This window comes from Pituophis catenifer, unplaced genomic scaffold (genome assembly GCF_029215685.1).
Source record: "Pituophis catenifer annectens isolate HBS135680 unplaced genomic scaffold, rPitCat1.0.hap2 SCAF_15, whole genome shotgun sequence".
NCBI classification, from domain to species: Eukaryota; Metazoa; Chordata; class Lepidosauria; order Squamata; family Colubridae; genus Pituophis; species Pituophis catenifer.
The window spans coordinates 16,944,105-17,016,193 of NW_027256895.1; the positions used below are offsets into that span (position 1 = coordinate 16,944,105).

The following is a 72,089-nucleotide window of genomic DNA, read 5'->3' on the forward strand; positions in this document are numbered from 1 at the left end:
TGTTTCATTTTTAAACACATTGTTTCAATCTTTCAGCGGTGTATTCCTTATTTCTTCATTTTCTCGCCTGCTAGCATGTATTTCCTTCCATTTTCAAAGTCTTCGAATTTTATCCTCCATATGTCATATTAAATCTTTTTCTTACTTTTATTCCAGATATAATGCATCAAGTTCCCTTCTCTTGAGCCTGCGCTAGATCCTTTTTTTATTTCTGCACCAGTTTTTTAAATTATTATTGTTCCAATTATAGGAGTTCCATTATAGTTTCCTTTTCTTTTCAACAAAATCAAACTACCTGCAGACAAGAAGAAAAATCTCCTCCACAAAATCCCGAGGCTGTTATCTGTACAGTTTAAAATTTTCCATAACAAAGACGAATTGCAATGTTCCTTTTTAAGCCAGAAGGTGTCCTTCTACAATCCACATTTTCCATTAGTCATGCACATATCCATTTTGTTTCAGTTATATAACAGTCCAATTTAATTACTCTTCTCCCTTTAATTTTAAGAATATCAAATCATCTTTTTTTTTAAAGATCCAATTCAAATTTTAAAATATTCAGTCTTTTCACCATGTCTCAATATTTAATCCCATTAGTTCTGTTCAAGAGTTAATTGTTTATTGGGTCTTTGTCTCTTTCAAGTTACATTTTAAACTTTCTATAGCCCCTTTGCTGTTCAGCCTCTGTTTTAAGGCTAGGGGTCTTATAGTTAAAAATAATGCTCTAAGCGTTGTTACAAGCCTGGTTTGGTTGTCGCTCACCTGGCTTCAAAAAGCTCCATTTCACTTCACTTTCCTCCTGTACAACTCTTAGTCCGGTTGTCCCAGTTTCATGGCAGCCACCATGGCTGCCGCCCCCCACCGTCGACTCACAGAGGGTTCCCTCTGACCTCCAAGGAGCTTGCCTGTTCCTCTTGCTCATCCAAGGTGCCCTTTTTCTTCCCTATCCCTGCAGGATGGTTCCAATCCAACGACCCATTGGCGGCAGTTCGGTAGCCGGGATTTTCGCAGTGCTCATCAACGCCTGCTATTTTCCCAAACCGGAAGTCATGGAAATTTTAATGTCATTTATCTTGCTTAAATTTGCTTCTCGGCTGTTAGTATTATAATAAAGACATGTCTTTATTTACACAGGTGTTATTCTACATTAATAAAAGTTTGAATCCAATGGAAAATATCAGTTCTGTAAGATTTAGTCTTAACTCATGTTTAGTAAATATCATGGAATAAGCCCATGAGAGTTCAATAGTGCTTACATGAATTCAGATTTTGATTTATCACATTTATATGGCCACATAGACCACATCATATACCCCGCGAAATGGGGTTAGCTCCCGTTACTTGTCCAGCTTTTGCCAACCCACAGTTCGAAAACACGTAAAAAATGCAAATAGAAAAATAGGGACCACATTTGGTGGGAAGGTAACAATGTTCCATGCAACTTTGGCATCTAGTCATGCCAGCCACATGACCATGGAGACATCTTCAGAGAGCACTCGCTCTTTGGCTTTGAAACGGAGATGAGCACTGCCCCGTAGAGTTGGGAACAACTAGCACATATGTGCGAGGGGAACCTTTACCTTATACCATATCATGTGGGTGTCATAAAAGCAACTTTAAAAACATCAAGAAGTAAAAAAAAAAATAATATTATGAAAGGCTATGAGGGACCATCAAATGAATAATGGAGCCACCTGATCCAATTGCCTCTCTATTGTGACCTCCCACGTCTGTTGATAAATGATTCCACAAAATTGGCAAAGAACAGAACAGAACAGATTTTTTTATTGGCCAAGTGTGATTGGAATTTGTCTCTGGTGCATAAGCTCTCAATGTACATACAAACTACAAACTTACAGTAAACTTACAGTGTACATACAAACATAAGCTCTCAGTCTACAGTACATAAGCATTTAGTGTATATACAAACAAAAAAGTGATAAATCATAATCATAAATCATAAGATACAAAGAACAAAGTGATAAATCAAAAGATACTAATAGGAGAAGGTAATAGAAGGGAAGATGGGGTAAGATAAGAAAAATGGGAACAATGTCAACTGAGGGTGGGGAGGTTCTACATGATAGATGCTATGGCAGAAAAGACTCGTAATTCCTTAGCAAAACACCCACATATCTCTTCTACCAGATTTGATACTGTAGGATGGGCAGATGTTATACTTCAAGAGGCAATGATTCAAATATTCCAGCCCCATGTCGAGAAATTAATGGGTATAGGATTGTAAACCAATGATCAAATAAACAATAAACAAAGGATCATGAAATTATGATGGATTATGTCCCTACTTTTTGAAAAAGCTTTCCACTTCCATAGCCAAATCTCTAAGCACAATCTATCAGGTATCTTTCAGAACCATTTTCCTTTCCTTGACCTATGGTCATTGGCCACGATCATTCCTATCTTCAAACAGGGAGACCCCAACCTAGTTGAAAATTACAGACCAATCTCAATGTGTTGTGACACCTGCAAAGTCATGGAATCAATCGTATACCAATCCATTACCCTCCACTGAGAGGCAATCAACCTACTCTCTAACAAGCTTGGTTTCAGGAAAAATTTGTCTTGTAATCTTCAACTCCTACACTGCAGAAACAGTGCCCTGTAATCTTCAACTCCTACACTGCAGAAACTTGAGCAGGGTAAAGTAATAGACACAATTTACATTGATTTCTGCAATGCCTTCGATTGAGTGGTACACCACAAACTAAGCTCATTTCAGACCCCTATACAAGTGGATAGCCTGTACAGGACATTCCTTTCAAACAGACAAAAAGAAGTCAAAATACGAGTGCCCTATCAAACCCTGCACCAGTTAACAGCGGTGGCCCCCAAGCAGTGTTTTAGGACTCACACTCATTCTGTTTTACATTAAATGACCTTTGCAATCATATTATAAGCAGCTGCGTCCTCTTCGCTGTTGACATAAAACTATTCAACACCACTGACAATACTGCTGCCCTACAAAGTGACCCTGACTATGTGTCTGAATGGTCAAACAATTTACAACTCCAAATCTCAACCAAAAAATTCTCTGTCTTACACATTGGCAAGAAAAATCAGAAAATCAAATACAAGCTGGGCAGATACGACCTTGTAGACGACCCTCATTCTGTCAAGGACCGAGGAGTACTCATCTCAAATCATCTAATCCTCAGAGCTCACTGTAGCAGCATTGCCAAAAAGGCATTAAGAGATCTTAACCTAATTTTGCGAAGCTGTTTCTCCAGTAACATCGAATTGTTAACTAGGGCATGCAAAACCTTTGCCAAACCAAATCTCAGATACAGCCCATCTGGCTGGAATCCACACTGTGTATTGGAGATTAATACAACTGAGCGAGTCCAGAGGTATTTCACAAGAAGAGTTCTCTACTCCTCTGCTCACAATAGAATACGTTATGCCACCAGGCTCAAAATTTTGGACTTGGACAACCTAGAACTACGCCGACTACGGTCTGACCTAAGTGTAGTACAAAACATTGTCTGCTACAATGTCCTACATGTCAATGAAAACTTCAGCTTCAACCACAATAATACATGGGCAAACAATAGATACAAACTCATGGTAAACAAACTTGATTGCAGAAAATATGACTTCAGCAACAGTGTGGTCAATTCCTGGAATGCACTACCTGACTCTGTCATTACATCCTCAAACCCCCAAAACTTTACCTTTAACTGTCTACCGTGGACCTCACACCATTCCTAAGAGATCTGTAATGGGGTGAGCATTAGCGCACCAGTGTGCCTACCATCCCACTCCTAATGTTCCCATTTATTCATATCCATTCCATGTATTCATAATCAAGTTTATAATCGTATCTTTTAGCTAATACATGCTTGATGAAAATATTTTTTAAAAAAATCTTGTTCTTAGTGTTTCACATACAATTCTGAGAAATGGCATTCTTCTAGACAATCAATACCATCTGTCACAGGGGTGAACAACATGAGGTTGTATGAATATGCATGGCTTCTGGGCTTCTGCATTAAACAGAACAACAAAAATCATGGGATTGCAACCAAGAACAGAGTGCTTTGTAAAATTGTTTCAGAGTAACCACAGCTAAAATTAAAATTAAACCACCCATGACTGAAGGCCTGGTTATTTCCAAGCCTGCATTTCCTCATCGTGTAGGGTTTGAGGGAGAAGTTCTTTTGAAGTTCCCATTTCCAAAGGAGTTCCATCTATTAGGGCTCTGGAGGACAGCCTTCTCTATCATGATGCACTCTTGTGGAACATCTCACCCCCACGTATGAGCACCATTTCCCCTCTACTGGGTGAAAACTGGAGTTTAGAACAGAGCATTTTATTATTAGAGTTTTACAGTGTGTTTTTTTAAAGATTTACCCAAGTGGTTAATGCTACACTAAATATCTATATCTATGTATTATATATATCTATATAAATCCATAAATCTCTCTATGTCTATCCCCATGTTCATCTCTCTCTCCCTCCCTCCCTCCCTCCCTCCCTCCTCCCTCCCTCCCTCCCTCTTTCTCTCTCATCTATCCATATATATACATGCCCTCTGTCTCCTTGTTTCTATCCTAGTATCTTATAAATTTAGTTGTTCTGGATTTAAATGATAAATATATCATTTAAAGGGTTCAGTAGAGGGAATTTTTTTTAAAAAAGATGTTTCTTTCTCCTGCCATTATTCTTTTTTATAAATAATTCAAGGCAACAAGAATATCTAGTTCTTCTCCCTCCTTCTATTTTTCCCCATACACATGTATGAGACAGTCTCCTACTTTCCTAGGACTCCTAGAAAACTATCTCCTAGTTTCTACCCTGGTACTAGACAAAACTGGTTTTATACTTCCTGATACGTGATGCAAAATAGGAAATAGCAATTAAATTTATGGAACTCTGTTCTTTTCTCTTTTAAGCTGATCTTTTTTGTTCAAATCGGGCCTCAGCAGAATGATGTACAATTTGGGAGAAAAGATGCAAAGCAGTAATCCAGCACTGGAAGCTATAATGGAGAAGATTTCCACAGCAACCATATATTTTCCCTTTGAACTCAGGTATGCTGGAACAAAGGACAACCAAACACTGCAGAAGACCAACATGCTGAAGGTGATAAACTTGGCTTCATTGAAAGCATCAGGCAATTTCCTTGCTAGGAAGGCCAGTGTGAAGCTGACAATGGCAAGGAAGCCCATATAACCCAAGACACAGTAGAACATGAAGGCAGATCCTTCGTTACACTCCAGAATGATTTCTTCCGCTATTGACTTCATGTCAGCATCTGGGAATGGGGGAGAGATGATCAGCCATATAATACAAATTTTAATTTGAATAAAGGAGCAGCAGGATACTAGAAATGTGCCAAGTCTTTTCCCCAACCATTTGGTCATCTTGGACCCTGGCTTGGTAGCCATGAAAGCTAGAACTACGATGATGGTTTTGGCCAAAACACAAGAAATGGCCACTGAGAAGATGATGCCGAAGGCAGTTTGACGAAGGAGACATGTCACCTTGTGATGTTTCCCAATGAATAGCAAAGTACAAAGAAATGATAACAGGAGAGCAACAAGGAGTACATATGTGAGGTTTCGGTTGTTAGCTCTGACAATAGGAGTGTCCTGATACTTAATAAAGATCCAAAGGACTCCAACTGTGATTAAAGAGAAGAAAAGAGAAGAAGTAGCCATAACTGTTCCCAAGGTTTCTTTGTAGTTCAAGAATGTTGTGACTTTGGGGAGACACAAAACCTGCTTCTCATTGGGATGCTGATCTTCTGGACATTGAAAACATTCATCCATGTCTATGAAAGAAAATATCAATGTTGAAGTTGTGTTGAAAGAAAAAAAACTGACTACAAGTCAAGTTCAAAGTGAGGTCTGCCAATTAATTTCTAAAAAAAAATATATGTCGTGCATTAACTTAGTTGCCATCAACTTGTATTTGCATCAATCCACTTCTTGGTACCAATAATGAGCATGCTTGCAATTCAAATACTTATCCCTATTTTATAGTCTAATCTGTCAAGTGAAAGAGTTGGCAGAAAACAGAAAATTTCCCATGGTACATTTGACAACCAGATTCATTCGGTGAGGTAGATATATACAATATCTCTTACCCTCCCTGTTAGAAATCTTCCCTTCTGGACATCGAAGACAGTCATAGCAGCAAAATAGTTTTCTTTCTATCTTAATCTTACTGTAGCCTGAATCACACATCCCATTACACAGAGAAAGTGGCTGGGTCTGTCCATAAATAAATAATTTAAAAAAGTTTATCTTTGGAAATGTGAGATCTCAGTTTCTTTCAGTATTTTTAGAAATATCTTTCCATCATATTTTTTTTTCTTTTGATATAATAATGTGAGACAGAAAAGTCTGGTTTTGGGTGGAAAAGATTTGAACAACTTTTTTCCTCAGTGCAAACATATAGGCCACAATATTTGGCCTATACAAATACTAAATATTCATTGCCAATAAAAAGATTATTTTAAAGAGCATTGATTTACAGATGTTTCTTTTCTTTTTTGCTTTTGAACATCTGTAAGACTTTTAGTGAATGGGAATGTTTTTGCATAGACTTTACATGCAAGTTGTGAACTTTCTTCATGGCCTACTCTATTTCTCTTCATTTACCCACCTTCTACCCTAGAAGGTATCCTAGGGATCACCAATGAATGACTTTCTAAGTCTATCATCTAGGCTGACACTACACAGAGTGTCACAGGTGGAAATGAGCACTTCACTATGCTTTGGATGCTTCTGGATTGAAAGGATTAGCCAGCTGTTGTTGAAGGGACATCCAAATGCCTTAACAGCAGCATATATAGAGAAAGACTCAAATAATATCTAGACAAGACCCTCTCTGTGGCCCATAAGGAGTTCAGCAGAGACTAAAATCCAGGAAAAGCTTGTTTAGGTGGATGGAAGACTTTGAAGAATTTCAAAGAGTGGATTTATGGAATGCTACAAAGAAGTAATACTGGATGGGACCAATGGAGGAACTGGCACCTGGGTCTGACAAAAACTGAGAAGTATGGAAACCATTGAATAGACTGTTCATGGGTACAAAAAGATCCAGAAACACACTGAACAAATGGGGATATCCAGTTGCTTCTACTCTTTGTGGTTGTGGTAACATTCAGAGAACAAAACATATGTATGCCTGCCCTTTGTGCCCAGATAAGAGTACATCTCAGGACCTTATAGCAGCGTGACAGAACACAATCAATGTTGCTAGTTTCTTGGGTCTGTTTAATTTGTATATATTTTAATCGTGCATTTTATATTTTTAAATATTTTGCCCTATGCTTGTCACACGAATAAACCAACAGCTAGGCTGGAGAGGCTTCAGGGAGAGAATATAATTCTGTTTCCGAGGTTCATTGCTATGGAATAGGTTGGCTCTAAGTGAGCTTTAGAAGTAGTGAAATCTGGACTGAACACAATGTGACTGTGTCATACCTGGTTAAACCTGCTTGGCCACACAATATCATCTTCATAAATGGTGACCATTTTTTCAATGGAGTCCTTGAGATCTATGCCTCCAATGTGGACTTTCTTAAAAGACAAATTTTCAAATGTGATCCAATTGATAATATCAAATCCAGTCTCTAATTCTCCGTTTTCATTGAACCCAATTTTTTGCCCGGCACTATTATTAAATGAAATTCTTCTGATCATGTAGTTGAGCTAAATCAGAAAATAAGCCAAATAGACATATAAATCAGGATGTACAACAGCACTCTTTCTCCTCTTTAAAGTATATAGACAAGAAATCCTTTCAAGGTTTGTAAACTATGAAAGATAATAATAACAGCAATAATAAATTACATTACTGATTGTAACTATGATTACAGAATCTTCATAGCAATAGAATGAAACAGAAGAAATAAAATAAAATAAAATCTGGCTATTCAGCAATTTAAATCAGAGTAATTATTTCTAGCAGATTTTTGAAAAAAATAATTGAGAAACAAGTTTATATTGAGGAGAATATAAAAGAATATAAAGGGAATAATGTTGCAGAAGGCTTTAAACTTTATTTAAAAATGTTAAAATCATAACGATGAGGAAATTCATACATTTTTAAAAAGTTTCTAGTACAGAAATGTCAATTATCTCCATGGATTTCTTTTAAAAGAAATTGAATTTTAAGTTTGCTTTTGGATTTCAGAAACTTCTCTGAATGAGCAGGTTCAGTAAACATATAAGAAAAAAAATGTATAAGGAAAAATGTAATAGCAAATGAGCAACATAACATATTGGTCTTGGACCCAATAAATACATAGAACACAATGTTTTAAAATAAATTATATGCTTGTCATCTAGAAATAAATCAGTTTTAGTCTTACTAAACTATCAATACGAAGATGTTTAAAAGGATGAAGCAACATATTTTATACCTAACTTTAGCTTATAGAAACTGTTTTGTGACTGATGAATTCCTAATTTTATAGGGTTTCTTCTTTTTTTATATTTACATGTTAGATATGGATATATTAATGGTATCCTGTATTTTACATTTTTTACTTGCTCTTAGACTGCAAAAAAATAAATTGCTAGATTGAACAAATGAATTCTTGGAAGATTTTTTTTTTTTTTTTTGTAATCTAGTAGGAAAACAGAGTGAGATATCTGTAATTTGTCTTTTGGGGGATTTTACCTTCCATAAATGTTGATTCAGAAGTTTCCCCTTGATTTTACTCCCTTCTCTGTATTTCATTACAGATGAATAGAAGGGTGAGTCCGGGGGAGGAGACGAGGTTAGGTCTTGAGAATATTACCTGGGAGGAGTTTGATCCTGTGGCTCCCGAGGATGTGGACAGGTTCTGGGTAGGATTAGTGCTGCCCCATGTTTATTGGACCCATGTCCCTCCTGGTTGGTACTGGCCTCCCGGGAGGTTACACGAGGCTGGCTCCAGGGGATTATAACTGCTTCTCTGAGTGAGGGTGCCTTTCCCGCCGCCTTGAAAGAGGCAGTGGTGAGGCCCCTCCTCAAGAAGCCTTCCCTGGACCCGGCTGAATTAGCTAACTACCGTCCGGTCTCCAACCTTCGTTTTGTTGCGAAGGTTGTTGAGAGTGTGGTGGCACGACAACTGCCCGGGTACCTGGATGAAGCTATCTATCTAGACCCGTACCAGTCAGGCTTCAGGCAGGGGCACAGCACAGAAACGGCATTGGTCGCGTTGGTGGATGATCTCTGGAGGGCTCGGGACAGGGGTTGCTCCTCTGTCCTAGTCCTATTAGATCTCTCAGCGGCTTTTGATACCATCGACTATGGTATCATGCTGCAGCGGTTGAGAGGGTTAGGAATAGGGGGCACCGTTCTGCGGTGGTTCTCCTCCTTCCTCTCCGACCGCTCGCAGTTCGTGTTGGCAGGGGGGCAGAGGTCAACCTCGAGGCGTCTCACATGGGGAGTGCCACAAGGGTCGGTCCTCTCGTCTTTTCTGTTCAACATTTATGTGAAGCCGCTGGGTGAGATCATCCGTGGTTTTGGGGTGAAGTGTCATCTGTACGCTGATGATACTCAGCTGTACATCTCCACCCCAGACCACCCCAACAATCCTTGATGTGATGTCTCGCTGCCTGGAGGCCGTGCGGGTCTGGATGGGGAGGAACAGGCTCAGACTCAACCCGTCCAAGACCGAGTGGCTGTGGCTGTCGGCATCCCGATATAGTCAGCAGGTGCCATCGCTGACTATTGGGGGTGAATCTTTGCCCCCCACAGAGAGGGCTCGCAATCTGGGTGTCCTTCTGGACGCACGGCTGTCTTTAGAAGAGCATATGACGGCCGTGGCCAGGAGGGCCTTTTATCAGGTTCGCCTGATCCGCCAGTTGCAGCCCTTTCTGGACCGGGACGCCTTGCGCACAGTCACTCATGTCCTTGTCACCTCCTGGCTGGACTATTGTAATGCTCTCTACATGGGGCTCCCCTTGAAGAGCACCCGGAGGCTCCAACTGGTCCAGAATGCGGCCACACGGGTGGTTATGGGTGCAACCCGTTGTGCCCGCGTGACACCCCTCCTGCGCGAGCTGCACTGGCTCCCAGTGGTCTTCCGGGTGCAATTCAAGGTGTTGGTTACCACATTTAAAGCGCTCCATGGCATAGGACCCGGGTACCTTCGAGACCGTCTTCTGCCACCAATAGCCTCCCACCGACCAGTCCGTTCCCACAGAAAGGGTCTCCTCATGGTGCCATCAGCCAAGTTATGTCGGCTGGCGACACCCAGGGGGAGGGCCTTCTCTGTGGGAGCCCCAGCCCTGTGGAATGAACTGCCCTCGGAAATACGTAAGATCTCCGACCTCCGGGTGTTTCGCTGCGCACTGAAGACCCTGTTGTTCCGCCAGGCAGGGCTATCAATATAATAATTTTAAATTGGGGAATTTTAATTTTTGGGGTTTTAAATCAGCCAAATTTATTTAATTATTTTAATTTTTAATCATTGTTGTGTCCTGTGTTTTTAAATTGGCTGTACACCGCCCTGAGTCCTTCGGGAGAAGGGCGGTATAGAAATAAAATTATTATTATTATTATTATTATTATTATTATTATTATTATTATTATTATTATTATTATTATTATTATTATTATTATTTTACATTTTTTACTTGCTCTTAGACTGCAAAAAAAATAAATAGCTAGATTGAACAAATGAATTCTTGGAAGATTTTTTTTTTTTTTGTAATCTAGTAGGAAAACAGAGTGAGACATCTGTAATTTGTCTTTTGGGGGATTTTACCTTCCATAAATGTTGATTCAGAAGTTTCCCCTTGATTTGCCTCCCTTCTCTGTATTTCATTACAGATGAATAGAAGTCATGCAAAGCATGTGCCACCGCATATATAGCATTGTAGACACCATAGCTGTGGCCACTCATTTCCATTTCAAAGACAGATGTAGGAAGAAACTCCAGTTTCTCCTTTCCAGTACAAGTGGCCCCATTTGCCTTTTGTGTTACAGAGGTATGGAAGGAACATTGAAAGGCATTTTCCCAGAAGATCTTGATAAAAGTATCTTCCCTTTCCAAGTTAGGGCTTCTCATGTGAACATATTGATGGAATCCCAGTACCTTCTCTGAGTTAATTGCAAAAGATAAAGCACCATGAAGGAAAACCATATCCATATTTCGGTGAGAGGGAATTGATATGAAATCCATCTGGATTGTCATAATCCAGACTTTCCCTTTTGTCCATAGTGGTAAATTATTATTTTTCAAAATACTGGAAAGAAACCTAAGAGCCATCATGTTGGCACTTTCACCATGAACTACCACCACAGTGACGTTACTTTTCATAACAAATCTGTACATGTTAAATCCTATTTCGATCATCTTTTTCAGATTATTTGAATGAACAGTTTTGGGAAATCTTGCAACAAAGTCAAAGCAGATGCCACTCTGGGTAGCCATGGGAAGCACCCTGCGCAGAAACATTTCACCCCTCTCATTGTCTACTAGCAACATCCCAACCCATGTCCATGTGAAATATAGCAATAATTGAGGAATTCCCTTGTACTGACTGTCCATATTCGGCAACATCTGTTGGTAAAAAGCAGTTTGTTCTTTTGTGCTAATTTCAGGAGCAGAACCATACAATATCTAGAAACAGAGAGATAAACAATAAAAAGGGGAATAAATGAATGTAAAGTGAAAAGTTGATGTGCAATCGGATTCTTTCCCTATTTTGTCTGCTAAATTAGAAACTGAAGCCGGAATGGGTGTAAGTTTTATGTTCATATTCAAGATGAGCTAATGGAGCAGGAATGTTCAGCATTTCTCATGACTTAATTAAGTAAGTTCAATCAGAAGACCTCCATCTGTGCATGGAGATTGCTATGCCATCACTTCCAAGGCTGAGCTGCATCACGAAAATAGGTCAGTGGTTCAGAGTTGCATCAGAACACCAGTTCACAATTCAGAGATGAATCATATTATGTTAGGTTACCAAAAACAATTTACAGAATAAACTCCATGTCTGGGATTTCCAATATCATATCTCAAGACACAAAGTTTAGTACAGAGAGCACAAACTGTATCACTTAAATATTTAAGTAATGCGATTTGTACTCCAAATTAAATATCATTAAAATAAATATTAATTTACAATATATTATTTAATTAGTAAAAAAGATTATCCAGTTGTTTTCAATACGATTGATGCAATATTTCAAGATTATTTCATCTTAGTTCCAAGGAGAACTTTAGCGGGCAAGAGAGAAACTAAAACAAAATCAATACTGAGTCAAAAAAAAAAAATCCTAAATACTAGGATGGGTGAACCTTGACTATACTCACTTTGGAGAATATTGATTTTTCTGAAAAATAAAGCAAAATACAGTTTTATTATAGTTGCAATGATATTTTAAGTAAAGTTTGAACAGTATAATTTTCAAGGCACAAGTGTTCCCAGACCCAGTTTGCAATTCTGACCACTTTTCACCATTTGTTTAGCAACTCTTTCTCTGAAATAACTAATAAAATGTTACTTCTGGGCAATGTATACTATCCCCATTAATTGCCTAGCTTCTTGAAAAATCAAAAAGCTGAAGAATTAAGGTGCTGTGGCATAACCAAAACATGCCAAAATTCACTTGTAGTCTCTAGCAGCATAAATTTCCTAAAATGCATCCTTTTTATTACAATCACAATATTTTTTCCTTGAAGATTTCTACAGAAAAATCTTATATGGATTTTTATCTATTGCCTCTTAATTCCAAGGAAACAACATACCTGTGGCATCTTGTACAGGGAAAGGATATTAGCCATGTATAGATAGATGTCAGAGGAAGGTCCTCCAATGACTGCTATTGGTCTGTTTTGAGCATCACAGTTGTAGTTAGGTATGAATTGGCCCTTTGTAAAGAAGAGCTCCAATGAGGCACGGTATGTCCAACTTGGATCAAAGTAGGCATTATAGATATGGAACCCCAAGGTATGGTTCGGTAAAATAGAGGTATCTCTATTGATTTCCATGATGGCAAACTCTAAAGTGAGGATGTGTTGATACATTGGAGTTATGACCCTAAAATAAGCATTATATATTGTCAAAATACATACTTCCTAAAATATCTTAGATGGTATAGATCAATTCAGTTTAATGATCATAACCCATTTCTGTTTGTCTGTCTGTCTGTTCTATCTATCTATCTATCTATCTATCTATCTATCTATCTATCTATCTATCTATCTATCTATCTATCTATCTATCCATCCATCCATCCATCCATCCATCCATCCATCCATCCATCCATCCATCTATCTATCTATCTATCTATCTATCTATCTATCTATCTATCTATCTATCTATCTATCTATCTTCCATCTATCTATCTTCCATCTATCTATCTATCTATCTTCTATCTATCTATCTATCTATCTATCTATCTTCTATCTATCTATCTATCTATCTATCTATCTATCTATCTATCATCATCATCATCTCTCTATTCATCTATCCATCATCCATCCATCCATCCATCCATCCATTCTTCCATCATCTAATATTTATGATCTATTGTCCATCTATATATTTTCCTACCGTACATACAAATACTCTCCCTCTCTCCCTCCCTCTGCTCTTTTCTTCTTTCTCTTTTCATGTCTCTCTGTAAAACAACTAACAGAGTGTTGCCAAAAGGCTCCTTAAATGGATGTCTCCTGAAATCTATTATTCTATAGTAGATGTAGATCTGAGAGAAAATGCCCACAATTATGAAATCTCCTGACTGATATTGCTTGTGAAGAAAAGGCAGAGGGTCATTAGTCCTACATTTAGCACTGGGAATCACAGACATCATTTCAGGCAAAAGCACCAAGACCAAGGCTGTAAGTATCATCATGATGTGTAAAAGTGTCTTATCGTAAATCAGTTGAAGTTTCCCCAAGCTCTGCCTCATTAAGAGTATTTATACTTGCACTTGTCTCCACAACAAGTTCTTGCCCACTAGGAGATGAAGTTGAAACAATGATGTGGGAATTGATAATGACAATTGAAAGATCAACAATTCAAAATTCAAGACCTTGGAAACCATGGCATGTAAACAATTGTATACCATCCTGTTATTACTGACAGCAATGAAAACTAAAAAGAAATACAGAACTTTCCCCCATTTGTACGAAAACAGGAAAAAAAGTTCTTCCAGTTTTAAAACAATATGGCCTTACATTAATTTACAGATTGCTTATTTGTTTGCTTGATATCTCACCATAGTCTCAGAGCTGTTGAGGATGTACAAAATATTAAAAGGAAACATAAAATACATTAAATTAAATTAAATTAAATTAAATTAAATTAAATTAAAATACAATCTACATAACAAGAATTAAAATATTAAAAAATATCAGCTTCATGCCACATAATAGTAAAATTATTATTTTAAATATGATGCTGTAAATACATACATATACACATACACATACACACACACACACACACACACACACACACACACACACACACACATATATATATATATTTCTATAATTCATCAAGAACTTCAGTGGAAGTTTACACCTCATTGACATTTGATGCGAGTCAGATTTGGATATCTGTCTATCTTTCTATCTATTTATCTATCATCTATCTATCTATCTATCTATCTATCTATCTATCTATCTATCTATCATCATTTATCTATCTGCTTTTAGTTGTACACAAAACTGAATTGGTAATCAATATAGGTGCTGTCAAATTGCCATTATATCATCATAACATTAGAATTCCATTATCTCAAAGTCTACAGTCCCCTCCCATAAGGCTTAAAAGACCAGCAACGGCTCTTGGGCTCTTTTACAGAAAACAACATTGATAGATTTGTTTCTTGTCTTGCTGCATTGTCGGCATCTTCTGCTTCTGAATTTTTGCCAAGAAAAGTCTTTGGCAGTTTGCCTAATTAGACCAAGGTTGGTGATAAGGCTGAAGAATTGTGTTATGAAGAATTTGTTTTGAATTAGTTTGGGCTACACTGAGAATGAGTTAATTCTCAGCTGTTCTAATAAAGTCTGTTTGTTTTCAAACTGAATGAGTCTGATAATACCTACCTGGGCCTGGGTCACAACACCAGTTTCCAGCGTGCGCATGCACACTGGTCACCTGGTCTTCCAGTTTCTGCCATGCATGTGGGCATGAAGATAAGCTGGCCGGTGTCTGTGTGGGCTTCAGAAACCAGAGGAGCAATGGGCGATGGCTGGTGTGATCGGAGAGATAGCTCTGCATGCCATTTCCGGCAGGTGTGCCATAGGTTCACCATCACAGGTCTCGATTACCTTGATAATCTAGGTAATCAGTGTCTTTCATGTATCAAAGTGCCTCATGGAAATTCTTAATGTCATTTATCTTGCTTAAATTAGTTTCTCGGGTGTTCTAATAAACACAGGTGTTATTCTACTTTAATAAAAGTTTGAATCCAATGGAAATATCAGTTCTGTAAGATTTAGTCTTAACTCATTTTCAGTAATAAGCCCATGAGAGTTCAATAGTGCTTTCATGAAATTGGATTTTTATTTATCACATTTATATGGCCACATATACAAGATCATATACCCCACGTAACGGGGTGAGGTCCTGTTATTTCTCCCAGCTTCTGACAACCTAGCAGTTCGATAGCATGTAAAAAATGCAAGAAGAAAAATAGGGATCACCTTTGGTGGGAAAGTAACAACGTTCCGTGCACCTTTGACATTTAGTCATGCCGACCACATGACCACGGAGACGTCTTCAAACAGCGCTGGCTCTTCAGCTTTGAAACAGAGATGAGCACCACCCCCTAGAGTTGGGAACAACTAGCACATATGTGCGAGGAGAACCTTGACCTTATACCATGCTAAGTTGGGCGATTGAGGAAGCAGAAGCAAGGTAGTGCATGACAACAGCTCTTGAATGTAGTGTGAACTTCAGCAAAGGTTACAGTAATACAGTTCCCTTTATATACCTTGCTGGCCAGGGAGCTGACCAATCACAATTGACCCATTGTATTTCAAATCTCCCGCCAAAACTTACATACATAACGTACCATATCATATGGGTGCCATAAAAACAAATTTAAAAAACTGGAGTTTAGAACAGGGCATTTTATTATTAGAGTTTTATAATGGTTTTTTTAAAAGATTTACCCTGGTGGTTAATGCTACTGTAAATATCTATATCTATGTATTATATATATATCCATATAAATCCATATATCTCTCTATGTCTATCTCCATGTTCATCTCTCTCTCGTTCTCTCTCCCTCCCATACATATACATATATATATATATATATATATATATATATATATATATATATATATATATATATATATATATATATATATATATATATACACACACATGCCTAAGGCCTCAGTCTCCTGGTTTCTAGCCTAGTATCTTAGAAATTTAGATGTTCTGCATTTAGGATCCATATATCATTTAAAGCCACCCTGGGTCTTCGGAGAGGGGTGGCATATAAATTGAATGAATGAATAAATAAATAAATGGTTCAGCAGAGGGAATTTTTTTTAAAAAAAGATGTTTCTTTCTTCTGCCATTATTATTTTTTATAAATAATTCAAGACAGCAAAAATATCTAATACTTCTCCCTCCTTCTATTTTTCCCCACACAAAATGTATGAGGAAGGAATAGAATTCACAATCTCCTAGTTTCTACCCTGGTCCTAGACAAAACAGGTTTTATACTTCCTGATACCTGATGCAAAATAGGAAACAGCAATTAAATTTATGGTACTCTCTTTTTTTCTCTTTTGAGCTGATCTTTTTTGTTCAAATCGGGCCTCAGCAGAATGATGTACAATTTGGGAGAAAAAATGCAAAGCAGTAATCCAGCACTGGAAGCTATAATGGAGAAGATTTCCACAGCAACCATATATTTTCCCTTTGAACTCAGGTATGCTGGAACAAAGGACACCCAAACACAGCAGAAGACCAACATGCTGAAGGTGATAAACTTGGCTTCATTGAAAGCATCAGGCAATTTCCTTGCTAGGAAGGCCAGTGTGAAGCTGACAATGGCAAGGAAGCCCATATAACCCAAGACACAATACAACATGAAGGCAGATCCTTCGTTACACTCCAGAATGATTTCTTCTGCTATTGACTTCATGTCAGCATCTGGGAATGGGGGAGAGATGAACAGCCATATAATACAAATTTTAATTTGAATAAAGGAGCAGCAGGATACTAGAAATGTGCCAAGTCTTTTCCCCAACCATTTGGTCATCTTGGACCCTGGCTTGGTAGCCATGAAAGCTAGAACTACGATGATGGTTTTGGCCAAAACACAAGAAATGGCCACTGAGAAGATGATGCCAAAGGCAGTTTGACGAAGGAGACATGTCACCTTGTGAGGTTTCCCAATGAATAGCAAAGTACAAAGAAATGATAACAGGAGAGCAACAAGGAGTACATATGTGAGGTTTCGGTTGTTAGCTCTGACAATGGGAGTATCCTGATGCTTAATAAAGATCCAAAGGATTCCAACTGTGATTAAAGAGAAGAAAAGAGAAGAAGTAGCCATAACTGTTCCCAAGGTTTCTTTGTAGTTCAGGAATGTTGTAACTTTGGGGAGACACAAAACCTGCTCCTCATTGGGATGCTGATCTTCTGGACATTGAAAACATTCATCCATGTCTATGAAAGAAAATATCAATGTTGAAGTTGCATTGGAGGAATAAAAACTGACTGTATAAAGTGAGGACTGCCAATTAATTTCTGAAAAAATATATGTAGTACATGAAATTAGTTGCCATCAAGTTATCTATATATATATAAAAGCGAAAACCACTCTCGTAATCACGAAATCTCCAGAACTGTAAAGGCTACAAACTTGAAATTTGCCACCTATGTTCACTTTGGCTTTTAGGTGCTCACTAAGAAAGGATTTTTCGAAATGACCATCAGAGCAGTAGCATTTCCTATATTATTATTAACACACTCTGACGTTAAGGAGTTGTACTCCCACTCTCCACCTGAAAAGAAATCTGTTCCAAATGCAAAACACGAGCAGAGGAGAGGAGTTTCAATTTTTTTACTTTCACAGCAGCATAAAAGGGATAGAACAGGGGAGGCTTCTGTGGGGCAAGGCTGAGGGAGAGAAGGGGATAGGATAGGGGAGGCTTCTGTGGGGCAAGGCTGAAAGGGAGAGGAGAGGCCGATCATAACTACTCAGCTAGTATTTGCATAAATTCACTTCTTGCTAGCAATAATGAACATGCTTGCAATGCAATTACTTATTTTATTTATTTATTTATTTATTTATTATATTTCTATACCGCCTTTCTCCCGTAGGACTCAAGGCGGTGTACAGTCAAGAAAAATATAGACACACAAACATCATAAAATTGCTAATTAAAATTGTTACTTAGTTTGGTCAATTAAATAAAACCCAGAATTAGATAACATTAAAAAAATCATTTGCATGTTTGTATGTTTAGCCCTGCCTGTTGGAACATCAGGGTCTTGAGGGCACGGCGGAAAGCACGGAGATCAGGGATATTCCGTATCTCCGGGGGCAGTTCATTCCAAAGGGTTGGAGCCCCCACAGAGAAGGCCCTCCCCCTGGGAGTCGCCAGTCGACATAATTTGACTGACGGTACCCTGAGTAGTCCCTCCCTGTGAGAACGAACTGGTCGGTGGGAGGCTATTGGTGGCAAAAGACGGTCTCGTAGGTACCCAGGTCCTAAGCCATGGAGCGCTTTAAAGGTGATAACTAACACCTTGAATCGCACCCGGAAGACCACCGGGAGCCAGTGCAGCTCGCGTAGGAGAGGTGTTACATGGGCGTAATGAGCTGCGCCCATAATCACCCGCGCGGCTACGTTCTGGACCAGTTGGAGCCTCCGGGTGCTTTTCAAGGGGAGCCCCATGTAGAGAGCATTACAGTAGTCCATACGGGAGGTAACTAGGGCATGAGTGACCGTGCGCAAGGCGTCCCGATCCAGAAAGGGACGCAACTGGCGGATCAGGCGAACCTGATAAAAGGCACCCCTGGCCACGGCCGTCAAATGATCTTCTAAAGATAACCGTGAATCCAGGAGGACACCCAAGTTGCGGGCCCTCTCTGTGGGGAGCAAGATCTCATCCCCTATTGTCAGTGATGGTACCAGCTGACTATACCGGGACGCCGGAAGCCACAGCCACTCGGTCTTGGAGGGGTTGAGTCTGAGCTTGTTTCTCCCCATCCAGATCCGCACGGCCTCCAGGCAACGGGACATCACAGCAAGGACATCATTGGGGTGGTCTGGGGTGGAGATGTATAGCTGTGTGTCATCAGCATACTGATATATTTTATATACTTATCCCTATTTTCTAGTCTAATCTGCCAAGTAAAAGAGTTGGCAGAAAACATAAAATTTCCCATGGTACATTTGACAATCCCTTTCATTTGCTAAGGTAGATATATACAATATCTCTTACCCTCCCTGTTAGAAATCTTCCCTTCTGGACATCGAAGACAGTCATAGCAGCAAAATAGTTTTCCTTCTATCTTAATCTTACTGTAGCCTGAATCGCACTTCCCATTACACAGAGAAAGTGGCTGGGTCTGTCCATAAATAAATAATTAAAAAAAAGTTTATATTTGGAAACGTGGCATCTCCGTTTCTTTCTGTATTTTCAGAAATGTCTTTCCATCATATTTTTCTTTTGATATAATAATGTGGGACAGCAAAGTCTGGTTTTCGGTGGAAAAGATTTGAACAGCTTTTTTCCTCAGTGCAAGCTTATAGATCACAATACTTAATTTGTCACCAATAAAAAGACCACTTTACAGAGGCATAGATTTACAAATGTTGCTTTCCTTTCTTTGTTTTTGAACATCTATAAGGCTTTTAGTGAATGGGAATGTTTTTGCATAGACTTTACATGCAAGGTGTGAACTTTCTTCATGGCCTACTCTATTTCTCTCCATTTACCCACCTTCTACACTTGAAGGTATCCTAGGGAACACCAATGAATGACTTTCTAAGTCTATCATCTAGGCTACATACACAAAGTGTCACAAGTGGAAATGAGCACTTCACTATGCTTTAGATGCTTCTGGATTGAAAGGATTAACCAGCTGTTGTCGAAGGGGCACCCAAATGTCTTAACAGCAGCATATATAGAGAAAGACTCAAATAATATCCAGACAGGACCCTCTCTGTGGCCGATAACCAGCTCAGCAGAGACTAAAATCCAGGAAAAGCTTCTTTAGGTGGATGGAAGTCTTTGAAGAATTTCAAAGCAGAGTGGATTTATGGAATGCTACAAAGAAGCAATACTGGATGGGACCAATGGACGAACTGGCACCTAGGTCTGACAAAACCTGAGAAGTATGGAAACCATTGAATAGATTGTGTATGGGTGCAACAAGATCCAGAAGCACTCTGAACAAATGGCGATATCCAGTTGCTTCTATTCTTTTTAATTGTGTTGACATTCAGACAACAAAACATACAGTATGTATGCCTGCCCTTTGTGCCCCAATCAGTGTACGTTTCAGGATCTCATGGCAGCATGACGGAACACAATCAATGTTGCTAGTTTCTAGGCAAGGTCTGTTTAATTCGTACATAATTTAACCTTGCATCTTTTATTTTTAAATGCTTTGCCCTATTTTAACTGTTCTGCTTCCCACACGAATAAACCAACAGCTAGGCTGGAGAGGCTTCACAGAGAGAATATAATTCTGTTTCCGAGGTTCATTGCTATGGAATATTTGGCTCTAAGTGAGCTTTAGAAGTAGTGAAATCTGGACTGAACGCAATGTGACTGGTGCATACCTGATTAAACCTGCTTGGCCACACAATATCATTTTCATAAATGGTGACCATTTTTTCATTGGAGTCCTTGAGGTCCATGTCTCCAACTTGGACTTTCTTAAAAGACAAATTTTCAAATGTGATCCAATTGATAATATCAAATCCAGTCTCTAATTCTCCGTTTTCATTGAACCCAATTTTTTGCCCAGCACTATTATTAAATGATGTTCTTCTGATCATGTAGTTGAGCTAAATCAAAAAATAAGCCAAACAGAGATATATATCAGGATGTACAACAGCACTCTTTTCCCCTTTAAAGTATATAGACAAGAAATCCTTTCAAGGTTTGTAAAACATGAAAGATAATAATAACTGCAATAATAAATTACATTACTGATTGTAACTATGATTACAGAATCTTCATAGCATAGACCACCCCAACGATGCCCTTGAAGTGATGTCCCGGTGCCTGGAGGCCGTACGGATCTGGATGGGGAGAAACAGTCTCAGGCTCAACCCATCCAAGACCGAGTGGCTGTGGTTTCTGACGTCCCGATATAGTCAGCTGGTCCCATCGCTGACTATTGGGGGCGAAGCATTGGCCCCCACGGAAAGGGCTCACAACTTGGGTGTCCTCCTGGATTCACGGCTGTCTTTAGAAGAGCACTTGACGGCCGTGACCGGGAGGATTTTTCATCAGGTCCGCCTGATCCGCCAGTTGCGTCCCTTTCTGGATCGGGACTCATTACGCATGGTCACTCATGCCCTCGTCACCTCCCGTCTGGACTATTGTAACGCTCTCTACATGGGGCTCCCCTTGAGGAGCACTCGGAGGCTCCAACTGGCGCAGAGTGCGGCCACGCGGGTGGTGATGGGAGCGACGTGGTGCTCCCATGTAACGCCTCTCCTGCGCGAGTTGCACTGGCTCCCGGTGGTCTTCCGAGTGCGCTTCAAGGTTTTGGTTATCACCTTCAGAGCACTCCATGGCTTAGGACCTGGCTATATGCGGGACCGCCTGCTACCACCAATAGCCTCCCACCGACTAGTATGCTCCCATAGAGAGGGGCTCCTCCGGGTGCCGTCGGCCAAACAATGTCGACTGGCGGCCCCCAGGGGGAGAGCCTTCTCTGTGGGGGCACCTACAATCTGGAACGAGCTCCCACCCGAGATACGGAGGATTCCGGATCTGCGTACCTTCCGCCGCGCGCTTAAGACGTTCCTATTCCATCAAGCTGGCCTGACCTAAACTTTTCCTCTTTTTAAATGGGAATTTTAAATTTGGTTTTAAATTATTGGGGTTTTAAAATGGTTCAGCCCAATTTATTTAATTTGTTTTATCTCTATTTTAAATTTTGTATTTATATGTTTTATTTTATGGCTGTTCACCGCCCTGAGTCCTTCGGGAGTAGGGCGGTATACAAATTTAATAAAATGAAAATGAAAATAGCAATAGAATGAAACAGAAGAATTAATGTAAAATACTAGATCTGACTATTCAGCAATTTAAATCAGACTAATTATTTCTAGCGGATTTTTGAAAAAAATAATTGAGAAACAAGTTTATATTGAGGAGAGTATAAAAGAATATTATACTTTTATAATAGAGGAAGAATGTTGCAGAAGACTTTAAAATTTATTTAGAAACATTAAAATCATAACAATGAGGACCTTCATACATTTTTTAAAAAATTTCTAGTACAGAAATGTCAATAATCTCTATGGATTTCTTTTAAAAGAAACTGAATTTTGAGTATGTTTTTGGATTTCAGAAACTTCTCCGAATGAGCAGGTTCAGTAAACATATAAGAAAAAATATATAAGAAAAAAAGTAATACCAAATGAGCAACATAACATATACGTCTTGGACCAAATAAATATATAAAATACAATGTTTGAAAATAACTTATATAAATGTCATCTAGAAATAAATCATGTTTAGACTTACTAATTTATCAATACGCATGTGTTTGAAAGGCAGAAGCAACATTTTTATAGATAACTTTAGCTTATAGAAACTGTTTTGTGACTCTAATAAATTCCTAGTTTTATAGTATTTCTTCTTTTTTATATATTTACATAGAGTTACATATGGATAAAACAATGATATTTTACATTTACTTGGTCTTAGAGTATTAAAATATAAATAGCTAACTTTATGTTTACCAAAATTTCTCATTTTCACCTAAATTGGAGAAATGAATTCTTGGATTTTATTTTTTATTTTTTTTTTTAATCTAGTGGGAAGATAGAGTGAGACATCTGCAATTTGTCTTTTGGGGTATTTTACCTTCCATAAATGTTGATTCAAAAGTTTCCCCTTGATTTGCCTCCCTTCTCCGTATTTTATTACAGATGAATAGAAGTCATGCAAACCATGTGCCACCGCGTAGATAGCATTGTAGACACTGTAGCTGTGGCCACTGATTTCCATTTCAAAGACAGATGTAGGAAGAACCTCCAGTTTCTCCTTTCCAGTACAAGTGGCCCCATTTGCCTTTTGTGTTACAGAAGGGTGGAAGGAACATCCAAACGCATTTTCCCAGAAGATCTTGATAAAACTGTCTTCCTTTTCCAAGTTAGGGTTTCTCATCTGAACAAATTGCTGGAATCCCAGTACCTTCTCTGAGTGAATTGCAAAAGATAAAGCACCATGAAGGAAAACCAGATCCTTATTTCTGTGAAAGGGATTTGACGTGAAATCCATCTGGATTGTCATAATCCAGACTTTCCCTTTTGTCCATAGTGGTAAATCATTGTCTTTCAATTTACTGGAAAGAAACCTTAGAGTTATCATGTTGGCACTTTCACCATGAACTACCACCACAGTGATGCTACTTTTCATAACAAATCTGTACATGTTAAGTCCTATTTCGATCATCTTTTTCAGATTATTTGAATGAAGAGTTTTGGGAAATCTCGCAATGAAGTCAAAGCAGATGCCACTCTGGATAGCCATGGGAAGCACCCTGCGCAGAAACATTTCACCACTCTCGTTGTCTACTAGCAACATCCCAACCCATGTCCACATGAAATATAGCAATAATTGAGAAATTCCTTTGTACTGACTGTCCATATTCGGCAACATCTGTTGGTAAAAAGCAATTTGTTCTTTTGTGCTAATTTCAGGAGCAGAACCATACAATATCTAGAAACAGATAAACAATAAAAGGGGAAAAAATTGACTGTAAAGTAAAAAGTTGATGTGCAATCAGATACTCTTCCTATTTTGTCCGCTAAATTAGAAACTGAAGCTGGAATCCGTGTACGTTTCATGTTCATATTCAAGATGAGTTAATGGAGCAGGAATGTCCAGCATTTCTCATGACTTAATTAAGTAAGTTCAATCAGAAGACCTCCATCTGTGCATGGAGATTGCTATGCCATCACTTCCAAGGCTGAACTGCATCACCAAAATAGGTCAGTGGTTCAGAGTTGCATTAGAACACCACTTCACAATTCAGAGATGAATCATATCATGTTAGGTTACCATAGAAAAACTTACAGAATAAACTCCATGTCTGGGATTTCCAATATCATATCTCAAGACACAACATTTAATTCAGAGAGGACAAACTGTATCACTTAAATATTTAAGTAATGCAGTTTATACACTCCAAATTAAATATCATTAAGACAAATATTAATTTACAATATACTACTTAATTGCTTAAAAAGATTATCCAGTTGTTTTCAATACTATTGATGCAATATTTCAAGATAATTTTAGCTTATTTCCAAGGAGAATGTTAGCAGGCCAGAGAGAAATTGAAACAAAATCAATACTAACTCCTTAAAAAAATCCCAAATACTAGATTGGGTGAATCCTGATTATGCTCATTTTGGTGAATATTGGTTTTGCTGAAAAATATCCCCAAATCAAAAAGCTGACAAATTAAGGTGCTGTGGTGTAACCAAAACACACCAAAATTCACTTGTAGTCTCTACAAGGATAAATTTCCTAAAATGCATCCTTTTTATTACAATCACAATATTTTTTCCCTTGAAGATTTTTATAGAGAAAATATTATATGGATTTTTATCTCCTGCCTCTAAATTCCAAGGAAACAACATACCTGTGGCATCTTGTACAGGGAAAGGATATTAGCCATGTATAGATAGATGTCAGAGGAAGGTCCTCCAATGACTGCTATTGGTCTGTTTTGAGCATCACAGATATAGTTAGGTATGAATTGGCCCTTTGTAAAGAAGAGCTCCAATGAGGCACGGTATGTCCAACTGGGATCCAAGTAGGCATTATAAATATGGAACCCCAAGGTATGGTTTGGTAAAATAGAGGTATCTCTATTGATTTCCATGATGGCAAACTCTAAAGCAAGGATGTGCTGATACATTGGAGTTATGACCCTAAAATAAGCATTATATATTGTCAAAATACATACTTCCCAAAATATCATAGATGGTATAGGTCAACTCAGTTTAATGATTGTAACGTCTATCTAACCCATTTCTATCTGTCTGTCTGTCTCTCTTTCTGTCTGTCTATCATCTATCTATTCATCTATCCATCCATCCATCCATTCATCATCTAATATTTATAAGCTATTGTCTATCTGTATATTTTCGTACCTTACATACTCTCCCTCTCTCCCTCCCTCTCTCCTCTCTCCTCTATATCCTTTCCTTCTTTCTCTTTTCATACATCTTACAAAGTGGTGCCAAAAAACTCCTTAGATGGATGTTGCCTGAAGTCTATCATTCTACGGTAGATGTAGATCTGAGAGAAAATGCCCACAATTATGAAATCTCCTGACTGATATTGCTTGTGAAGAAAAGGCAGAGGGTCATTAGTCCGACATTTAGCACTGGGAATCATGGACATTATTTCAGGCAAAAGCACCAAGACAAAGGCTGCAAGTATCATCATAATGTGCAAAAGTGTCTTATCGTAAGCCAATTGAAGTTTCCCCAAGCTCTGCCTCATTAAGCGTATTTATACTTGCACTTGTCTCCACAACAAGTTCTTGCCCACTAGGAGATGAAGTTGAAACGATGATGTGGGAATTGATAATGACAATTGAAAGATCAACAATTCAGAATTCAAGACCTAGGAAACCATGGCATGTAAACAATTGTACACCAGCCTGTAATTGCTGACAGCAATGAAAACTAAAAAGAAATACAAAACTTTTCCCCATTTCTACGAAAACAGGAAAAAAAAGTTCTTCCAGTTTTAAAACAATATGGCCTTACATTAATTTACAGATTGCTTATTTGTTTGTTTGATTTCCCACCATAGTCTCAGAGCTGTTGAGGATGCACAAAATATTAAAAAGAAAGAAACAATATGTTAAATTAAAAGTAAAATAAAATACAATCTACATAACAAGAATAAAAAATAAAAAAATGTCAGCCATATGCCACATAATAGTAAAATAATTATTTTAAAAATGATGCTGTACACACACACTATAGATAGATGATAGATAGATAGATAGATAGAGATATAGATAGATAGAGATAGAGATAGAGACAGAGATAGAAATAGAGATGTGTTTGTGTGTATGTGTGTGTGGGTGTGTATGTAAGTATTTTTCTCTCAGCCAGGTGTTTTCCTACGTAAATCAAGATCTGTATACAGCCATAGCTCAGTGAAATCCCATTCACCAGCTTCTAGGCTTTTTCAGACATCAAACCAGCATTTTGCTTTCTATTGGGAGATTAAAGGGAGACTAAGATAGATCTATTTCAGACTAATTAGTCCTCATCAGTTAGCTACACCCTCATCTCATGTCTCCTCCCCGTAAAGGTCAAAATAGAAATAGATCTATCTATCTATGTCTGAAAAAGCCTATAAACTAGTGAATGGGATTTTACTGAGCTAGGGCTGTATAAAGATCTTGATTTTAGCGCTCCATGGCATAGGGCCTAGCTATCTTCGAGACCGCCTGCTGCCACAGACGACCTCCCATCGACCCGTGCGCTCCCACAGAGAGGGCCTCCTCGGGGTGCCATCAGCCAAACAGTGCAGGCTGGTGACCCCCAGGGGAAGGGCCTTCTCTGTGGGGGCACCTACCCTCTGGAATCAATTGCCTCCAGAGATAAGGAGAATCCAAGACCTCAGTGCCTTCCGCCGTGCCCTTAAACCTTCCTTTTCCAGCAAGCCGGGCTGGCCTAATTTTTAAAGTGTTTTTAAGTGTTTTGTTTATTGTTTTTAATTAATGGGGCCAAATTTATATATATATATATATATATATTAACTGTATTTTAATATTTGTACTTGATGTTTTTACTTGGCTGTTCACCGCCCTGAGTCCTCAGGGAGAAGGGCGGTATAGAAATTAAAAATAAAATAAAAATAAAAATAAATTTATGTACGAAAAAACCTGGCTGAGAGAAAAATACACATAAAGGACTTCGAAAAGAGAAGAAAATAAATATTGACCTTTACGGGGAGGAGACCTAAGATGAGGGTGTGGCTAATTGATGAGGACTAATTAGTCTGAAATAGATCTATCTTAGTCTCCCTTTAATCTCCCAATAGACAGCAAAATGCTGGTTTGATGTCTGAAAAAGACTAGAAACTAGTGAATGGGATTTCACTGAGCTAGAGCTGTATAAAGATCTTTATTTACATAGGGAAAAAACCCGGCTGAGAGAAAAATACACATAAAGGCCTATGAAAAGACAAGAAAATTGTCTGGACTCGCTCAATTGTATTAATGTCCGATATACAGTGTCTCAAAGCTGTATATATCAAATATACTGTATATATATGTTTTCGTAGATTTTCACGGGTACAGGTATGCAAGTCTTGGTGTATTCGGGTCTTCTCCCGTGTAAGATTGAGAGCACTTTGGCAACGTTTTGGCAGAATCTCATCTGCCATCATCAGGCTTATGCAAGGGGTCTTTTGCAGCAACTGCCGTTACTATTTCAAATCTGGTGCTGGTAGTCTGCTTTGCTGGGATGGCCCCACCTCTTCGTTCTGATTGGTTGGGAGTCTCAGTCTGTGTCTATTGGCTTGGCTTCGGGTGTATGGTCAGTTTTTCTCCACCAGGTGGCAGGGCTTCATCTTTGTGGCTGGCTGGAATGTGATTTGGTTGGAGGTCTCGGGGTGTGTGTGTCTGGCTTCTGGGGTGTAGATTTTTCTGTCTGTGGGTTCTGGGACTCGTTTGTTGACAAGGGCTAGTTTCCAGATGTTTGATAGGTGGGAGGTATCATCACTTTTATTCATGTTATGGCGGCGTTTTTCTATTTCAATGGCTTCCATAATTATTCTCTTGTTGAGGTGTTCAGTTTTGGAGATTAATTTGGTTCCTTCAAAATCAATTTCATGTCCTGTAGCTTTAAGGTGCTGGAAAAGAGAGGAAGTTTTTTCTTCTTTTCTGACTGTATTCTTGTGTTCTGCAATGCGTGCATTTATTCTCCTATTAGTTTGTTCAATGTATGTGGCTGGACAGATTTTGCATGGTATTTCATAGACTCCTTGGTTTTCTAACTGGATCTTGTCTTTGGGTTTCTTAAGATGTTGGCTATTTTTTGGTCAGTGCAGAAGGCTGTCTTGATATTGTGTTTGTGGAGAATTTTGCTGATTTTATCTGTGGTGCCTTTGATGTAAGGGAGGAGGACGATGTCATTGTCCTGTTCTGTGTCTTGTTTCTTGGTGGGTGTCTCCCTTTGGATTAGGTTGGTGATAGTGTTTCTTTGGAATTCATTAGAAATTAATACGTTTGTGAGAGTGTGTAATTCAATTTTCAGGTGGTCTTTGTCGGCTTAGCGTTTGGTTCTGGAGATGAGAGTCTTGGCTACGGAGTTGATCTGTGCAGGGTGGTGATGTGATTGTGCATTTAAGTAGCGGTTGGTGTGTGTTTTTTTCTTGTAGATGGTGTGTCCTAGGGAGCCATTGGTTTTTTTGTAGATTAGGACGTCCAGAAAGGGAAGTTTGTTGTTAGCTTCTGTTTCTGTAGTAAATTGTATTTTGGGGTGTAGGCTGTTGAGATGTGTGAGGAAGTTGTCCAGTTTTTCTTTCCCGTGTGGCCAAATTACGAAACTGTCATCTACATATCTCAGCCAGAGTTTGGGTTTGTGTTCAGATTTATCTAAGGCGTTGGTTTCAAAGTGTTCCATCTACAGGTTTGCAATGACGGGTGAGAGGGGTGATCCCATAGGTGCTCCTTCTATCTGTTTGTATCTTTGTCCATTGTGGATGAAGTATGTGTTGATTACGCAATGGTTGGTCAGATCTAGGATGTGTTTAGGGGGGTTGTATTTGTTTTGGATTGCGGTCAAGGCTTCTTTAATAGGTACTTGGGTGAAGAGGGATATGACATCAAAGCTCACAAGTAGGTCACTGGGTTGTAGGTTTTGTTTCTTTATTGCTTCTATGAAGTGGAATGAGTTTTGTATGTATGAGTTGATGGATTCTGCATAGTTGTTGGCAAGAAATTTGGCAAGATTCTGTAGAGGTGAGCCTATGGAGCTGACTATGGGTCTGAGTGGTGTTCCTTCTTTGTGTATCTTGGGGAGGACATAGAGCTTGGGGCATCTGGATGATTTCTCTCTGGGGATGAGTTTTTGCAGGATCTCTTCACTGATGGGAGAGGCTTTTATTTTGGATTTGGTGGTTTTTTCCAGGTAGGTGGTGGGATCTGTGTTTAGAGGTTTGTAAGCGGGGTCTTGGAGTAGGTTGGATAGTTTGGCTTGGTAGTCAGATGTGTTCATCACCACTGTGGCATTGCCTTTGTCTGCTGGGAGAATGATTATGTTATTGTCTTTCCTTAAGTTGGTGAGTGCTTTTTGTTCCTTTTGGTGTAAGTTGTTTCTGGGTGGATTGCTGGAGCAGAGGACATTGGTGACTTCAAGTCTGATTTTATTGGCTTCAATAAAGGGGGGGGGTTAAGCCAGCCCAGCTTGATGAAATAAAAAAAGTTTTAAGGGCACAGTGAAAAGCACGGAGATCTGGGATCCTACGTATCTCCGGGGGCAGGTCATTCCAGAGGACAGGTGCTGCCACAGAGAAGGCCCTCCCCTGGGGGTCGCCAGCCGACATTGTCTGGCTGATGGCACCCTGAGGAGTCCCTCCCTGTGGGAGCATACTGCCAGTGGGAGGCTATTGGTGGCAGAAGGCGGTCCCGTAAGTACCCAGGCCCTAAGCCATGGAGCGCTTTAAATGTGGTAACCAACACCTTGAAGCGCACCCGGAAGACCACTGGGAGCCAGTGCAGCTCGCACAGGAGGGGTGTCACATGGGAGCGCCCCATCGCTTTCATGAAGTCAGATTTTGATTTATCACATTTATATGGCCACACATCATATACCCCACATAACGGGATTAGCTCCTGTTACTTGTCCCAGCTTCTGAAAACCAGGCAGTTCGAAAGCACGTAAAAAATGCAAGTAGAAAAATAGTGACCACATTTGGTGGGAAGGTAACAATGTTCCATGGACCTTTGACATTTAGTCATGACAGCCACATGACCACGGAGACATCTTCAGTTTTGAAACAGAGATGAGCACTGCCCCCTAGAGTTGGGAACAACTAGCACACATGTGTGAGGGGAACCTTTACCTTATACCACATCATATGGGTGCCTTAAAAACAACTTTAAAAAATATCAAGAAGTAAAAAAAATAATATTATGAAAGGCTATGAGGGGGCATCAAATGAATAATGGAGCCACCTGATCCAATTGCCTCTCTATTGTGACCTCCCAGGTCTGTTGATAAAAGATTCCACAAAATTGGCAAAGAACAGAACAGAACAGATTTTTTTATTGGCCAAGTGTGATTGGAATTTGTCTCTGGTGCATAAGCTCTCTATGTACATACAAACTACAAACATACAGTAAATATACAATGTACATACAAACATAAGCTCTCAGTGTACAGTACATAAGCATTTAGTGTATATACAAACAACAATGTGATAAATCATAATCATAAATCATAAGATACAATCATAAATCATAAGATGCAAAGAACAAAGTGATAGATCAAAAGATACTAATAGGAGAATGTAATAGAAGGGAAGATGGGGTAAGATAAGAAAAATGGGAACAATGTCAACTGAGGGTGGGGAGGTCCTACATGATAGATGCTATGGCAGAAAAGACTTGTAATTCCTTAGGAAAACAGACCCACATATCTCTTCTACAAGATTTGATACTGTAGGATGGGCAGATGTTAAACCTGAAGAGGCAATGATTCAAATATTCCAGCCCCATGTCGAGAAATTAATGGTTATAGGATTGTAAATCAATGGTCAAACAAACAATAAACAAAGGATCATGAAATTATGATGGATTATGTCCCTACTTCTTGAAAAAGCTTTCCACTTCCATAGCCGAACCTCTAAGCACAACCTATCAGGTATCTTTCAGAACCATTTTCCTTGCCAAGACCTATGGTCATTGGCCACGATCATTCCTATCTTCAAACAGGGAGACCCCAGCCAAGTTGAAAATTACAGACCAATCTCAATGTGTTGCGTCACCTGCAAAGTTTACCTGGGATGAGTTTGACCCTGTGACTCCTGAGGACGTGGACAGGATCCTGGGGAGGTTAAACGCAACCACATGTTTATTGGACCCGTGCCCCTCCTGGCTGGTACTGGCCACCCGGGAGGTAACACGAGGCTGGCTCCAGAGGATCATAAATGCTTCTCTGAGAGAGGGTTTCTTGCCTCCCGCCTTGAAAGAGGCGGTGGTGAGGCCCCTCCTCAAGAAGCCTTCTCTGGACCCGGCCGTTTTGGCAAAATATCGTCCGGTCTCCAACCTTCGCTTTGTTGCGAAGGTTGTGGAGAGTGTGGTTGCGCGACAGCTCCCACAGTTCCTGGATGAAACCGTCTATCTAGATCCGTGCCAGTCCGGCTTCAGGCCTGGGTACAGCATGGAGACGGCATTGGTCGCATTGGTGGATGATCTCTGGAGGGCTCGGGACAGGGGTTGTTCCTCTGTTCTGGTCCTGTTAGACCTCTCAGCGGCTTTTGATACCATCGACCATGGTATCATGCTGCGCCGGCTGGAGGGACTGGGGGTGGGAGGCACCGTGTTGCAGTGGTTCTCCTCCTATCTCTCTGACCGGTCGCAGTCTGTGTTGGCAGGGGGGCAGAGGTCGACCTCGAGGCGCCTTGCTTGCGGGGTGCCGCAAGGGTTGGTCCTCTCGCCGCTCCTGTTCAACATTTATGTGAAGCCGCTGGGTGAGATCATCCGTGGTTTTGGGGTGCGATGCCATCTGTACGCTGATGACACTCAGCTGTACATTTCCACCCCAGACCACCCCAATGATGCCCTCGAAGTGATGTCCCAGTGTCTGGAGGCCGTGCGGGTCTGGATGGGGAGGAACAGGCTTCGGCTCAACCCTTCCAAGACCGAGTGGCTGTGGATGCCGGCGTCCCGGTATAGCCAGCTGGTGCCATCGCTGGCTATTGGGGGCGAGTCTTTGACCCCCACAGAGGGGGCTCACAACTTGGGCATCCTCCTGGACACACGGCTGTCTTTAGAAGAGCATATGACGGCCGTGGCCAGGGGGGCTTTTTATCAGGTTCGCCTGATATGCCAGTTGCGCCCCTTTCTGGATCGGGACTCCTTGTGCACAGTCACTCATGCCTTGGTTATGTCACGCCTGGACTACTGTAACGCTCTCTACATGGGGCTCCCCCTGAGGAGCACCCGGAGGCTCCAGCTGGTGCAGAATACGGCCGCGCGGGTGATTATGGGAGCGACATGGCGCTCCCACGTAACACCTCTCCTGCGTGAGCTGCATTGGCTCCCGGTGGTCTTCTGGGTGCGCTTTAAGGTGTTGGTTCTCATCTTTAAAGCGCTCCATGGCTTAGGGCCAGGGTATTTGCGAGACCGCCTGCTGCTACCGATAACCTCCCACCGGCCAATACGCTCTCACAGACAGGGCCTCCTTGGGCTGCCGTCGGTCAGGGAATGTCGGCTGGCAGCCCCCAGGGGGCGAGCCTTCTCTGTGGGGGCACCCGCCCTGTGGAATGAGCTGCCTCCTGGAATACGATTGATCCCGGACCTCCGGACCTTCCGTAAAGCCCTGAAGACGTTTTTATTCCATCAAGCCGGCCTAGCCTAAATGGTTTTTAATTGGGATTTTAAATTTTATGGATTTGGGGTTTTAAATTTGGGTAGCCAATGATTTAATTCTTTTAATTATCTTAACTTTTGCATTAAAAATAAAATAAAATAAAGTCATGGAATCAATTGTAAACCAATCCATTACCCTCCTCTTAGAGGCAATGAACCTACTTTCTAACAAGCTTGCTTTCAGGAAAAATTTGTCCTGTAATCTGCAACTCCTACACTGCAGAAACAGTTGGACCACACAACTTGAGCAGGGTAAAGCAATAGATGCAATTTACATAGATTTCTGCAATGCCTTCGATTCAGTGGTACACCACAAACTAAGCTCTTACCACATTTTAGACTCTTGTACAAGTGGATAGACGCGTTCCTGTCAAACAGGCAACAAGTAGTCAAAATAGGGAGCGCCCTATCAAACCCTGCACCAGTTAAAAGCAGTGGCCCCCAAGCAGCATTTTAGCACTCACACTCTTTCTGCTTTACATAAATGACCTTTGCAATCATATTATAAGCAGCTGCATACTCTTCATTGATGATGTAAAACTATTCAACACCACTGACAATACTGCTGCCCTACAAAGCGACTCTGATTATGTGACTGAATGGTTGAACAATTGGCAACTCCAAATCTCAATGATTAGTCATAATCATGTTTATACTTGTATCTATTATCTAATACATGCTTGATGAAAATAAATAAATAAAATATCTTGCTCTTAGTGCTTTACATAGAATTCTGAGAAATTCTGCTGAGCCACCAAGCTTGGTGGCTCAGCAGACTAAAAGCATTGTGATTAACACCAGCTGTCTGTAATTACTGTAAGTTCGAATCTCACCAGGCTCAAGGTTGACTCAGCCTTCCATCCTTTCTAAGGTAGGTAAATTGAGGACCCAGTTTGTGGGGGCAATAAGCTGACTTTGTATAAATATACAAAAGTATGGAGGCTATTACTTAACGCATTGTAAGCCGCCCTGAGTCTCCGGAGAAGGATATAAATCAATTTTTTTAAAAATGGCATTCTTCTAGGCAATCAATACCAGTCTGTCACAGGTGTGAACAACTTGAGGTTGTATGAATATGCATGGCTTCTGGGCTTGTGCATTAAACAGAACAACAAAAATCATGGGATTGCAACCAAGAACAGAGTGCTTTGTAAAATTGTTTCAGAGTAACCACAGCTAAAACTAAAATTAAACCACCCATGACTGAAGGCCTGGTTATTTCCAAGCCTGCATTTCCTCATCGTGTAGGGTTTGAGGGAGAAGTTCTTTTGAAGTTCCCATTTCCAAAGGAGTTCCATCTATTGGGGCTTTGGAGGACAGCCTTCTCTATCATGATGCACTCCTGTGGAACATCTTCTCCCCCAAGTATGAACACCATTTACCCTCTGGGTGAAAACTGGAGTTTAGAACAGAGCATTTTATTATTAGAATTTTATGGTGTTTTTTTTTAAAGATTTACCCTGATGGTTAATGTTACTGTAAATATCTATATCTATGTATTATATATATCCATATAAATCCATATATTTCTCTGTCTATCTCCATGTTCATTTCTCTCTCTGTCCCTCTCTCATCTATCCATAAATATCTCTATATATATACATGCCTAAGGCCTCAGTCTACTGGTTTCTAGTCTAGTATCTTATAAATTTAGTTGTTCTGGACTTACGATCCATATATCATTTAAAGGGTTCTGTAGAGGGATTTTTTTTTTTTAAAAAAAGATTTTTCTTTCTCCTGCCATTATTCATTTTTATAACTAATTCAAGGCAGCAAAAATATCTAATACTTCTCCCTCCTTCTATTTTTCTCCACACAAAATGTATGAGGAAGGAATAGAATTCACAATCTCCTAGTTTCTACCCTGGTCCTAGACACAACAGGTTTTAACTTCCTGATACCTGATGCAAAATAGGAAACAGCAATTAAATTTATGGTACTCTGTTCTTTTCTCTTTTGAGCTGATCTTTTTTGTTCAAATCGGGCCTCAGCATAATGATGTACAATTTGGGAGAAAAGATGCAAAGCAGTAATCCAGCACTGGAAGCTATAATGGAGAAGATTTCCACAGCAACCATATATTTTCCCTTTGAACTCAGGTATGCTGGAACAAAGGACACCCAAACACAGCAGAAGACCAACATGCTGAAGGTGATAAACTTGGCTTCATTGAAAGCATCAGGCAATTTCCTTGCTAGGAAGGCCAGTGTGAAGCTGACAATGGCAAGGAAGCCCATATAACCCAAGACACAGTAGAACATGAAGGCAGATCCTTCGTTACACTCCAGAATGATTTCTTCCGCTATTGACTTCATGTCAGCATCTGGGAATGGGGGAGAGATGATCAGCCATATAATACAAATTTTAATTTGAATAAAGGAGCAGCAGGATACTAGAAATGTGCCAAGTCTTTTCCCCAACCATTTGATCATCTTGGACCCTGGCTTGGTAGCCATGAAAGCTAGAACTACAATGATGGTTTTGGCCAAAACACAAGAAATGGCCACTGAGAAGATGATACCAAAAGCAGTTTGACGAAGGAGGCATGTCACTTTGTGAGGTTTCCCAATGAATAGCAAAGTACAAAGAAATGATAACAGGAGAGCAACAAGGAGTACATATGTGAGGTTTCGGTTGTTAGCTCTGACAATGGGAGTGTCCTGATGCTTAATAAAAATCCAAAGGACTCCAACTGTGATTAAAGAGAAGAAAAGAGAAGAAGTAGCCATAACTGTTCCCAAGGTTTCTTTGTAGTTCAAGAATGTTGTAACTTTGGGGAGACACAAAACCTGCTCCTCATTGGGATGCTGATCTTCTGGACATTGAAAACATTCATCCATGTCTATGAAAGAAAATATCGATGTTGAAGTTGCATTGAAAGAATAAAAACTGACTGTACAATTGTTCAAAGTGAGGACTGCCAATTAAGTTCTGGAAAAATATATGTAGTACATGAAGTTAGTTGCCATCAACTTATCTATATATATATAAAAGCGAAAACCACTCATATCGCAATCACGAAATCTCCAGAACTGTAAAGCCTACAAACTTGAAATTTGCCACGTATGTTTCCCTTGGCTTCTAGGTGCTCACTAAGAAAGGATTTTTTGAAATCACCATCAGAGCATTAGTATTTCCTATATTAGGATCAACACACTCTGATGCTAAGAAGTCCTACTCCCCCTCCCCACCTGAAAAGAAAACTGTTCCAAATGCCAAACACAAGCAGAGGAGAGGAGTTTCAATTTACTTTCACAGCAGCAACCAGCAGATAGGATAGGGGAGACTTTTGTGGGGCAAGGCTGAGGGAGACAAGGGGAGAGGAGAGGAGAGGCCTCTGTCTAACAATCATGAAGGAGAGAAAGGGATAGAATAGGGAAGACTTCTGTAGGGCAAGGCTGAGGGAAAGAAAGGGAGAGGAGAGGCTGATCGTAACTACTCATTAATTTTCAAGCTGTGTAATTATCAAGCCCGATCACATAGTTTTGTAGCAAAGCACAGATATTCAGCTAGTATTTGCATAAATTCACTTCTTGCTACCAATAATGAACATTCTTGCAATTCAATTACTTATCCCCATTTTCTAGTCTAATCTGCCAAGTGAAAGAGTTGGCAGAAAACAGAAAATTCCCCATGGTATATTTGACAACCAGATTCATTTGGTGAGGTAGATATATAAAATATCTCTTACCCTCCCTGTTAGAAAGCTTCCCTTCTGGACATTGAAGACAGTCATAGCAGCAAAATAGTTTTCCTTCTATCTTAATCTTACTGTAGCCTGAATCACACTTCCCATTACATAGAGAAAGTGGCCGGGTCTGTCCATAAATAAATAATTAAAAAAAAGTTTATCTTTGGAAATGTGGCATCTCAGTTTCTTTCAGTATTTTCAGAAATGTCTTTCCATCATATTTTTCTTTTGATATAATAATGTAATAATGTGACAGCAAAGTCTGATTTTGGGTGGAAAAGATTTGAACAGCTTTTTGCCTCAGTGCGAGCTCATAGAGCACAATACTTAATTTGTTGCTAATAAAAAGACCATTTTACAGAGGCATTGATTTACAAATTTTGCTTGCCTTTCTTTGCTTTTGAACATCTGTAAGGCAAAGTTTTCACATAGAATTTACATGCAAGGTGTGAACTTTCTTTGTGACCTACTCCATTTCTCTCCATTTACCCACCTTCTACCCTAGAAGGTATCCTAGGGAACACCAGTGAATGACTTTCTAAGTCTATCAGGTAGGCTGAAACTGCCCAGAATATCATCGGACTCCAGCTACCAGCCCTGGACGACTACTTCGAATCTCGCTGTTTGAAAAAGTTGCATAACATTCTCAGAGGCTCATCCCATCATGCTTACAATCTTTCTGGACTGTTGCCTTCTGGCAGAAGATACAGAAAAATTAAAACTCGGAACACACGTTTTCTGAATAGTTTTTATCTCAGAGCTATAATTGCACTCAACAATGAACTAAAGGGGGGGGGCTGAGTTGATGTCGTGATGATACGACAGAAGATTTCAGTGCTCCGACATCGCCATTGATATCTTCACTGCTGGACGATCCAGTTTGGACCTCACTGTCCCATAGAGACACTGATAGAGGAGTGCACATCCTGTTGATCCCAGGGACACTAAAGTCCTTGGTAGATCCAGGAGAAGCCCTCTTTTCTGGCGGTGAAGAGGCAGCCATTAAGCTGCTGAAGTTGGGACAGCTCCAGAACAGAAGAGAATGAGTAAAGGTGTGTTGGCTTGGTTAGAGACTTTTGAAATAGATTTTAAGAACATCCTGGGATGAAAAGATAATCAAAATTGAAGATAGAAGAAGTTAAGCGGAGAAATTGAGCCTGAATCTAAGTTAGTTTTTCCTACATTGCATTTTATTTTTATCTGTGGATGATTATGGAGTTTTATTCTTTAAATTTGACTGGACTGGATTGGATTGGATATTTCCTTTTTATCTGCTTAATTATCAAATTTTTAGTGCCTTTTTAGTTTTATATTATTGGGGATTAGTCTTGTTATTTTTCTTTTTCTGTACATTTTATTTTTTTATTTTCTTTTACTGTCTATTGGACATAGAGGGAGAGTGGAAGGAACAAGAAACACTGCCATCTAGTGGACTGAAAAACTATCTTTTTTTTAATTGGTAAAAGAAAGTAGCAACTGTGTTACATTTCAAGGACTCTGAGTCAACTTATAGATAAGATAGTCAGAAGAGCATCAAAGGCTGTTTACAGGATTGTTTATTCAGGTGCTCTTCTGGGAAACTATTATTGACAGGCAGCTGAGACTTAAAAGAAGAAGAGTGCAGTGACTCTGGAAAGAGAGCTGTAAAACTCGGTGAGACTTATAAAAGAACTTTTGGATACTATACAGTTGTGGACCTTTCTTTTAGATAGAAAGATTTTTTTTAACTTTCTTTTTTTGGGTATTATTTTTCTATTATTCCACTTCTCCCTCTTTTAATTATTTCCAATTGGATTGTGTTTGCTTTTAGAAGACTTTTAATATTTTTAAATTTTTTATATACTGTATATTTTTCTTCTTCTTTCTTCTTTTTCTTCTCATGTTTTCTCTTCTTTTTCTCTCTCTCCCCCTTTTGATGGGAGATTATTTAATGTGTTCAATACTCCTTCATTTAATTGGATTAAGGCATACAAGAGCCTGAAGAAATTACTTTTTGTTTTATTTTTTACTTTTTGATTGGAGATTGCTAATTTGGTTCTTGTTTTTCTACTCAATTGGATTAGGGCACACAAGAGCCTGAAGATTTTGTTTTATTTGGATCTTCCTTTTGCTTATGGTTATTTGGGATAATATCTGTCCTCTATAAAAATGGATTACGATATAGAAGAACCTGAAGATATTTTCCTGTTTGAATAATTTGCAAGCATTTCATAGTCATCAGTAAAAAGGCAGCAGCTATTAGTTCTTCTGCATCGACTCCCTCTTCTTCACCATTGGGAGGACAAAGATTGATACAGACGATGTTACAACAGGAAAAGGAGAGGGAACGTGAGAAGGAGAAGGATGCATCAATGCAAATGATTTTGCAAGGAATACAAGACATACAATCAAAAATAGTGAGCATTGAACAGAGAGCAGAAAAGATTGAACAAAGAATAGGAAAAACATGAAAAAATGGAGAACATACAACAAATGATGAAGAAATACGAGGACAGACTTCAAAGAATTGAAGAAAAGGAAGAACAAAGAGACAAAAAATTAAAGATATGGATAGCAGATTAGATGAGGTTGAATGTGATAAGAGTGGAACAGGATGGGAGATGGACAAATCAGAATTCTATTTAAGATTTCAAAATATTGAAGAAGAAAAGGGAGAAAATTTGGCAGAAAAAATGACAGAAATTTTAGCAGAAGCATTAGAAATCACTAAAGAAAAGATGATGGATGGCATAGATGAGATATTTCGAGTATACACAAGATATGCAATGAGAAATAAACTACCAAGAGAAGTTCATATAATATTTACCAATAAATCAATTAAAATGCAAATATTGCAGACTACAAAAGAGAAAACGCTGAAATATAAGGGCAAAGAAATTGTGGTTCTGAAGCAAATTCTGAGAAGAGTGAGGGAGATGAGAAGAGAATATCAATTCCTGACGAAAATATTGCTCCAGAAAGGAGTGAATTATAGATGGCTGATACCAGAGGGCCTGAGGTTTACATGGCAATAGCAAAGATTCAAAATAGATTCAATTGATAAAGCCAAAGCATTTTATGCTGAATATCTTAGAGAGAAGGTAATAGAGTTAAGAAGGGAAGAGTCATTGGTCGAATTGCAAGAGGAATGTTTAGCAATGATTGAACAGGAAGAAGGAGCAGTAGGGGGCATTGTAGAATATAAAGAACAACGTGAACCAAGATCTACTAGAGCAACAAGCCCTTCATTTAAAGTATGAATATGGAAGAGAAAAAATTGATTACAATGAACATAAATGGACTTAATATAGCAACTAAAAGAAGAAAGGTATTTCATAAATTAGAGAAATTAAACTTGGATATAATTTGTCTACAAGAAGTGCATATTAAAAAACAACATGAACAAATGTTGACACAGCCAAAATTAGGGAAATTATTTGCTTCATTGCCACAATGTAAGAAAAGAGGAGTGGTTTTATATATTAGAGATACAATATCAGCAGGAAAAAATTACGCAGATGAAGAGGAAAAATTTTGATGGTGGAAATGATAGATAATAACAGGAAAATACTCTTAATAGCAATATATGCTCCAAATGACAATCAAGAAGATTTCTATAGAAAATTACATGTGAAATTAACTGAATTGGATTCTGAAAATATTTGCATGATGCATAATTTTAATGGCATAGTAGATGGGAAAATGGACTATAATACACAGAAGGCAACAAAACAAAGTAGAACTCTGCCGAAATCTTTTTTTAAGATAACAGAGGAAATAAATTTAAAAGATGTATGGAGAGAAAGAAATGCAAATAAGGGACAATATACTTTTTACTCTAACAGACATTTATCATGGTCTAGAATAGATATGATATGGATGACAATGGAATTGATTTCTAATGTAGAAGAAATTGATATAGAAGCTAATATCTGGGCAGACCATAATCGAATGACAATGAGATGGAAAGGAGAAAGGAGAAGGTCTAGATGGACTTTAAATACTACAGTATTAAAAGAAAATGATTTTGTACAGAAAATGGAGAAAGAATTTGCTTTTTTTTCCCCCAAAGAAAATAGAAAAGAGGATACATCAATGCAAAACCTGTGGGATACTATGAAAGCTTATGCCAAAGGCCTGATAATTGACCATACAACGAAAACAAATATTAAGAAAAGGCAAGCTTATAAAACATTAGAGGATGATTATAAGGAACTTGAAAATGAATTACAGAAATTCCCACCCAAAAAAGATATTAAAATGAAAATGGACACAACTAAACATAAAATGGGATTGCTGGAAAAATAAGATCTAGCACAAAAAATTAGAAGTGCTAAACAGAACTACTTTGAGGATGCCAATAAACCAGGTAGATGGCTAGCATATAAGTTGAAAAAAGAGAGAGACTCAAGGGAAACAATACAATTAGTAGATGAACAAGGACAAGTTAGATTTGGGAATGAAGAGAAAAAAAATATTGTACAAGATTATTATTAAAAAAAATATGAAAAAGAAAACATAGAGGAGGAAAGTGTTAAACAATACTTACATAAAGCGAACCTACCCCAGATTTCCAAAGATACTGAGATGATGTTAGAAGGAAACATAACGATGATGGAATTGACTGAAGCACTTAAAAAACAAAGGATTAGAAAGGTGCCAGGCCTGGACAGACTGCCAGCGGAATACTATAAGACTTTACAGGAATCGTTGAGTCTTCCATTGTTAGAAGTTATGAATGAAGTAATGTTAAAGATGGAAATACCCAAATCATGGTTGGAAGCATATATTACATTGTCCCAAAGGAGGATGCTGACCTACAACAAGTCAAGAACTACAGGCCTATATCCCTGCTAAATTCAGATTATAAAATCTTCGCTACAATATTGGCAGAAAGACTTAAAAGATATTTAAATAATTGTATACATCCAGATCAAAATGGATTTCTGCCAAAAAGGCAGATCAGAGACAATTTGAGAATAATTCTGCACACTTTGGAATACTATGAGGCACACCCTGAAAAGCAAATGGCTTTGATGTTTTTAGATGCACAGAAAGCTTTTGACAATGTGAATTGGCGATTTATGCTACTACAGCTTAAACAGATGGGCTTTGGGAGGAAATTTATTCAAGCCATAGAAGCCATATATCATAAACAAACAACAAAAGTAATGATAAATGGAGAATCAACTGAATCTATTGAAATTCAAAAAGGAATGAGACAAGGCTGTCCACTGTCACCACTTTTGTTCGTGTTAACGTTAGAAGTATTAAACAGAAATATTAGAGATGAAAAAGAAATAAAAGGAATGAAAATTCAAAATGAAGAATATAAATTGCAAGCGTTCGCTGATGACCTGGTGTTTATTCTGAAAGATCCATTTGAATCAATAAATAAATTGATAGACAAAATAGGAGAATTTGGAAAGATAGCAGGTTTGAAAATAAATAAAGATAAAATGAAGATTTTGACAAAAAATATATTAAAAAAACAAAAAGAAGAATTGGCGGACGTATCAAAGATGCAGGTCACAAACAAGGTTAAGTACTTGGGGATATATTTGTCAGCAAGATGCAGTACACTTAAGGAGAATAATTACAATAAATTTAAACAACAGATAGTGACAGATTTGGAGAATTTGCAATTATCATTGATAGGGAGGATATCAACTATTAAGATGAATATATTGCCTAGAATTTTATATTTGTTCCAGACAATTCCAATTAGGTTGGGAAAAGATTATTTTGAAGACCTGAATAAAATAGTGTTAAAATATATTTGGCAGGGTAAAAAGGCGAGGATAAAATTAAAATTGCTGCAAGATGCTAGAATAAGAGGAGGTTTTGGATTGCCGGATTGGGAATTATATTATCAAGCAACTAATTTTATGTGGATCAAAGAATGGATAATGTTAAGAAATACTAGATTGTTGACTTTAGAAGGACATGACCTGTTGTTGGGCTGGCATGCTTTTTTATGGTACAAGAGCACAAAAACACAGGGGTATTTTAGAAGACACGTTTTACGAGAGTCTTTGCTATCAAATTGGGAGAAGATTAAAAGACAACATTATTTAAAAATTCCAATCTGGTTATCTACTATTGAAGCATTCTCATATTCAATAACATTTAGAAAGGAACAAATTGTTAGATATAGTGAATTATTGAATGAAAAGGTGAACTTAAATCGAAGCAAGAATTAGAGTAACAGGAGATAAAGATGGACTAGTTTTCATATATGCAAATACATTTTAGATATGATAAAGATTCTAAGTCAGAGGGCTTTTACAATAGCTTGCTAACTTAGATAAAATTTTAACAGGTTCTGATGACTATGTAATTAAAAAATTGTATGGTTATTTATTAGAGGTAAAATTGGAAGAATAAGTTAAAGAAACAATGATTGCATGGGGGGAAAATTTGGTTATGGAATCGATTTAGAGAAATGGCAAAAATTGTGGATGCAAAATTATAAAATGACAATGTCAACAGCGTTTAAGGAGAATTTGTATAAGATGTTTTACAGATGGCATTTACCCCCGACAAGAATAGCGAGAATGTTCAAGAATAAATTTGAGAAGTGCTGGTTAATGTCATCAGATACTGGGCTCATATTACCATATGTGGTGGACATGTGTAGAAGCTAAAAGATACTGGACTAAAATCCACACATGGTTGGAAAAAATGACAAAAAAAAATATATAGACTTTAAGCCAGAGATTTTTTTATTAGGGATTGTTCCAGAAATTTACAATAGAGAATTGAGATATTTGATTGTGAATGTTTTAACAGCTGCTAGAATTGTGTTTGCTAAAAAATGAAAAAAATGAGAAAATACCAACGCAAGATGAAATTATTAAGAAAATCATGGAATGTGCTGAAATGAGTAAATTGACATTTGAAATTAGAGAACAAGAAGATAAACAATATTATAAGATATGGGATTTATTTTATCAATGGCTAGATAATAAAACATGGAAATGAAATAAGAAATATGATATGAATGTTATAAATATAATATTTGGAAATAATTATTATGAAATGATAAAGCCATAGTTAAATAAAGGATAAATGAGGATGCTGATTTGTTTGACAGTATGAGAAATTAGATAATTAGTAAATTTTGAATGCGGGGATAAAGCACAAAAGATTTGTAACTGACTGACACACAATATGTAATTGTAATGGATGATAGATTTGTTTTATGTTTATGTTTTGTTTAAAAAATAAAAAAAATTCAAAAAAAAAAACCCCAATGAACTAAAGCCACCATCAGTGAGCTGTTGGAGAGCATTACTTTACCTGTTGTGTGGATGTTTGGGTGGTTTAGGGGTGGGGAATTGTGGTGGGTGGGAGTCTGTTTGGGGATTGTTATGAGTGTTGGATCTGGCTTTTGGGTGTTAAGTGAATTTCGTTGTATGTGTATACTGTGTATAAACGTACAATGACAATAAAGTTGTTGTTGTTGTTGTTGTTGTTGTTGTTGTTGTTATTATTATTATTATTATTATTATTATTATTATTATTATTATTATTATTATTATTATTATATACAAAGAGTGTCACTGGTGGAAATCAGCACTTCACTATGCTTTGGATGCTTCTGGATTGAAAGGATTAGCCAGCTATTGTCGAAGGGACACCCGACTGTCTTAACAGCAGCATATATAGAGAAAGACTCAAATAATATCTAGACAAGACCCACTCTGTGGCCGATAAGCAGCTCAGCAGAGAGTAAAATCCAGGAAAAGCTTCTTTAGGTGGATGGAAGACTTTGAAGAATTTCAAAGAGTGAACTCCTGTTGCTTCTACTCTTTCAGGTTGTGGTGACATTCAGACAACAAAACATATGTATGTCTGCCCTTTGTGCCCCTATCAGTGTATGTTTCAGGACCTCATGGCAGCATGATGGAACACAATCGATGTTGCTAGTTTCTTGGGTCTGTTTAATTTGTACATATTTTAATCCTGCATTTTATATTTTTGAATGTTTTGTCTTACTTTAACTGTGATGCTACTGACACGGATAAACAAACAGCCAGGCTCGAGAGGCTTCAGGGAGAGAATATAATTCTGTTTCCGAGGTTCATTGCTATGGAATAGTTTGGCTCTTAGTGAGCTTTAGAAGTAGTGAAATCTGGACTGAACACAATGTGACTGGTCCATACCTGGTTAAACCTGCTTGGCCACACAATATCGTCTTCATAAATGGTGACCATATTTTCAGTGGAGTCCTTGAGGCCTATGCCTCCAACTTGGACTTTCTTAAAAGACAAATTTTCAAATGTGATCCAATTGATAATATCAAATCCAGTCTCCAATTCTCCGTTTTCATTGAACCCAATTTTTTGCCCGGCACTATTATTAAATGAAATTCTTCTGATCATGTAGTTGAGCTAAATTAAAAAATAAGCCAAACAGAGATATATATCAGGATGTACAACAGCACTCTTTTCCCCCTTTAAAGTATATAGACAAGAAATCCTTTCAAGGTTTGTAAAACATGAAAGATAATAATAACTGCAATAATAAATTACATTACTGATTGTAACTATGAATAGAGAATCTTCATAGCGTCAGAATGAAACAGAAGAAATAAAATAAAATACTAGATCTGACTATTCAGAAATTTAAATCGGACTAATTATTTCTAGCAGATTTTTGAAAAAAATAATTGAGAAACAAGTTTATATTGAGGACAACATAAAAGAATATAAGGGGGTAAATGTTGCAGAAGGCTTAAAATGTTAAATTTGTAATGATGAGGACCTCAATATATGTTAATAAAGTTTCTAGTATTGAATTTTGAGTATGTTTTGAGCACTGTGAAAGACTATATGAGTCTAAGTGCTATTGCTATTTAGCTTATAGAAACTTTTTTGTTACATATGGATATATCATTGGTATACTGTATTTTACATTTACTTGGTCTTAGACTGTTAAAAAGTAAATAGTTAACTTCATATTTACCAAAACTTATCAGTTTCACCTAAATTGGAGAAATGAATTATCGGAAGAATGATTTTTTTTCCTGAAATCTAGTAGTAGTAATTTGTCTTTTGGGGTATTTTACCTTACATAAATGTTGATTCAAAAGTTTCCCCTTGATTTGCCTCCCTTCTCTGTATTTCATTATAGACGAATAGGAGTCATGCAAAGCATGTGCCACCACGTAGATAGCATTGTAGACACTGTAGCTGTGTGAACTCATTTCCATTTCAAAGACAGATGTAGGAAGAACCTCCAGTTTCTCCTTTCCAGTACAAGTGGCCCCATTTGCCTTTTTCATTACAGAGGTGCGGAAGGAACATTCAAAGGCATTTTCCCAGAAGAGCTTGATGAAAGTGTCTTCCCTTTCCAAGTTAGGGTTTTTCATTTGAACAAATTGGTTGAATCCCAGTATCTTCTCTGGGTGAATTGAAAAAGATAAAGCACCATGAAGGAAAACCAGATCCTTATTTCGGTCAAAGGGATTTGATGTGAAATCCATCTGGATTGTCATAATCCAGACTTTCCCTTTTGTCCATAGTGGTAAATCATTGTCTTTCAATTTACTGGAAAGAAACCTTAGAGTTATCATGTTCCCACTTTCACCGTGAACTACCACCACAGTGACATTACTTTTTATAACAAATCTGTACATGTTAAATCCTATTTCGGCCATCTTTTTCAGATTATTTGAATGAACAGGGTTGGGAAATCTCGCAATGAAGTCAAAGCAGATGCCACTATGGGTGGCCATGGGAAGCACCCTGCGCAGAAACGTTTCACCACTCTCGTTGTCTACTAGCAACATCCCAACCCATGTCCACGTGAAATATAGCAATAATTGAAAAATTCCTTTGTACTGACTGTCCATATTCGGCAACATCTGTTGGTAAAAAGCAGTTTGTTCTTTTGTGCTAATTTCAGGAGCAGAACCATACAATATCTAGAAACAGAGAGATAAACAATAAAAGGGGAAAAAATGACTGTAAAGTAAAATGTTGATGTGCAATCAGATTCTCTCCCTATTTTGTCTGCTAAATTAGAAACTGAAGCCTGATTCTATGTAAGTTTCATGTTCATATTCAAGATGAGCTAATGGAGCAGGATTGTTCTCATGACTTAATTAAGCAAGTTCAATCAGCAGATCTCCATCGGTGCATGGAGATTGCTATGCCATCACTTCCAAGGCTGAGCTGCAACAGCAAAATAGGTCAGTGGTTCAGAGTTGCATTAGAACACCAGTTCACAATTCAGAGATGAATCATTTTATGTTAGGTTACCATAGAAAAACTTACAGAATAAACTCCATGTCTGGGATTTCCAATATCATATCTCAAGACACAAGGTTTAGTTCAGAGAGCACAAACTGTATCACTTAAATATTTAAGTAATGCAATTTGTTCACTCCAACTTAAATATCATTAAGATAAATATTAATTTACAATATATTACTTAATTGGTTAAAAAGATGATCCAATTGTTTTCAATACTATTGATGCAATATTTCAAGATAATTTTAGCTTATTTCCAGGGAGAATGTTAGCAGGCCAGAGAGAAATTGAAACAAAATCAATACTAACTCCTTTAAAAAATCCCAAATACTAGGTTGGGTGAATCTTGATTCTTTATCTTCTTTATCTTTATTTGATTTGTATACTGCCCTACTCCAGAAGGACTCAGGGCGGTGAACAGCCAAACAGTAAAATACATAAATACAAAATTTAAAAAGCAGGATAAAATTTGGCCCAGACAAATTAAAACACCCCAATCATTTAAAAAACAGATTAAAATTTGCATATTAAAAAGAAAAGAGGGAAAAGATTATGCTCACTTCGGTGAATATCGATTTTGCTGAAAAATATCCCCAAACCTAGCCCCTTCAAACATCAAAAAGATGAAGAATTAAGGTTCTGTGGTGTAACCAAAACACACCAAAATTCACTTGTAGTCTCTAGAAGGATAAATTTCCTAAAATGTAAAGTTTTTATTACAATCACAATATTTTTTCCCTTAAAGATTTTTACAGAAAAAAAATATTATATGGATTTTTATCTCCTGCCTCTAAATTCCAAGGAAACAACATACCTGTGGCATCTTGTACAGGGAAAGGATATTAGCCATGTATAGATAGATGTCAGAGGAAGGTCCTCCAATGACTGCTATTGGTCTGTTTTGAGCATCACAGATATAGTTAGGTATGAATTGGCCCTTTGTAAAGAAGAGCTCCAATGAGGCACGGTATGTCCAACTTGGATCAAAGTAGGCATTATAGATATGGAACCCCAAGGTATGGTTCGGTAAAATAGAGGTATCTCTATTGATTTCCATGATGGCAAACTCTAAAGCGAGGATGTGCTGATACATTGGAGTTATGACCCTAAAATAAGCATTATATATTGTCAAAATACATACTTCCCAAAATATCATAGATGGTATAGGTCAACTCAGTTTAAAGTTTGTAATGTTTATCTAACCCATTTCTGTCTGTCTGTCTGTCTGCCTGTCTGTCTGTCTGTCTGTCATCTATCTATTCCTCTATCTATCCATCCATCCATTCATCATCTAATATTTATAAGCTATTGTCTATCTATATATTTTCTCTTTTCATGTCTCTCTGTAAAACATCTTACAAAGTGGTGCTAAAAAGCTCCTTAGATGGATGTCTCCTGAAGTCTATCATTCTACGGTAGATGTAGATCTGAGAGAAAATGCCCACAATTATGAAATCTCCTGACTGATATTGCTTGTGAAGAAAAGGCAGAGGGTCGTTAGTCCTACATTTAGCACTGGGAATCATGGACATTATTTCAGGCAAAAGCAGAAAGACCAAAGCTGCAAGTATCATCATAATGTGTAAAAGTGTCTTATAGTAAGCCAGTTGAAGTTTCCCCAAGCTCTGCCTCATTAAGAGTATTTATACTTGCATTTGTCTCCACAACAAGTTGTTGCCCACTAGGAGATGAAATTGAAACAATGATGTGGGAATTGATAATCACAATTGAAAGATCAACAATTCAGAATTCAAGACCTAGGAAACCATGGCATGTAAACAATTGTACACCAGCCTTTAATTGCTGACAGCAATGAAAACTAAAAAGAAATACAGAACTTTTCCCCATTTGTATGAAAACAGGAAAAAAAGTTCTTCCATTTTAAAACAATATGGCCTTACAGATTGCTTATTTGTTTGTTTGATATCCCATCATAGTCTCATAGCTGTTGAGGATGCACAAAATATTAAAAAGAAAGAAACAATATGTTAAATTAAAAGTAAAACAAATTACAATCTACATAACAAGAATAAAAAATAAAAAAATGTCAGCCATATGCCACATAATAGTAAAATAATTATTTTAAAAATGATGCTGTACACACACACACACTATCTATATAAATAGAAATTTAAATGTCCGTTTGTACAAAACCACACATCTCCTAAAGTTCTTCACCGACTGCTTTCAAGTTTTGACACAACATTGCATTCAACTACAGGCATGTTTTTATATACCTATATTATATACATGTCACACCTGTGACAGGTAAAAACATGAAAAACATTGGAAAATATTGAAAGACATTGACAAACATTGAAAAACAGCGCCACCTGCTGGACATAAAACCAACACACCAACATTTTACCACATGAATTTTGAAAATTAAATCACAAATTTTTCACTAGGTATAATTCCAAAATATATCAACAAAAAATATCAGCAGTCCAGATACAGAAGACTCAGGTAGTCCTCGACTTGCAACAATTCACTTACTGACCATTCAAAGTTACAACAGTACTGAAAAAAGTGACTTATTACCATTTTTCATGCTTATGACCATTGCAGCATCCCCATGGTTATGTGATTTACATTCAGCTGCTTGACAACTGACTTACATTTATGATGGTTGCACTGTTCCTGGGTCATGTGATCACTTTTTGCAACTTTCTGACAAGCAAAGTCAATGGAGAAACCAGATTCACTTAACAACAGGGTTACTAATTTAACAACTGCTGTGATTCACTTAACAAATGTGGCAACAAAAAAAAAGTGGGAAAATGGGGCAAAACTCACTTGGTTTCAGTTGTGGTTGTAAATTAAAGACTACCTGTATTAAAGATTGATTGGATTCGATTGGAAAGGTTTAAAGAGCTCAAAACCAGAAAAGAAAAATATAGTGCTACAAACATAGTAATAGAAACTTAGATATAGAAATTCATAATTCTATAAAATATAAATAGTTTTAAATTAAAGTAATGGGCTCTTTCTTAAGATAGGTAGCAGATAGAAACAAATATATTGTTAACATAACATGCTATGGTGCGGAGAGCTGCGAAGGCCTGGCCTGAAAAGGTAAGCGTGATGGCGGGGGATGCAGAAGAGGCCTGGCCAGAGGTAAACAGAGAGAGAGGGAGAGAGATACATAGACAAATAGAGAGAGACCGGGGTGGGGAGAAACACATACAGAGATACAGAGAGAGAGGATGGGAGAGAGAGAGACAGAGAGAGATACAGAGAGAGGGGGAGAGAAGGAGAGAGACAGAGAGAGATACAGAGGGTGGGAGAGAGAGACATAGAGAGATACAGAGGGGGGAGAGAGAGACATAGAGAGATACAAAGAGAGAGGGGGAGACAGAGAGGGAGGATTTTGTGGTTCCCATTGTTTTTTAGTAACCGGTTCTCTGCCCTAATCACCAGCTGCGTAGGCGTGGCTTGGGGGCTGTCATATGAGTGATGAAAGTGAGTGACGTCGAGTTGGCCACGCCCAACAAATGTTCGTGGAGAGTTTGGAACTTCAGCCTCGCTCTTTTAGCCCAGTGGAAACACCAGACTGGGCCACAGCAACACATGGCTGGGTACAGCTAGTATATATATATATATGCCAGAAGAAAAAAAGCCCAGAATCGAGTGGATGTGACTCCACTGAGCTAGGGCTGTAGAAAAATCTTGGCTACGTAGGAAAAACCTGGCTAAAAGAAAAACACACATATAACCTATGAAAAAGTAAGAATATATATATATATATATATATATATATATATATATATATATATATATACACATATATGTATGTATGTATGTATGTATGTATGTATGTATGTATGTATGCATGTATGTATTTTTCTCTCAGCTGGGTTTTTTCCTACGTAAATCAAGATCTGTATACAGCCATAGCTCAGTGAAATCCCATTTACCAGTTTCTAGGCTTTTTCAGACATCAAACCAGCATTTTGCTTTCTATTGGGAGATTAAAGGGAGACTAAGATTGATCTATTTCAGACTAATTAATCCTCATCGGTTAGTCACACCCTCATCTCATGTCTCCTCCCCGTAAAGGTCAAAATAGAAATAGATCTATTTATCTATGTCTGAAAAAGCCTAGAAACTAGTGAATGGGATTTCACTGAGCTAGGGCTGTTTAAAGATCTTGATTTACGTAAGGAAAAATCCCGGCCGAGAGAAAAATACACATAAAGGCCTACGAAAAGACAAGAATATATATATATATATATATATATATATATATATATATATATATATATATATATATATATATATATATATATGTGTATGTATGTATGTATGTATGTATGTATGTATGTATGTATGTATGTATATTTGTTGTTTTTCACGGGTACAGGTATGTAAGTCTTGGTGTATTCGGGTCTTCTCCCGTGTAAGATTGAGAGCCCTTTGGCAACATTTTGGCAGAATCTCATCTGCCATCATCAGGCTTATGCAAGGGGTCTTCTGCAGCAACTGTCGTTACTATTTCAAATCTGGTGCTGGTAGTCTGCTTTGCTGGGATGGCCCCACCTCTTCATTCTGATTGTTTGGGAGTCGCAGTCTGTGTCTATTGGCTTGCTTTGGGTGTATGGTCGGTTTTTCTCCACCAGGTGGCAGGGCTTCATCTTTGTGGCTGGCTGGAATGTGATTTGGTTGGAGGTCTCGGGGTGTGTGTGTCTGGCTTCTGGGGTGTAGATTTTTCTGTCTGTGGGTGCTGGGACTCGTTTGTTGACAAGGGCTAGTTTCCAGATGTCTGGTAGGTGGGAGGTATCGTCATGTTTATTCATGTTATGGCGGCGTTTTTCTATTTCAATGGCTTCCATAATTATTCTCTTGTTGAGGTGTTCAGTTTTGGAGATTAATTTGGTTCCTTCAAAATCAATTTCATGTCCTGTAGCTTTAAGGTGCTGGAAAAGAGAGGAAGTTTTTTCTTCTTTTCTGACTGTATTCTTGTGTTCTGCAATGCGTGCATTTATTCTCCTATTAGTTTGTTCAATGTATGTGGCTGGACAGATTTTGCATGGTATTTCATAGACTCCTCGGTTTTCTAACTGGATCTTGTCTTTGGGTTTCTTAAAATGTTGGCTATTTTTTGGTCAGTGCAGAAGGCTGTCTTGATATTGTGTTTGTGGAGAATTTTGCTGATTTTATCTGTGGTGCCTTTGATGTAAGGGAGGAGGACGATGTCATTGTCCTGTTCTATGTCTTGGTTCTTGGGAGGTGTCTCCCTTTGGATTAGGTTGGTGATAGTGTTTCTTTGGAATCCATTAGAAATTAATACGTTTGTGAGAGTGTGTAATTCAGTTTTCAGGTGGTCTTTGTCGGCTAGGCGTTTGGTTCTGGAGATGAGAGTCTTGGCTACGGAGTTGATCTGTGCAGGGTGGTGATGTGATTGTGCATTTAAGTAGCGGTTGGTGTGTGTTTTTTTCTTGTAGATGGTGTTACCCAGGCCCTAAGCCATGGAGCGCTTTAAATGTGGTAACCAACACCTTGAAGCGCACCTGGAAGACCACTGGGACTCCAACTCGCGTAGGAGGGGTGTCACATGGGAGCGCCCCATCGCTTTCATGAAGTCAGATTTTGATTTATCACATTTATATGGCCACACATCATATACCCCACATACGGGATTAGCTCCTGTTACTTGTCCCAGCTTCTGAAAACCAGGCAGTTCGAAAGCACGTAAAAAATGCAAGTAGAAAAATAGTGACCACATTTGGTGGGAAGGTAACAATGTTCCATGCACCTTTGACATTTAGTCATGACAGCCACATGACCACAGAGACATCTTCAGTTTTGAAACGGAGATGAGCACCGTCCCCTAGAGTTGGGAACAACTAGCACACATGTGTGAGGGGAACCTTTACCTTATACCACATCATGTGGGTGTCATAAAAACAACTTTAAAAAATATCAAGAGGTAAAAAAAATAATATTATGAAAGGCTATGAGAGGGCATCAAATGAATAATGGAGCCACCTGATCCAATTGCCTCTCTAATGTGACCCCCCACGTCTGTTGATAAAAGATTCCACAAAATTGGCAAAGAACAGAACAGAACAGATTTTTTTATTGGCCAAGTGTGATTGGAATTTTATTGGCCAAGTGTGATTGGTGCATAAGCTTTCAATGTACATACAAACTACAAACATACAGTAAATATACAATGTACATACAAACATAAGCTCTCAGTGTACAGTACATAAGCATTTAGTGTATATACAAACAACAATGTGATAAATCATAATCATAAATCATAAGATACAATCATAAATCATAAGATGCAAAGAACAAAGTGATAAATCAAAAGATACTAATAGGAGAAGGTAATAGAAGTAAAGATGGGGTAAGATAAGAAAAATGGGAACAATCTCAACTGGGGGTGGGGAGGTCCTACATGATAGATACTATGGCAGAAAAGACTTGTAATTCCTTAGCAAAACAGACCCACATATCTCTTCTACCAGATTTGATACTGTAGGATGGGCAGATGTTAAACCTGAAGAGGCAATGATTCAAATATTCCAGACCCATGTTGAGAAATTAATGGGTATAGGATTGTAAATCAATGGTCAAATAAACAATAAACAAAGGATCATGAAATTATGATGGATTATGTCCCTACTTCTTGAAAAAGCTTTCCACTGCAATAGCCGAACCTCTAAGCACAACCTATCAGGTATCTTTCAGAACCATTTTCTTTGCCAAGACCTATGGTCATTGGCCACGATCATTCCTATCTTCAAACAGGGAGACCCCAGCCAAGTTGAAAATTACAGACCAATCTCAATGTGTTGTGTCACCTGCAAAGTCATGGAATCAATCGTAAACCAATCCATTACCCTCCACTGAGAGGCAATGAACCTACTCTCTAACAAGCTTGCTTTCAGGAAAAATTTGTCCTGTAATCTGCAACTCCTACACTGCAGAAACAGTTGGACCACACAACTTGAGCAGGGTAAAGCAATAGATGCAATTTACATAAATTTCTGCAATGCCTTCGATTCAGTGGTACACCACAAACTAAGCTCTTACCACATTTCAGACTCTTGTACAAGTGGATAGACGCGTTCCTGTCAAACAGGCAACAAGTAGTCAAAATAGGGAGCGTCCTATCAAACCCTGCACCAGTTAAAAGCAGTGGCCCCCAAGCAGCATTTTAGCACTCACACTCTTTCTGCTTTACATAAATGACCTTTGCAATCATATTATAAGCAGCTGCATACTCTTCATTGATGATGTAAAACTATTCAACACCACTGACAATACTGCTGCCCTACAAAGCGACCCTGATTATGTGACTGAATGGTTGAACAATTGGCAACTCCAAATCTCAATGATTAGTCATAATCATGTTTATACTTGTATCTATTATCTAATACATGCTTGATGAAAATAAATAAATAAAATATCTTGCTCTTAGTGCTTTACATAGAATTCTGAGAAATTCTGCTGAGCCAACAAGCTTGGTGGCTCAGCAGACTAAAAGCATTGTGATTAACACCAGCTGTCTGCAATTACCGTAAGTTCGAATTTCACCAGGCTCAAGGTTGACTCAGCCTTCCATCCTTTCTAAGGTAGGTAAATTGAGGACCCAGTTTGTGGGGGCAATAAACTGACTTTGTATAAATATACAAAAGTATGAAGGCTATTACTCAACGCATTGTAAGCCGCCCTGAGTCTCCGGAGAAGAATATAAATCAATTTTTTTAAAAAATGGCATTCTTCTAGACAATCAATACCAGTCTGTCACAGGTGTGAACAAATTGAGGTAGTATGAATATGCATGGCTTCTGGGCTTGTGCATTAAACAGAACAATAAAAATCATGGGATTGCAACCAACCGAGTGCTTTGTAAAATTATTTCAGAGTAACCACAGCTAAAACTAAAATTAAACCACCCATGACTGAAGGCCTGGTTATTTCCAAGCCTGCATTTCCTCATAGTGTAGGCTTTGAGGGAGAAGTTCTGCTTTGTAAAATTATTTCAGAGTAACCACAGCTAAAACTAAAATTAAACCACCCATGACTGAAGGCCTGGTTATTTCCAAGCCTGCATTTCCTCATAGTGTAGGCTTTGAGGGAGAAGTTCTGTGAAGTTCCGGTTTCCAAAGAAATTCCATCAATTGGGGGTTTGGAGGACAGTCTTCTCTATCATGATGCACTCCTGTGGAATATCTTCCCCCCCCCCACAAGTATGAACACCATTTACCCTCTGGGTGAAAACTGGAGTTTAAAACAGAGCATTTTATTATTAGAATTTTATGGTGTGTTTTTTTAAAGATTTACCCTGATGGTTAATGTTACTGTAAATATCTATATCTATGTATTATCTATATCCATATAAATCCATATATTTTTCTGTCTATCTCCATGTTCATTTCTCTCTCTCTCCCTCTCTCATCTATCCATAAATATCTCTATATATATATGTCAGATGTAAATGCCTTATTCTCTAATGTGTAAATAGTATATGAATGGGGTATCAGAGGTTAACTTATTCTTCACTTCTTAATGTATTCATAATTCACCACTCCCATATCTAGCTCCACCCATTGTATATATAAGGAGCTGTATGCACCCACTTCCTTGCTTCTATCTGTGAATATTCAGTGAATATAGAATGCCTAATGTAAATAAAAGAAGATATATTTAAACCTTTAACTCTTGCTAAATTTATTGAGTCTGATCCTGAAAATATTGCAACAAGCTGGTAGCAGAGGATGGTTAATTGACTCAATAAATACTTAAAAATGTCTAAGAAAGATAGGCCCAACACCAGGGCATACAGCAAAGAAATGGAAACAGAACAAGAAATAATCAACGAATCCACAAACGCGATTTCGAGAGAATCCGAAGAATACACCACTGAAGACGAAGAAATAATAGATGAAAATGATGATCAGGAGGAAATCGAAATAGAGAATAACGAACTCAGGTCAGAGATATTAAAACTATTGAAGAGCCAGAAGAATGATGAAAGCCTCATCGCGAACCTCCAAGATATGCTGAAGAACAGCGGAGCAGCGAGAGAGAAGCACTTCACTAATGAAAAATCAAAAGACCCAAAAATAGTGAGTGATATGACTGCAGAAAAAATTGTTGTGAAGAAGAAAAACGGTGATCCCGCGCGAAATTTTGAATGGCAGCCATCTTGGTTTCAACAGACCTCCAGGGTGAGCGAAGCAGAGCCAATCAGAAAACTCAATTCAAAATTTCTGGCGCGAAAAACATTATCAGACAACGAAAACGAAAAAGAAGATTCAAACACCTCAGAAGAATCAGAATCAGAAAGTGAAGGTGATTCAACAAACAATCAAATAAAATCAGCAATGAAAACGCTTTTTGCTGCATTTGGGCCAAAACTAAGAATTACTAAAAAGCTAACGAAGAAACGAACGAGCAAGCCAATGCCTCAAGACCTGCCCGCTCCCATCCTGACTACGAGAGCGCCGACGCCCGTACCCAGAGAGCCCTGCCGATACCGCCCCACGCCACAGACCGAAGCAAACACCAACGCACTCAAAAGAAGAGGAAGAGCAGCCGCCATCGTCAGGACTCCCAAGATCGAGCCAGAGACCGATTCGTCTGAGGAGGAGCAGAACGAGCGAGCCGCAACGAGGAGAACCTCTCACGACGACTCCAGGGAAGAAATGAACAACGCGCATGCGCAAGACTACGCAGACAGTCCGGGAAGACATGAATTGACGAGAAGACCATGCAGGCTCGTTGCGAGCATCCCCACGCCGTTTTGTTACTTTCTGCATTTACGAGACCACGGACTACCTCAGGTTGTAAGTAATGGACCTAATAATGTCGGAAATTTACCCAGTGACTTCCCAAAGCTAAGGATAGATGGCATTAATTTACAAGAATGGTATCAGCAGCTCCAGGTTGTCTTTATGAAGGAAAACTTACTGTTTTTTATCACTAGTCCCCCAAAAAGACCTTGGACTCTAAAAATAGACTGTTTACACCATAGAGCATTTTTCTTATTAATATCTAGTGTATCTCCTGCAATGTATCACAGCATTAAGCAAAATCTGACTGTTTCAGAAATTATTCAATGCATGTTCAATTTGTTTCACAGTGACAGTGTAGCTACCACCACAAGGATGTCTAAAGATTTCTTTTCATCTAGGATAAAACCAGGGGTTTCCATAAGTGAGCACTTAATATCTTTAAACAAAATAAGAGCTGAACTGCATTTAAGGGGGGAGGTGATTTCAGACCAAACAATGAAAAGTGTTATTATCAACTCACTTGATCCATCATGGGACAATTATATGTCACATTTAGACACAATCAATCTAGGATACTTATCCATAGAAAGTCTATCCAATAAATTAATAGCAGAAGACAATTCAAGAAGGGATCGTTCTAACAAACACATAGAACACAAACCATATAGGAAAGTAGCTTTCCAAGAAAAATATAATGAAACATTTAAATGTCATAACTGTGGATCCAGGGAACACAATAGAAGAGATTGCCCCAAAACTTCAAAAGAAAGACATAGGTCTGAATATAGAAACAAATACAATTATAGACAGTCTTCCATGGATAGACATAGATATAGAAGCCCACCAAATTACAAAGAGAATAGAGGATCTGGTTCACTGAATGGATTAAATAAACAAGACAACACTAACATACAGCAGAATGAGAACAATAATTGGCTTATTGATTCTGGAGCAACTAATCACACCACTAATAACAAAAATATATTGTCTTCATTTGTAGAAGATAAATTTGTAATAAAGGTAGCTAACCAAGAAAAGGTTCAAGTATTAGGTAGAGGGAATGTAACCTTGCCTGGTCTAGGAAAAATAGAGGGGGTATTGCTAATACCTGAAATACCTCATAACATACTAAGTGCCATAAAACTAAGTAGAGATTCTGATATTAACATTGTTTTTTCTAAAGGAAAGGCGACTTTGGAGAAAAATAAAATAGATATAGGCACTGTGATGATTAAAGGAGGCCTACCTTATCTGATAACAAAGGAAAAATGGTTGCATAACATTGATTCAAATATGGAAGATTGTATTGAAGTAGATGATGGAAACATTAGCAACAGTGACAATGATGAATGTAAAATATCTCATGATCACAAAGATGCACACAATGAAAAAAAACCAAAAATAGGTAAGCCATTTCATGATGAGTGTGCTCACATCTTACATAGGAAGTTAGGACATGCCAGTTTTCCTGTAGTACAAAAAATGACTGAACACGCAGAAGGTGTTAAAATAAAAAATTGTGAAAACTATTTGGAATGCTCAGTATGTAAATCCACAAAACTAAAAACTAGCCCCAGGCCAAGAAAATCTACTAGATCAACCAACAAAATTTTTGATTTAGTACACATGGACTTAGTTGGTCCACTAACTCCATCAATCACTTATAGAAAACGTTACTTCTTGACCATAGTAGACGATTATAGCCGCTATGGATTTGTTTATACATTAAAACACAAAGATGAAACCTTTCAAAAATTTAAAGAATTTTATAAACACATAGAAACACAACACAATATCAAAATAAAACAAATCATGACAGATAGGGGATGTGAATTCATGTCTAAAGAATTCTCCCAATGGTTAAAGGACAGAGGAATGTTACATTACACATCTAGTCCATTTTCTGCGTTCCAGAACGGGATTGTAGAGAGAAAGAACTCAACATTACAAACCATGATTAGATGCACATTGGAAGATGCTGGCTTAAGCAAACAATTCTGGTCAGAAGCCCTACATTATTCCAATTACACACAGAATAGAACCTGGTCCAGCATTGTAAATAAGACACCATATGAAGTGATGTATAATAGGAAACCAAAATTGGCACACATGCACATATTCGGAGTCACTGCAGACGTACACATACCTAAGCAATTAAGAAGAAAGGGAGAGAACGTGTCCAGAAGACTCAGATTTATGGGATATGAGACAGGCACTAAAGGGTACAGATTCATTGATAATAATAACAAATTTATAGTCTCCAGAACAGCTGTGTTCCATGAACAGGCCAACTGGTCTAAAATACATCTTAATGAAATATTTCCAAGTAACAACAAAGATACAAAATCTCAAGAGAAAGGGACTATAGAAAAGCAAAATATCAACAAATATAAAAACAAAACCAAAACATGGATAAATAGCCAACACAAAATAAAGACAGACACACTAACAAAAAAGGAAGCAAGATATTTGCATGATAACAATAGTAAACCTGAAAAAACAATTAGAAACACCAGAAATCAGATGCCTAATAAATACAAGGATTATATAATGCATATGGATGGTGAGTCAACGACACCTAATACATATGAGGAAGTGTTAAAGCTCCCTCGTAAAGAAAAGGAAAAATGGGAATTAGCAATGAAAAAAGAGATGGAAAGCTTACAAGGATTAAATGTATTTACACCTGCAGTTGCACCAAAAGATAAAACAATTATTGGTACCAGGTGGATATATAAAATAAAGAACTTAGAGGGAGGCAATACCCTATACAAAGCTAGACTAGTTGCACAAGGTTATGCACAGAAATATCCGGAGGACTATACTGACACGTATTCCCCCACAGTAAGAACTGAGAGTGTCAAAACAGCTCTAGTGGTAGCATCAGCACTCAATCTCGATGTATTCCAATATGACATACAGACTGCGTATCTACACGCAAAACTAGATAAGGAAATATATGTAAGAGCACCTCACAGTCAATACACAAACAAGAATGAGACTTGGTTGTTAAACAAGAGTTTATACGGGTTAAAACAATCTGGTAAACGATGGTATGATTGTTTAGTAAAAGTACTTAAAACCATGGACTTTAATGCCACCACTGCTGATAACTGTTTCTTTGTCAAAAAGGGTGATGATTACATAGAATTTGTATTGATCTATGTGGATGACATTTTATACATAGGAAAACATAAAGAGAGAAGAGAAACTTTTGTGACTAAGCTAAGTGAACATTTCTCATTGAAATCTTTAGGCAAAGTAAACAAATATCTTGGTGTTCAAATTAATAAGACTAAAAGAGGATTCAAACTTACTCAGAGAGATAAGATCATAGAGCTCTTAAACAAATGCAATCTAAGTGATGCCAAACCTTGTGATACTCCTATGCAGACTGATTTTCTAAGAAATGCTGATGAATCATCCCCTGAATTTAAAGATAACACATTTTATAGATCAGTCATAGGTTCACTTCTTTATATATCTAATTGGACAAGACCAGATATCGCTTTACCCCTCAATTTATTATCCAGACATGTCAGCAAGCCAACAATGTACCACTGGGAAGCTGTTAAAAGAATATTAAGATATCTGAAAAATACACTAGACTTTTGTTTAATGTTGGAACCTAACGATAATAAAGAACCAAAGCTTACATGTTACGCAGATGCGGACTGGGCTGGAGACACCTCATGTAGAAAAAGCACATCTGGTTATATATTCCTCTTAAATGACTGTCCAGTTTACTGGTACACTGGTAAACAAGAATTAGTGGCCACTTCAACGACAGAAGCGGAATATGTTTGTTTATCTAAAGCTGCAAATAACCTTGTATGGTTTAATGATTTGATTTCAGATGTTTGGAAAAAACCTGCTTTGCCTTTTGTTATGCATGAAGACAATAAAGCAGCTATTGAAATATCTAGATCTGACGCCATTGGACAAAGGTCCAGACACATAGATATAAAATTTAAACATGTGAGACAATTATCTCAGGATGGATTTATTAAAGCAGTGCATTGTGAAACTTCAGAACAATTAGCTGACATATTGACAAAACCTTTACCTTCTAAGCAGCATAAATACTTAACTTCTAAGTTGTATGTTTTGTACTGTCCTGAATCTGAATGTAATTGGTGTTGCATAACGAATCGGCATTTAGAGGGGGATTTGTCAGATGTAAATGCCTTATTCTCTAATGTGTAAATAGTATATGAACGGGGTATCAGAGGTTAACTTATTCTTCACTTCTTAATGTATTCATAATTCACCACTCCCATATCTAGCTCCACCCATTGTATATATAAGGAGCTGTATGCACCCACTTCCTTGCTTCTATCTGTGAATATTCAGTGAATATAGAATGCCTAATGTAAATAAAAGAAGATATATTTAAACCTTTAACTCTTGCTAAATTTATTGAGTCTGATCCTGAAAATATTGCAACAATATACATGCCTAAGGCCTCAGTCTACTGGTTTCTAGTCTAGTGTCTTATAAATTTAGTTGTTCTGGACTTACGATCCATATATCATTTAAAGGGTTCTGTAGAGGGATTTTTTTTTTAAAAAACAGATTTTTCTTTCTCCTGCCATTATTCATTTTTATAACTAATTCAAGGCAGCAAAAATATCTAATACTTCTCCCTCCTATTTTTCTCCACAACAGAACATGTATGAGGCAGGAGTAGAACTCACAATATCCTAGTTTCTACCCTGGTCCTAGACACAACAGGTTTTAACTTCCTGATACCTGATGCAGAATAGGAAACAGCAATTAAATTTATGGTACTCTCTTTTTTTCTCTTTTGAGCTGATCTTTTTTGTTCAAATCGGGCCTCAGCACAATGATGTACAATTTGGGAGAAAAGATGCAAAGCAGTAATCCAGCACTGGAAGCTATAATGGAGAAGATTTCCACAGCAACCATATATTTTCCCTTTGAACTCAGGTATGCTGGAACAAAGGACAACCAAACACAGCAGAAGACCAACATGCTGAAGGTGATAAACTTGGCTTCATTGAAAGCATCAGGCAATTTCCTTGCTAGGAAGGCCAGTGTGAAGCTGACAATGGCAAGGAAGCCCATATAACCCAAGACACAGTAGAACATGAAGGCAGATCCTTCGTTACACTCCAGAATGATTTCTTCTGTTATTGACTTCATGTCAGCATCTGGGAATGGGGGAGAGATGATCAGCCATATAATACAAATTTTAATTTGAATAAAGGAGCAGCAGGATACTAGAAATGTGCCAAGTCTTTTCCCCAACCATTTGGTCATCTTGGACCCTGGCTTGGTAGCCATGAAAGCTAGAACTACAATGATGGTTTTGGCCAAAACACAAGAAATGGCCACTGAGAAGATGATACCAAAAGCAGTTTGACGAAGGAGGCATGTCACTTTGTGAGGTTTCCCAATGAATAGCAAAGTACAAAGAAATGATAACAGGAGAGCAACAAGGAGTACATATGTGAGGTTTCGGTTGTTAGCTCTGACAATGGGAGTGTCCTGATGCTTAATAAAAATCCAAAGGACTCCAACTGTGATTAAAGAGAAGAAAAGAGAAGAAGTAGCCATAACTGTTCCCAAGGTTTCTTTGTAGTTCAAGAATGTTGTAACTTTGGGGAGACACAAAACCTGCTTCTCATTGGGATGCTGATCTTCTGGACATTGAAAACATTCATCCATGTCTATGAAAGAAAATATCGATGTTGAAGTTGCATTGAAAGAATAAAAACTGACTGTACAATTGTTCAAAGTGAGGACTGCCAATTAAGTTCTGGAAAAATATATGTAGTACATGAAGTTAGTTGCCATCAACTTATCTATATATATATAAAAGCGAAAACCACTCATACCGCAATCACGAAATCTCCAGAACTGTAAAGCCTACAAACTTGAAATTTGCCACGTATGTTTCCCTTGGCTTCTAGGTGCTCACTAAGAAAGGATTTTTTGAAATCACCATCAGAGCATTAGTATTTCCTATATTAGGATCAACACACTCTGATGCTAAGAAGTCCTACTCCCCCTCCCCACCTGAAAAGAAAACTGTTCCAAATGCCAAACACAAGCAGAGGAGAGGAGTTTCAATTTACTTTCACAGCAGCAACCAGCGGATAGGATAGGGGAGACTTCTGTGGGGCAAGGCTGAGGGAGAGAAGGGGGTAGGATAGTGGAGGTTTCTGTGGGGCAAGGCTGAGGGAGAAAAGCGGATAGGATAGGGGAGGCTTCTGTGGGGCAAGGCTGAGGGAGAGAAGGGGAGAGGAGAGGAGAGGCCTCTGTCTAACAATCATGAAGGAGAGAAGGGGATAGAATAGGGAAGACTTCTGTGGGGCAAGGCTGAGGGAAAGAAAGGGAGAGGAGAGGGGAGGCTTCTGTGGGGCAAGGCTGAGGGAGACAAGGGGAGAGGAGAGGAGAGGCCTCTGTCTAACAATCATGAAGGAGAGAAGGGGATAGAATAGGGAAGACTTCTGTGGGGCAAGGCTGAGGGAAAGAAAGGGAGAGGAGAGGCTGATCGTAACTACTCATTAATTTTCAAGCTCTGTCGATTTATCAAGCCCAATCACATAGTTTTGTAGCAAAGCACAGATATTCAGCTAGTATTTGCATAAATTCACTTCTTGCTACCAATAATGAACATTCTTGCAATTCAATTACTTATCCCCATTTTCTAGTCTAATCTGCCAAGTGAAAGAGTTGGCAGAAAACAGAAAATTCCCCATGGTATATTTGACAACCAGATTCATTTGGTGAGGTAGATATATAAAATATCTCTTACCCTCCCTGTTAGAAATCTTCCCTTCTGGACATTGAAGACAGTCATAGTAGCAAAATAGTTTTCCTTCTATCTTAATCTTACTGTAGCCTGAATCACACTTCCCATTACATAGAGAAAGTGGCCGGGTCTGTCCATAAATAAATAATTAAAAAAAAGTTTATCTTTGGAAATGTGGCATCTCAGTTTCTTTCAGTATTTTCAGAAATGTCTTTCCATCATATTTTTCTTTTGATATAATAATGTAATAATGTGACAGCAAAGTCTGATTTTGGGTGGAAAAGATTTGAACAGCTTTTTGCCTCAGTGCGAGCTCATAGAGCACAATACTTAATTTGTTGCTAATAAAAAGACCATTTTACAGAGGCATTGATTTACAAATGTTGCTTGCCTTTCTTTGCTTTTGAACATCTGTAAGGCAAAGTTTTCACATAGAATTTACATGCAAGGTGTGAACTTTCTTTGTGACCTACTCCATTTCTCTCCATTTACCCACCTTCTACCCTAGAAGGTATCCTAGGGAACACCAGTGAATGACTTTCTAAGTCTATCAGGTAGGCTGAAACTGCCCAGAATATCATCGGACTCCAGCTACCAGCCCTGGACGACTACTTCGAATCTCGCTGTTTGAAAAAGTTGCATAACATTCTCAGAGGCTCATCCCATCATGCTTACAATCTTTCTGGACTGTTGCCTTCTGGCAGAAGATACAGAAAAATTAAAACTCGGAATACACGTTTTCTGAATAGTTTTTATCTCAGAGCTATAATTGCACTCAACAATGAACTAAAGGGGGGGGCTGAGTTGATGTCGTGACGATACGACAGAAGATTTCAGTGCTCCGACATCGCCATTGATATCTTCACTGCTGGACGATCCAGTTTGGACCTCACTGTCCCATAGAGACACTGATAGAGGAGTGCACATCCTGTTGATCCCAGGGACACTAAAGTCCTTGGTAGATCCAGGAGAAGCCCTCTTTTCTGGCGGTGAAGAGGCAGCCATTAAGCTGCTGAAGTTGGGACAGCTCCAGAACAGAAGAGAATGAGTAAAGGTGTGTTGGCTTGGTTAGAGACTTTTGAAATAGATTTTAAGAACATCCTGGGATGAAAAGATAATCAAAATTGAAGATAGAAGAAGTTAAGCGGAGAAATTGAGCCTGAATCTAAGTTAGTTTTTCCTACATTGCATTTTATTTTTATCTGTGGATGATTATGGAGTTTTATTCTTTAAATTTGACTGGACTGGATTGGATTGGATATTTCCTTTTTATCTGCTTAATTATCAAATTTTTAGTGCCTTTTTAGTTTTATATTATTGGGGATTAGTCTTGTTATTTTTCTTTTTCTGTACATTTTATTTTTTTATTTTCTTTTACTGTCTATTGGACATAGAGGGAGAGTGGAAGGAACAAGAAACACTGCCATCTAGTGGACTGAAAAACTATCTTTTTTTTTAATTGGTAAAAGAAAGTAGCAACTGTGTTACATTTCAAGGACTCTGAGTCAACTTATAGATAAGATAGTCAGAAGAGCATCAAAGGCTGTTTACAGGATTGTTTATTCAGGTGCTCTTCTGGGAAACTATTATTGACAGGCAGCTGAGACTTAAAAGAAGAAGAGTGCAGTGACTCTGGAAAGAGAGCTGTAAAACTCGGTGAGACTTATAAAAGAACTTTTGGATACTATACAGTTGTGGACCTTTCTTTTAGATAGAAAGATTTTTTTTAACTTTCTTTTTTTGGGTATTATTTTTCTATTATTCCACTTCTCCCTCTTTTAATTATTTCCAATTGGATTGTGTTTGCTTTTAGAAGACTTTTAATATTTTTAAATTTTTTATATACTGTATATTTTTCTTCTTCTTTCTTCTTTTTCTTCTCATGTTTTCTCTTCTTTTTCTCTCTCTCCCCCTTTTGATGGGAGATTATTTAATGTGTTCAATACTCCTTCATTTAATTGGGTTAAGGCATACAAGAGCCTGAAGAAATTACTTTTTGTTTTGTTTTTTACTTTTTGATTGGAGATTGCTAATTTGGTTCTTGTTTTTCTACTCAATTGGATTAGGGCACACAAGAGCCTGAAGATTTTGTTTTATTTGGATCTTCCTTTTGCTTATGGTTATTTGGGATAATATCTGTCCTCTATAAAAATGGATTACGATATAGAAGAACCTGAAGATATTTTCCTGTTTGAATAATTTGCAAGCATTTCATAGTCATCAGTAAAAAGGCAGCAGCTATTAGTTCTTCTGCATCGACTCCCTCTTCTTCACCATTGGGAGGACAAAGATTGATACAGACGATGTTACAACAGGAAAAGGAGAGGGAACGTGAGAAGGAGAAGGATGCATCAATGCAAATGATTTTGCAAGGAATACAAGACATACAATCAAAAATAGTGAGCATTGAACAGAGAGCAGAAAAGATTGAACAAAGAATAGGAAAAACATGAAAAAATGGAGAACATACAACAAATGATGAAGAAATACGAGGACAGACTTCAAAGAATTGAAGAAAAGGAAGAACAAAGAGACAAAAAATTAAAGATATGGATAGCAGATTAGATGAGGTTGAATGTGATAAGAGTGGAACAGGATGGGAGATGGACAAATCAGAATTCTATTTAAGATTTCAAAATATTGAAGAAGAAAAGGGAGAAAATTTGGCAGAAAAAATGACAGAAATTTTAGCAGAAGCATTAGAAATCACTAAAGAAAAGATGATGGATGGCATAGATGAGATATTTCGAGTATACACAAGATATGCAATGAGAAATAAACTACCAAGAGAAGTTCATATAATATTCACCAATAAATCAATTAAAATGCAAATATTGCAGACTACAAAAGAGAAAATGCTGAAATATAAGGGCAAAGAAATTGTGGTTCTGAAGCAAATTCTGAGAAGAGTGAGGGAGATGAGAAGAGAATATCAATTCCTGACGAAAATATTGCTCCAGAAAGGAGTGAATTATAGATGGCTGATACCAGAGGGCCTGAGGTTTACATGGCAATAGCAAAGATTCAAAATAGATTCAATTGATAAAGCCAAAGCATTTTATGCTGAATATCTTAGAGAGAAGGTAATAGAGTTAAGAAGGGAAGAGTCATTGGTCGAATTGCAAGAGGAATGTTTAGCAATGATTGAACAGGAAGAAGGAGCAGTAGGGGGCATTGTAGAATATAAAGAACAACGTGAACCAAGATCTACTAGAGCAACAAGCCCTTCATTTAAAGTATAAATATGGAAGAGAAAAAATTGATTACAATGAACATAAATGGACTTAATATAGCAACTAAAAGAAGAAAGGTATTTCATAAATTAGAGAAATTAAACTTGGATATAATTTGTCTACAAGAAGTGCATATTAAAAAACAACATGAACAAATGTTGACACAGCCAAAATTAGGGAAATTATTTGCTTCATTGCCACAATGTAAGAAAAGAGGAGTGGTTTTATATATTAGAGATACAATATCAGCAGGAAAAAATTACGCAGATGAAGAGGAAAAAATTTGATGGTGGAAATGATAGATAATAACAGGAAAATACTCTTAATAGCAATATATGCTCCAAATGACAATCAAGAAGATTTCTATAGAAAATTACATGTGAAATTAACTGAATTGGATTCTGAAAATATTTGCATGATGCATAATTTTAATGGCATAGTAGATGGGAAAATGGACTATAATACACAGAAGGCAACAAAACAAAGTAGAACTCTGCCGAAATCTTTTTTTAAGATAACAGAGGAAATAAATTTAAAAGATGTATGGAGAGAAAGAAATGCAAATAAGGGACAATATACTTTTTACTCTAACAGACATTTATCATGGTCTAGAATAGATATGATATGGATGACAATGGAATTGATTTCTAATGTAGAAGAAATTGATATAGAAGCTAATATCTGGGCAGACCATAATCGAATGACAATGAGATGGAAAGGAGAAAGGAGAAGGTCTAGATGGACTTTAAATACTACAGTATTAAAAGAAAATGATTTTGTACAGAAAATGGAGAAAGAATTTGCTTTTTTTTCCCCCAAAGAAAATAGAAAAGAGGATACATCAATGCAAAACCTGTGGGATACTATGAAAGCTTATGCCAAAGGCCTGATAATCGACTATACAACGAAAACAAATATTAAGAAAAGGCAAGCTTATAAAACATTAGAGGATGATTATAAGGAACTTGAAAATGAATTACAGAAATTCCCACCCAAAAAAGATATTAAAATGAAAATGGACACAACTAAACATAAAATGGGATTGCTGGAAAAATAAGATCTAGCACAAAAAATTAAAAGTGCTAAACAGAACTACTTTGAGGATGCCAATAAACCAGGTAGATGGCTAGCATATAAGTTGAAAAAAGAGAGAGACTCAAGGGAAACAATACAATTAGTAGATGAACAAGGACAAGTTAGATTTGGGAATGAAGAGAAGAAAAATATTGTACAAGATTATTATTAAAAAAATATATGAAAAAGAAAACATAGAGGAGGAAAGTGTTAAACAATACTTACATAAAGCGAACCTACCCCAGATTTCCAAAGATACTGAGATGATGTTAGAAGGAAACATAACGATGATGGAATTGACTGAAGCACTTAAAAAACAAAGGATTAGAAAGGTGCCAGGCCTGGACAGACTGCCAGCGGAATACTATAAGACTTTACAGGAATCGTTGAGTCTTCCATTGTTAGAAGTTATGAATGAAGTAATGTTAAAGATGGAAATACCCAAATCATGGTTGGAAGCATATATTACATTGTCCCAAAGGAGGATGCTGACCTACAAGAAGTCAAGAAGTACAGGCCTATATCCCTGCTAAATTCAGATTATAAAATCTTCGCTACAATATTGGCAGAAAGACTTAAAAGATATTTAAATAATTGTATACATCCAGATCAAAATGGATTTCTGCCAAAGAGGCAGATCAGAGACAATTTGAGAATAATTCTGCACACTTTGGAATACTATGAGGCACACCCTGAAAAGCAAATGGCTTTGATGTTTTTAGATGCACAGAAAGCTTTTGACAATGTGAATTGGCGATTTATGCTACTACAGCTTAAACAGATGGGCTTTGGGAGGAAATTTATTCAAGCCATAGAAGCCATATATCATAAACAAACAACAAAAGTAATGATAAATGGAGAATCAACTGAATCTATTGAAATACAAAAAGGAATGAGACAAGGCTGTCCACTGTCACCACTTTTGTTCGTGTTAACGTTAGAAGTATTAAACAGAAATATTAGAGATGAAAAAGAAATAAAAGGAATGAAAATTCAAAATGAAGAATATAAATTGCAAGCGTTCGCTGATGACCTGGTGTTTATTCTGAAAGATCCATTTGAATCAATAAATAAATTGATAGACAAAATAGGAGAATTTGGAAAGATAGCAGGTTTGAAAATAAATAAAGATAAAATGAAGATTTTGACAAAAAATATATTAAAAAAACAAAAAGAAGAATTGGCGGACGTATCAAAGATGCAGGTCACAAACAAGGTTAAGTACTTGGGGATATATTTGTCAGCAAGATGCAGTACACTTAAGGAGAATAATTACAATAAATTTAAACAACAGATAGTGACAGATTTGGAGAATTTGCAATTATCATTGATAGGGAGGATATCAACTATTAAGATGAATATATTGCCTAGAATTTTATATTTGTTCCAGACAATTCCAATTAGGTTGGGAAAAGATTATTTTGAAGACCTGAATAAAATAGTGTTAAAATATATTTGGCAGGGTAAAAAGGCGAGGATAAAATTAAAATTGCTGCAAGATGCTAGAATAAGAGGAGGTTCTGGATTGCCAGATTGGGAACTATATTATCAAGCAACTAATTTTATGTGGATCAAAGAATGGATAATGTTAAGAAATACTAGATTGTTGACTTTAGAAGGACATGACCTGTTGTTGGGCTGGCATGCTTTTTTATGGCACAAGAGCACAAAAACACAGGGGTATTTTAGAAGACACGTTTTACGAGAGTCTTTGCTATCAAATTGGGAGAAGATTAAAAGACAACATTATTTAAAAATTCCAATCTGGTTATCTACTATTGAAGCATTCTCATATTCAATAACATTTAGAAAGGAACAAATTGTTAGATATAGCGAATTATTGAATGAAAAGGTGAACTTAAATCGAAGCAAGAATTAGAGTAACAGGAGATAAAGATGGACTGGTTTTCATATATGCAAATACATTTTAGATATGATAAAGATTCTAAGTCAGAGGGCTTTTACAATAACTTGCTAACTTAGATAAAATTTTAACAGGTTCTGATGACTACTGTAATTAAAAAATTGTATGGTTATTTATTAGAGGTAAAATTGGAAGAATAAGTTAAAGAAACAATGATTGCATGGGGGGAAAATTTGGTTATGGAATCGATTTAGAGAAATGGCAAAAATTGTGGATGCAAAATTATAAAATGACAATGTCAACAGCGTTTAAGGAGAATTTGTATAAGATGTTTTACAGGTGGCATTTACCCCCGACAAGAATAGCGAGAATGTTCAAGAATAAATTTGAGAAGTGCTGGTTAATGTCATCAGATACTGGGCTCATATTACCATATGTGGTGGACATGTGTAGAAGCTAAAAGATACTGGACTAAAATCCACACATGGTTGGAAAAAATGACAAAAAAAAAATATATAGACTTTAAGTCAGAGATTTTTTTATTAGGGATTGTTCCAGAAATTTACAATAGAGAATTGAGATATTTGATTGTGAATGTTTTAACAGCTGCTAGAATTGTGTTTGCTAAAAAATGAAAAAAATGAGAAAATACCAACGCAAGATGAAATTATTAAGAAAATCATGGAATGTGCTGAAATGAGTAAATTGACATTTGAAATTAGAGAACAAGAAGATAAACAATATTATAAGATATGGAATTTATTTTATCAATGGCTAGATAATAAAACATGGAAATGAAATAAGAAATATGGTATGAATGTTATAAGTATAATATTTTGAAATAATTATTATGAAGTGATAAAGCCATAGTTAAATAAAGGATAAATGAGGATGCTGATTTGTTTGACAGTATGAGAAATTAGATAATTAGTAAATTTTGAATGCGGGGATGAAGCACAAAAGATTTGTAACTGACTGACACACAGTATGTAATTGTAATGGATGATAGATTTGTTTTATGTTTATGTTTTGTTTAAAAAAATAAAAAAAATTCAAAAAAAAAAAACCCAATGAACTAAAGCCACCATCAGTGAGCTGTTGGAGAGCATTACTTTAACTGTTGTGTGGATGTTTGGGTGGTTTAGGGGTGGGGAATTGTGGTGGGTGGGAGTCTGTTTGGGGATTGTTATGAGTGTTGGATCTGGTTTTTGGGTGTTAAGTGAATTTCGTTGTATGTGTATACTGTGTATAAACGTACAATGACAATAAAGTTGTTGTTGTTGTTGTTGTTGTTATTGTTATTATTATTATTATTATTATTATTATTATTATTATTATTATTATTATTATTATTATTAGATACAAAGAGTGTCACTGGTGGAAATCACCACTTCACTGTGCTTTGGATGCTTCTGGATTGAAAGGATTAGCCAGCTGTTGTCGAAGGGACACCCGACTGTCTTAACAGCAGCATATATAGAGAAAGACTCAAATAATATCTAGACAAGACCCACTCTGTGGCCGATAAGCAGCTCAGCAGAGAGTAAAATCCAGGAAAAGCTTCTTTAGGTGGATGGAAGACTTTGAAGAATTTCAAAGAGTGAACTCCAGTTGCTTCTACTCTTTCAGGTTGTGGTGACATTCAGACAACAAAACATATGTATGTCTGCCCTTTGTGCCCTTATCAGTGTATGTTTCAGGACCTCATGGCAGCATGATGGAACACAATCGATGTTGCTAGTTTCTTGGGTCTGTTTAATTTGTACATATTTTAACCTTGCATCTTTTATTTTTGAATGTTTCGTCTTACTTTAACTGTGATGCTACTGACACGGATAAACAAACAGCCAGGCTGGAGAGGCTTCAGGGAGAGAATATAATTCTGTTTCCGAGGTTCATTGCTATGGAATAGTTTGGCTCTTAGTGACTTTTAGAAGTAGTGAAATCTGGACTGAACACAATGTGACTGGTCCATACCTGGTTAAACCTGCTTGGCCACACAATATCGTCTTCATAAATGGTGACCATTTTTTCATTGGAGTCCTTGAGGTCTATGCCTCCAACTTGGACTTTCTTAAAAGACAAATTTTCAAATGTGATCCAATTGATAATATCAAATCCAGTCTCCAATTCTCCGTTTTCATTGAACCCAATTTTTTGCCCAGCACTATTATTAAATGAAATTCTTCTGATCATGTAGTTGAGCTAAATTAAAAAATAAGCCAAACAGAGATATATATCAGGATGTACAACAGCACTCTTTTCCCCTTTAAAGTATATAGACAAGAAATCCTTTCAAGGTTTGTAAAACATGAAAGATAATAATAACTGCAATAATAAATTACATTACTGATTGTAACTATGAATAGAGAATCTTCATAGCATCAGAATGAAACAGAAGAAATAAAATAAAATACTAGATCTGACTATTCAGAAATTTAAATCGGACTAATTATTTTCTAGCAGATTTTTGAAAAAAATAATTGAGAAACAAGTTTATATTGAGGACAACATAAAAGAATATAAGGGGGTGAATGTTGCAGAAGGCTTAAAATGTTAAATTTGTAATGATGAGGACCTCAATATATGTTAATAAAGTTTCTAGTATTGAATTTTGAGTATGTTTTGAGCACTGTGAAAGACTATATGAGTCTAAGTGCTATTGCTAT

The 72,089-nt window shown here is 37.6% G+C and overlaps 4 protein-coding genes across 4 annotated transcripts; all 4 read right to left on the minus strand.

Annotated features, from left to right (window-relative positions):
* Positions 1-4,883: 4,883 nt before the first annotated feature.
* Positions 4,884-12,964, minus strand: LOC139324474 (vomeronasal type-2 receptor 26-like). The gene is made up of 5 exons (XM_070954186.1): positions 12,722-12,964; positions 10,733-11,590; positions 7,455-7,682; positions 6,110-6,236; positions 4,884-5,794 (listed from the first exon to the last, which is right to left on the minus strand). The coding sequence occupies exons 1-5, from the start codon at positions 12,962-12,964 to the stop codon at positions 4,884-4,886; spliced, it is 2,367 nt and encodes a 788-aa protein (XP_070810287.1).
* Positions 12,965-16,707: 3,743 nt separating this feature from the next.
* Positions 16,708-25,670, minus strand: LOC139324476 (vomeronasal type-2 receptor 26-like). The gene is made up of 6 exons (XM_070954187.1): positions 25,396-25,670; positions 24,802-25,093; positions 23,016-23,873; positions 20,750-20,977; positions 19,404-19,530; positions 16,708-17,618 (listed from the first exon to the last, which is right to left on the minus strand). The coding sequence occupies exons 1-6, from the start codon at positions 25,668-25,670 to the stop codon at positions 16,708-16,710; spliced, it is 2,691 nt and encodes an 896-aa protein (XP_070810288.1).
* Positions 25,671-34,718: 9,048 nt separating this feature from the next.
* On the minus strand, positions 34,719-37,481 carry LOC139324477 (vomeronasal type-2 receptor 26-like). The gene is made up of 3 exons (XM_070954188.1): positions 37,299-37,481; positions 36,479-36,605; positions 34,719-35,629 (listed from the first exon to the last, which is right to left on the minus strand). Exons 1-3 carry the CDS (start codon positions 37,479-37,481, stop codon positions 34,719-34,721), a joined length of 1,221 nt encoding a protein of 406 aa, XP_070810289.1.
* A 23,769-nt stretch (positions 37,482-61,250) lies between these two features.
* Positions 61,251-64,254, minus strand: LOC139324478 (vomeronasal type-2 receptor 26-like). Its single transcript, XM_070954189.1, has 3 exons — positions 64,072-64,254; positions 63,253-63,379; positions 61,251-62,161 (listed from the first exon to the last, which is right to left on the minus strand). Exons 1-3 carry the CDS (start codon positions 64,252-64,254, stop codon positions 61,251-61,253), a joined length of 1,221 nt encoding a protein of 406 aa, XP_070810290.1.
* Between the last annotated feature and the right edge of the window lie 7,835 nt (positions 64,255-72,089).

Coding starts and splice junctions, on each gene's coding strand:
- LOC139324477 (XM_070954188.1), bottom strand. CDS start 37,481: ATGGCTGCCTCTTCACCGCCAGAAAAGAGGGCTTCTCCTGGATCTACC. Junction 36,606..37,298: donor GAGCACTGAAATCTTCTGTC/GTATCATCACGA, acceptor ATTTATGGACAG/ACCCGGCCACTTTCTCTATG. Junction 35,630..36,478: donor GAAGCTTTCTAACAGGGAGG/GTAAGAGATATT, acceptor TTTCTTTCATAG/ACATGGATGAATGTTTTCAA.
- LOC139324476 (XM_070954187.1), bottom strand. CDS start 25,670: ATGAGGCAGAGCTTGGGGAAACTTCAATTGGCTTACGATAAGACACTT. Junction 25,094..25,395: donor GAGTTTTTTGGCACCACTTT/GTAAGATGTATG, acceptor TGCTTATTTTAG/GGTCATAACTCCAATGTATC. Junction 17,619..19,403: donor GAAGATTTCTAACAGGGAGG/GTAAGAGATATT, acceptor TTTCTTTCATAG/ACATGGATGAATGTTTTCAA.
- LOC139324474 (XM_070954186.1), bottom strand. CDS start 12,964: ATGGAAATCAATAGAGATACCTCTATTTTACCGAACCATACCTTGGGG. Junction 6,237..7,454: donor GGCCAAGCAGGTTTAACCAG/GTATGACACAGT, acceptor ATTTATGGACAG/ACCCAGCCACTTTCTCTGTG. Junction 5,795..6,109: donor GAAGATTTCTAACAGGGAGG/GTAAGAGATATT, acceptor TTTCTTTCATAG/ACATGGATGAATGTTTTCAA.
- LOC139324478 (XM_070954189.1), bottom strand. CDS start 64,254: ATGGCTGCCTCTTCACCGCCAGAAAAGAGGGCTTCTCCTGGATCTACC. Junction 63,380..64,071: donor GAGCACTGAAATCTTCTGTC/GTATCGTCACGA, acceptor ATTTATGGACAG/ACCCGGCCACTTTCTCTATG. Junction 62,162..63,252: donor GAAGATTTCTAACAGGGAGG/GTAAGAGATATT, acceptor TTTCTTTCATAG/ACATGGATGAATGTTTTCAA.